General features: G+C 56.5%; 2 protein-coding genes across 4 annotated transcripts; both read left to right on the plus strand.

The window, feature by feature from the left end:
• Positions 1-18,187: 18,187 nt before the first annotated feature.
• Positions 18,188-44,419, plus strand: ETV3 (ETS variant transcription factor 3). Of its 3 annotated transcripts, none has more exons than XM_026485087.4 (5): positions 18,188-18,276; positions 20,104-20,162; positions 20,768-21,005; positions 22,250-22,365; positions 27,181-31,877. In XM_026485087.4, exons 2-5 carry the CDS (start codon positions 20,117-20,119, stop codon positions 28,308-28,310), a joined length of 1,530 nt encoding a protein of 509 aa, XP_026340872.1. In that variant the 5' UTR covers positions 18,188-18,276; positions 20,104-20,116; the 3' UTR covers positions 28,311-31,877. The 3 variants fall into 3 exon arrangements, with proteins under 3 accessions (XP_026340872.1, XP_057171257.1, XP_026340873.1); XM_057315274.1 differs by lacking the exon at positions 27,181-31,877 and adding an exon at positions 43,045-44,419 and having other exon boundaries at positions 18,193-18,276; XM_026485088.3 differs by having other exon boundaries at positions 18,197-18,276; positions 20,107-20,162; positions 27,181-28,384.
• Positions 44,101-54,755, plus strand: ETV3L (ETS variant transcription factor 3 like). Its single transcript, XM_026485089.4, has 6 exons — positions 44,101-44,419; positions 49,963-50,075; positions 50,176-50,413; positions 50,662-50,851; positions 51,185-51,305; positions 53,741-54,755. Exons 2-6 carry the CDS (start codon positions 50,015-50,017, stop codon positions 54,205-54,207), a joined length of 1,077 nt encoding a protein of 358 aa, XP_026340874.1. The 5' UTR covers positions 44,101-44,419; positions 49,963-50,014; the 3' UTR covers positions 54,208-54,755.
• The last annotated feature ends 418 nt before the right edge of the window (positions 54,756-55,173 follow it).

Here is a 55,173-nt window from a genome sequence, read left to right on the forward strand (position 1 = left end):
CCTTTATCGAGCAGCATCTCTCACAGCTGATGCTCCGTGGATCCCACTGAGAATGTCTGATGCAGGTAAGTCGGGTGCCAGTGTGAGGACACGGTGGGTGACAGCGGCCGAGCTGTGCTGTGTCCTCCCCATGAGCCCTCCACCGCGTCTCGCTCTCCCCGCAGGGCAGCTCATGGGCCCCGGGCTCCCTTCCCTGAACCCCTATATGGTCACAGTATCACCACCTCATCCACGCCCTGAGTGTGAGCTGCTTAGGGGGGACCCATCAGCCCCCAACCCAGACCCTCCCCGATGGTGGACTCGCTCCTTCCACAGACAGTGCATGAGCTCCCACTGCACGCCGGCCCTGCTCCGGGGGCTCACGCACGTGCACGAGCGCACCCAGCACACCCCCTGCCTTCCTCCCATATTAGGAGGGGAAAGGCAGTGCGTGGGAACCAGAGCAAACAAGGTGAGCAGGGCTCGGGGTGAAAGAGCAGGCTGGGGTCTCAGCACCTGGGAGTGTGGTTTCAGGGTTACCCCAGAAGCTCAGAACAGGCTTCCTCAAGAAGGGGACTCCTGAGAAAAGACTGGAAGGAGGTGAGGAGTGACAGTGGACATCTGGGGGAATCGCTTTCCTGGCCCAGGTAACAGCCTGTGGAATGACCCTCAGGTGGGACCCTGCCTGGCCTGTTCCAGGAGCAAGGGGTCAGTGTGGCCAGAGCCCACGTGAGCCCAGGCAAGACAGGTAGGACATGGAGGTCAGCGAGGTAACAGGGACCCCGATCAGGTCCATCCTGACCTAGAATCCCGGGATGCCAGAGCCAGCAGGCCTCAGAGTCTGTCCCATAACCCACCGCCTGCTGGACAGGCGAGAACACCAGGGGACAGGTGGGAGGCCCACCCCGGGTCACTGGGATCGACCTTGGCTCCTGGACACCTTTCTCAGACCTGACTCCGGCAGGAGCAGAGATGCCCTGGGCCCTGGGAGGGCTATGCTGTCCTCCCTGCAAGTGTCCAGGACAGACCTGCTCCCCATGGCCCAGAAGGCAGGGCTGAGAGACCTGGGTGCAGGCGGCTGTCGCTGCAGCTCCTTCCACCAGGCGGCGCTGCTCACACAGCTTTGCCCTCAGTCCCTACACCTGCCTGGGCTGTGGCTCCTGGGCTTCCCTGGCCCAGGGCAGTGACTGAAGCCTAGCCCCTGGGAGCAGCCCTTCCCAGCCCTGCTGCCCGGGTCTTGGGGTATATTCCTGGCCAGGGCCCCGGGAAGAGCCCTGAGGGCAGCCAGCCTGGTTTGTCGGGGTGGCGAGGCAAGGAGGAAGGGCAGAGGAGGGTGGCCAGGGCACGTGCAATGTGCACAGTCACTGTGTTGTCTGCTGCGCTCCCTGGGGGTAGCTCCTGCTTGTCCCTCTTGTGTTTGCTGCTGTGGGTCCCCAGGGGCTCATTTGGAGCCAGAGAACTGTGCAGGGGGGTGGGGGTGAGGACAGAGCAGAGAACAGGGAGGAATGGTGGTGACTGGCAGTCCTCACCCCACCAGCGCCACTGGCCATGTCCCCCCCACTCCCAGGGTTTATCCCTCTCCAACAGCAAGAGACCCAAAAAGGGGAAACTGAGGCACCAGAGGGAAGCACCCCCTGCCAGCTACCCTACTTATCTGTCTGAATTCCTGGGTGTCTCTGCATGAGACCCGAGTGGAGGGTGCCCACCTGCCCGCTCTGCTCTTGGGACACACTGGGGTTCCCATGAGGGTGGGGGAGGGTGGTTCTGCCACGCACCCTTTATGAACACTCTGGGCTCAGGCCACAACCGCCTGTCTCACGGAGCCCCCACCCCACTGCTGGACAACGAGGGCAGGGACAGACAGGACAGGGTGATGGGCCGGGGGTCAGCAGGGCTCCCATGCCCTCCAGTGCCTCCTTCTCTCTCCTGGCCCACACCTGACCTTGTTCTCTGGGCCTCTGAGGCCTCCCCACCCAGATCTGAAGAGTAGAGGTCAGTGGGAGTCCCCAGCTGACCAGGGCAACAGGCTCCCGGCCTGAACTTTGGTCTGGTTTAGTAGCTGGCCTAATGCCCAGAATTCGGTTTCCCTCTCCATGCAGGCTTCCTGCTAGTGCAGGCTGGGGAACTCCCAGAAGCAGAACTGCCCCTGCCCCCCAGGGACTCGCAGCTGGCCCCGGCCGGGCAGGAGCTGCTGTGCCCCCTTAATGGCCGGGCAGAGGGGTTGGGGCAGAGGGTGCTGCTGAGGTGTACTGGGGAGCAGGAGGGGTGGGAGGCTGGAGAGTGTCCTGGGAGATACCTGGGGACAGGCCAGGGCCAGCAGCCCAAGAGGGAGACAGAGACAGCCTCATCCAGGCCTTCACTTCATGGACATCAGGGTGATATGGCCAGCTGAGGGGAGGGGGTCAGAGCTGGGAGGGTGGGAGGGGGTGGGCCAGCACAGACAGGGATGCCCCACTTGTCTGTCAGGACCAGAGTGGTGCTCCCAGCCCCGGAGGAAGAGGGAGGAGGAAGGGATGGTGGTGGGCTAAGGAGAGGGCACAGACAGCTGGCAGGGCCGGCTGTCCCCCCTCGCTGGGAGGTGGTGGTCCCTCCTCCCCACAGTCTGCCCGGTGGAAAGTTGGGGAATGGAGGATGGAGGCCAGGATGTCCTCCAGGCAGAAAGCAAAGCCCCCGCAGGGACAGAAGGCAGCTGAGCTGGAAGGGTGCATTACAATGGTTATTCTTGTCCTGTTTCCCTGGAGATCTTGTTCTGGGCCCCCTTGAGACAGCTGTGATGGTCTCTTCCTCCAGCAACTCCCATGGATGGGCGAGGGGACCATGCCCAGCATCCCAGCCACAGACAGGAAGCTCATCTTCCCTCAAAGACGATCACCCCCTGATTCTCTGCTTCACAGCTAGCTGCCCCGTCCTGGCCAACGCTGAGTCTCTTCCTCTCCCTCCTCCTGCCCCTCTTGCCCCTCCTTGTCCAGGAAGCTCTCCTAGAGGGACCCCTCCCCAACCCCCATCCAGAGCTCCTCATCCTCACAGTGACAGACTCCCTTTCCTTTTCTGGGTATTGACAGGTGGCTGTGCAAGTGTTCTAAGTACTGGGGTTTCCTGCGTGTGTTTCAGGTCTCTCCTGTAGGAACAAGTCCAGGGCAGGGACCTTGAGGCCAGGTCACAAGCCAGTCCTCGGGTTCAGGGTAGGGAGCCATCACTGGATTTTCATAGCCCAGAATTCTAAGTAAATGGCTCTTGACTGCATCACCACCTGTCTCAACCTGACCTTTGTGTGTGCCCTTCCCCCACTTTCTTCTCTGACCCAAGCCAGCAGCTTCTCCCTTCTGTGCCCTCAGCCCCACCCTCCTCCTCCTGGTCCAGACTCAGTCCCGGGAGTGGAATCGTCTTTGCCTCTCTCCTCTGACAGCCGGCATGCAGGCTCACAGGAAGCCCGGCCTGCTCTGGGGCTCCAACCCCGGGCACCTTGTTTCATTTCAGGTCAACGGCACCTTCCAGAGGCTGGCGGATGTCAGGCGCTGGTTCATGAAGGATGAGTAAGACAGGGGCAGTCGCCCTGGAGGGAGTCACCGCAGGGCAGGTCTGACTGTATTATCCTGGAAGCACAGAGAGCTGTGAGAACGACAGCTACGTGTCCACCTGAGGCCCGAGGAAGGCAGTCTGGGCCGGCGTGTTTGCTCTTCACGGAAGTCCTGGCTCACCAGTGACTGCCTGGGTGGCTTGGACAGTCACTTAACCTCTGAGACTGTTTCGTCCACGAATGTGGGAATGACAAATGCCCTTGCCGCGGGTGGGGAGGGCTCGCCATCACGAAACCTAACGGCTACTGGTCACCAGGAACCAGGCCCCGTCCTCAGTGTTTGTGTGTCATGTGTCCTTCCACCCTTGCTCCCCCTACAAGGTGGGGATGCTATCAACTCTACCTTCAGAAGCAGAAACTGAGTCTCAGAGCTTAAGTGGACTGGAGCTAGGGTTTGATGCCGGCCGCGTTCTGACCCTACTAGGCCAGCGACTGTGTCTGCAAAATAATTGTCACAACAGCTAACCTTTTGTGTTTAGCTCTAGTCCGTGCCAGGCTCCATGCCAGGCTCTATGTGGATCACATAGTCCTTAGTGATGTGGTTTGAAGTTTGGCTCCATGCGCCAACGGCCAAGAAAGAATCCTGGAGACATGTTCTGTGCAAAAGGGTAGTTTTATTAAAGCATGAGGACAGGCCCCGTGGGCAGAAAGAACTGCTCTGGGATTGTGAGGAGCAATTGATTATATCCTTGGGAGTTGGGGGAGGTCATGACCAAGGACTTCCCAAAGGGACTTTCATATGTTAAAGAAGACTCAGGATCCCAGAGGCCTGGCTATGGTCAAGCTAAGGCTGCTTTTCCCTCGGGAAAGGCATTAACAGGAAGACAGCTGGGAGCTTCCTGGAGGACGGTTATACTCTGCCTGCCTCGGGTATTTGCCAATGGGCTGCAAGTTATAAGTTGAATTTTACCTACATTTCTTTTGCCCCTGTTCCCGCACATCACTCAGAACAACCTTGAACGGCAGATGCTATGGTCTTAGAAAATCCAGGCTCGCGAAGGTGACATGATGCCGAAGCTCACACACCTGGTTCCCTGCAGCATGTCCGTCACGGGAGCTCTGTCCCCACCTGCCACCCACCTGCCCCCCACCTGGGGCTCAGCCTGTCTGGTCACCTGCTGCGCTCATGCCGTCCCCAGTCTTGCTCTCCCTTCCCACACATTCGTGAACATTCTCGCACACCTCCCACACCACCCGTGAGGCCCCCTCGCGTCTCTGATTCCTTCAAGGTCCAGCTACAAAGGCCACCATGGCAGGAAGCCCTCCACGCTGTGTCACCAGAGCCACCCTGGCTTCTGTGCAGACCGCGCACGGCAAGTAACGTGTGGGGAGTATATGCTGGGACTTCATCATACGTAATGGACAGTATAATTATACGTTATTTGGCATTGTCTTCTAATTATTTAATGCTTATGAATCTTATATCCTCGATCAGAGTGCAAAACTTCCTGAGGCCGGGAGCGTTGGCTTTCCTTCCCCTTGCTCTGCATCCTGCCCTCGCTACTGGGCCGAGTGCACACAGCAAGGGCACCTTAAATAAACGGACTTACAGGGCACTAGAGGGGCAGAAATTCCTGGATTATTTACCACTTTCACACCTTACGAGTGGATGTGTACCCACACAACACGTCACCCCGGGCTGCACGCAGCCTGACCCTCATCTGGGAGCAGCTCCAGCCACCAGGAGCTAGGGGTCCTTGAGGGTGGATCAGCCAGGGGACAGCTTCACCCTCGGCTCCCAGCTGTCCTCCCTCCCTCCCTGAAGGAGGCTGCTGAGCGATTGCCCGAGCAGAGGAGAGGAGTAATGGCTGAATGCAGGTCTGTCCCTCCTGTGTCTCCGCAATGACCCTCAGCCAGTTTCGTGGGCGGCAACCCGGACAGTGACACTCGGTCCTGCATTCAGAAGGATGGGGACAGTGACACTGGGTCCCCCACTCAGAAGGACAGGGACGGTGATGGTGACACCGGCTCCTTCCCAGCCTGGCCACCCTGAAGGACCAGGGCTCCACGGGGCCGGGTGTCAAGCCTCCAGCACCCTGCTCCCAGCATTCTCACACTTGCTCTCTCCTAGTCGGTGACGTGTAGATCGCCCTCGGTCACAGGAGAATGCACCGGAGCTTCTGGCCGTGCCTGGCACGAGTCAAGCAGGAAGCAGACAACAGGTGTCAGACGTGCTCTGTGACTCGCTCAGAGGCCTAAGAGACGCAGAGGGAAGGTAGGAATGTGCACGGAACAGAAGGAGCTGGAGGTTTGGCCTTGGGACCAGACCCGTGGTACCGGGCCCCTGGATCAGAGAAAGCGCTCCTGAGCGTCCGGGAGCCCCCCCATTTCTCTGATGACACCTCTCCTGCTCCCTCAGCCAGGCCTGCTCTCTATCTCTGGCCACGTTCTTATCAGGCCGCAAACATGAGCGTGCTTGTCTCTGTTTCTGCAACTTTGCACAAAACGTTGGCTCCTAGATATTTTCTCTCACTCCTTCCCAATCCAGGCCTATCACCTCCTCCAAGAGGCCTTCTGTGACTAGCACCTCTCCTCCCCTTCTCCCCTCCATTCCAGGAGCAGCATGACGGGCTCAGACCTGCTTAGTCATGGCTTCCTGCCTTCCCCCACCCACTTGGAGGAAGCAGATGCCACGTCCCCACCTAGAATGTAAACGGTTGAGGGCCAAACCTGACCCTCTGAAATTCTCCCCACTGCCTCGGACTTTCTCTTGCTGAGCTCCGAGCTCCGTGCAAGCCCCTGCTCTGGGCTGCTGTCCCCTCTGCCGAAGACAGCAAACCAACGCCTGCCCCTTCTGACCTCCCAGAGTGATGGCAGGTAACCACTCAGAGCAGAAGGCTGAACCTCTGGGAGTCAGGGTCCCAGAGAATTTCGAGATAATTATTACTTAATGTGCTCCTGTGCTTAGCCGCAAGGGTAGAGGAAACATCATGGACACAGTAGAAAAATCCCCCCGGAAAACAGCCCAGGAGAGCCAGGATCCCGAGTCCAGCTCCACCACTGACATGACAAATAACCGAGCAAGGGACTTCAGGACTCGGCCCTCCCGGGCTTGGGGTTCTGAAAGCCGGGGGAGGGGACCCGGCCCTCCCGGGCTCGGGGTTCTGAGTGCCGGGGGCGGGGACCCGGCCCTCCTGGGCTTGGGGTTCTGAGTGCCGGGGGCGGGGACCCGGCCCTCCCGGGCTTGGGGTTCTGAGTGCCGGGGGCTAGGGCCGGCCGATCCCAGGCTGTGTATGAGGCCATCCCTCCGAGGGCAGAGCTTGTATTTGTGCACTTACGACTGCAGGAAAGGAGAGCTGGCCGAGCTCTGGAAACTGTATCTGGTGGTCCTGCTTCCAGTTCTTTCCGCTCAGAGGTCTTCCACCCTCTTCCAATCCTCAATGGGAGGACAGGAGAGGGCCTTCTCTCCCAGATATGTCCTGAATTCTTCCATCTTCCATCTTGCATCATTTGAGTAGCGGAGCCCACCCTTGTGGGCCTGAGACAGCTGGTCCGTCGGCTTTCTCAGGTCCGTGAGCTTTCAGTCCTTAATCAGCTACTATAATGGGGTCGACTGTATTCTCTAGTTGAATCATTATCTGGAGGAATAGTTCGATGGCGACATCATGGAGAGCTCTTCTGATCCCAGAAATTCCTTGTTCCCGTTCAAAATATTGCAAATAAACCTTATTTTGTCCTTATTTGGTTCTGTTTTCTATTTCTATAGAGTAAACCACCCCGAAATTTAAGACAAAAATGTCTTGCCTAAGACAAGAGCTATCTGATTACCTCTCATGATTCTGTGGGTCAGGAGCTTGGACAGCACGCCGCAGGGCGAGTCTTCTGCGACCCGCTGTTCAGACGGAGTCAGCTGGTCCCAGGTGGTGGCTCAGCTCGGCTGGGCAGTCCAAGATAACTTTTCTCATATGTGGCATCTTGCCTGAGATGGTGGAAAGGCTGGGTGCCTTTCCCTCTGCATGCAGTCTGGGGTCTTTGTATGTGCTTTCTCTGCTAGGGGCGGCTCCAGGCTACAAGAGAATAAGGTGGGGGCTGGAGGTCCTCTTGAAGGCTAAGCCAGGACTCACTCTGAGTCACCCGTGCTGTCCTTCATTGGCCACAGCAATCGAAGGTCAGCCAAGATTCCAGAGAAGGGGAAATAGATGCCACGTCTGAGGGAGGAGTATCAGAGGGTCTCCGGCCATCGCGAATCCGGCACACACGGTAAGCTGATGGGCACCAGGCAGGAAGGATGTGGGGGAGGGGACCTGGGACAGCCACGGCCACGGAGAGCTCCGTGATACAAAAGTTAAAGCTCCAGACTTGGCTGCAGTCCCCAAACACCTCAGTGTCCAGGGTGTCTCCCCACTTCTCTGCACCCCCACCTAGCCTGCCCGGATGCCAGGAGTTACCCACACTGGGTCATCCAAAATCCAGCCCGTGGTCTAGAACCTGCTTGACACAGACACCTAGCCATCCTCTACGAACACCCCGTCCCTGGGTCCGAACAGCTTCTGTGTCCCCTCTGTCCTAAGGAGCTCAGACTCTGTGCCCACCCCCCACCCCCGGCCTCCCTGTCTCCTGGGATGGGTTTTTCCAACCAGCATCACCACCTTCTGTTTAATGGGCACTGACTTTGTACCAGAGTCTGTGCTCAGTACCTTAGAGGCCTTGTGGCTTTAGAGACGGTGGCTCCTTGCGCCAAGACATTGACCTCACACTCCAGGTAACGAGAAGTCACGCGGCACGCCAGAGCCAAGCGCTCCCACGCAGAAGCCCAGGCATCGAGCAGCAGTCCGTACATCTACTCACTGAATTCTCTACCATTTTAGCAAACCGCCCGTTTCCTACGTCTGGGCCGCATAACCCAAGTCCCCACAGTCCGTGTGAGAGGCTGGGCTCCGCTCAACGTGCTCCTCGAGGACCCCTTAGACGGCAAGGGAAGGAAGGTGGAAACTCAGGGACCCTACATCCTTCAAGGAGGAATCCAAGATACAGCTCTGGGGAGCAGCTGCAGCCACGGGTCTGGACCAGTTCCACGTGCTGGTGTGCGCATCAGTGTGAGGATGACTCTGTGCCTGGCCTCGGGACCGACAGAGACCCGAGCAGGGGGGGCGCACGCTGGACACCTCGTTCAGCCGTCCGAGCACACTGGAGGTCTGGCTCCAACATCCTCGGTTCCGTGGGGCGCAGCCCCAAATTCAGAAGTGAAAAAGGCCTGTAAGCACCCAAAGAGCTGACACGAATCTCTTGAGCCAAAGCCGGGTCCTCAGACCTCCACACAGAGCCTTACTGGGCTACCCTGGACAACAGGTTCAGAGGCTGACCTCTGACTTCCCGGCCCACGGCCCTTGGAGGTCGAGGTGGGCCGTGGGTAAAAGGCCTTCTAGTGAGGGGAGCGTCTGGACAGGAAGAGACAGCCAACAGCAAAAGACAGAAGGGCTTGAAGGCAGGCACAGCACTGTGTCCTATGCCACTTGGCTCTAGAGAAAGGATCCTAACGCCTCCCTCTGTGCTGGTTCACCGAGCCCTTGCCCGCGATTCTCCGAGCTATCCCACGGCGAGCCTGTGACGTAGACGGTCAAGGAGAAGAGACATACTCGAGAGGCTCAGTGACCTTTTCCCTGACCACAGAGATTAGCGTGTGTGGGGCTGGGAAGAAAGGCAGATCTGACGGCGTGCAGCACACCCTCCCCTCTGCGCCGTGACGCCTCTGTTTCATAGTGACAACCACGAGTCATCGAGGAAAGGCTAGCTGACATCTGGTCGACTCTGCTGAAAAAGACAGGGAAGTAGGAAGTACATCTTAAATTTTTGCATGAAAAGGGATGCAAATAGACAAAGTTTGGCATTTGGGATAAGGTTCAACATTCTGCTCTCAGCTACGTTATAAATACAGCCACTTGCTGTTTATGCCTAATTGTTGTACGGTACAATAAGGCTATGCAACATCGCACAAGTGTGTGAACTTTCTCCAGAACTTTCTGCTGCCGGTCTTTCCTCCCCATCTCCGCTCCACCTGAATTCTGCTCCCTCCTCTCCCTCCTGACCTCTCGAGAAACTCCTGATTGAGATCCCTGCCTCTGCCAGCGACATTCTGACCAACAGAAGGAACGGGTGTCTCCCCCTTCCCCCAGGGAACACACGCTCCCCAGAGGGACCAGTGAGGCTCGGCTCTCCCGCAGAACTCAAGGCCTCACTCCCCAACCCTCCCGACTCCCCCCTGGGACTCCTACAACACCAAAGGCTTGTCGCTACTAAGTTTCTCCCACAAAGCTGGTGGCTTCTGCTGTCTGTGCGATCCTGCCTTTCTGAATGCCCTCTGTCCAGGCACTGACTTGATTACTTTCCGCATATCTTGAAAGACCCAGGCTGAGTTGCCACCTAGACACTTCTTCTCGGTGTCCCTGAGATCCCTATCTCTGTACAAGGCCTCTGTCCTTGCATGTATCAGTTAGGATGCTTGTGGCTTGGGGTAACAGAACTCCCACATCTGAAGCAGCTTGAACAACAGGGACTTACTGTCTCTTTACCAGAAGCCTGGAAGTGGATGGTTCCAGACCTGGTTCGCTATGTCGGGGTTCTAAGTGAGCACGTAGGCCATTCTCTGGGCCCTAATGGCCTCCTTGTAATTTAACTACCTCTCTAAAGACCCCATCTCCAAATACGGTCACATTCGGAGGTACTGGGAATTAGGGCTTCAACAAAAGAGGTGGGGGGCACAATTCCTTCAGGACAGAGGGAGATGCAGCTTTGCGAATTCCTCTCTGGGAATCTCTCTTTTCTTTTTTTATTTTATTTTATTTTTTTATTTATTTGACAGAGACAGCCAGCGAGAGAGGGAACACAAGCAGGGGGAGTGGGAGAGGAAGAAGCAGGCTCCCAGCAGCGGAGCCTAATGCGGGGCTCGATCCCAGAACGCCGGGATCACGCCCTGAGCCAAAGGCAGAGGCTTAACAACTGCGCCACCGGGGCGCCCCTGGTAATCTGTCTTTTCAAGTGAAACAGAATTCAAGTTTGCCAGAATCTTTCCAGTAAATTTACGGAGCAGGATTTGGTAACATGCGCTTTTCCCAGTTGCAAGGGAAGCTGGGAAAGCATTTTCACTTTTATAATGGGAAGAGAGCGCTGCCAGCCAGAAGGCAAACGTCGGGAATGACCGGCGGGGAGGCTGCCGACCTCCGGCACGGCGTCTGCGTCGCGTCGGGCTGTCGGCTTCTGTGTCTACCACTCCCTAATGAACCAGAGGCCAGTGTGTTGACCAACTGTGTACCCTCAGTGACGAGCACGCTTCATACAGGTGCTCAGCCCATATCTATGGAAGGAATGAGCGCATAGAACTTAATGACCTAGAGGAACCTGTTGTTACACTGGATTACGACATTAAACTCCGTCCGTATGTTTGCCTTGCACAGTCTGTGGTTCACACCTTTGAATAATTGTAGGGAGGATCGCTAATGGAACTGCTTCTACAGTCGGAGGAAGGCAAGCTCGTGAGCTTCGTCCCTCCAAAGTCTGGCATCATGCGTAGTACATAGTATCGGCTGCTTGAATTGTTTATGGAATGAATATGGATAAATGAGTCGTGAAAATACAAAAAACATGGAGCACCTGGCTGGGTCTATTGGCAAAGTATGCAACACTTGATCTTGGGGTCGTGAGTTCAGGACCCACATTGGGCTTTAGAGATTACTTTTTTAAAATGCTTTGAAAAAACATTGTTATTTAAACTTCAGGAGTTATCATGTTTTCTAGAAAAATGTCTTCCAGAACTGGGCATGCATTCTTCTCTGTTGGTACTTGCAAAGATCCTGTATCACCAGGTATTTCTGTCACCTGTTTTTATTCTATTCTATTCTGCTAACAAAGAATGGTTCTCATGAGCTTGGCCAGTAGGCCCACAATGCTCAGAGCCACTTCTTCTGAGTGGTGGGGCTGCGCTAGTCCCTACGAGCTGTTTTCAGCAGCGTCTCACGCTGGTTCCGCAGAGTCGCGGGCAGCACGGCGCAAATCCACACACAGCATGCAGGACACTGGAATGTCACTTTTGCTCCACAAAACCCCACGTGTCTGACCTTTCGTGTTCTGCAGAATAGGGAAGAACCGAGCGCCTAACTAACGAATGGCATTAGCTGTGGGAGTCAGCGGCCGATTTGGTGGCGGTTCCCCAAATTCTGGCCTCCCCAACGTTGGAGAGCCTCTCGTGACTCCGTCTCATTGCTACTTCCCTCTCTGCCTCAAGGTGAAGGGCTCAGGCAGGCGGGAAGTACTTGCAGTAAATGAGGACCCAGGACACAGAGTTGCCACAAGTAACTGGGCTCCCAGAGGCCGTGCATTTTGGCACACGAGACACCTGGGCCACCTGGAGGGGAGCCTCCTCCCACCCCAGGGCCGACCCGGGGGACCCACACCTCCTTCACACAGTGCAAGTAATGAGGTTCAATTAAAACGTTCGGGTTCAATTAGCGCTTCAGGCCTTCAGAGGCAGTCGCAGGGCAAAATATTTTCCACGAGGAACTTGAGAGAAAGCAGCACCGTCTGGACCAGCCCGGCACGTAGGGACAGGAGAGGGCTTGGCCGCGCCGCGTCGAAGGCGGACAAGACGGCGCTTGCACGCGTGTTTGTGTGCCTGCCGTGCCTGTCCTCTGAGCCCTGGGTGCTTTCCCAACAGCCAGAAGGAGGAGGCGCCTGCTAGGGTGTTTTCCTTCCAAGGGCTGAGTTTTTCCTCTTTCCTGAAAGTATTGGCAGCCTGGATTTTTGCTGCAAAATCAAGACTTGTTATTATAATGATGGTGATTTTTTTTTCATTGTGCCAGCAAACCTGGTCTGAAGGCATTAATGCAAGCCCATGAGCACAGCCCATGACAATAATCTATTGTTCGGAGAAAAATGTCCTGGCAGTACACGTATCTAGAAGTTCCGCCTTCTGAATTGATGCCAAAATATGATCGATTCCCAGTTCCTTATGATGTCCAAGTCCTGTAGACGAGCTCCCGCTCCCCTCTCCCCGCAGCCGGCGTAATGAGCAGCGCAACTTTGATGTTCCTACCCTCCCCGTGGCTCCAGCTCTGTGCCAGTCTCCTCACTGAGCCCTCTGCTGTCCGGAATCCCATTACCCGCAGCTCTACTCACTGACATCCCACAGATGAAAGGTCCCATATTGAGGACACACTACAAGCTCCTGCAATGACATCTGAGCCCGTCAGAAAATGTCTGATTGTGTGTAGAATAGTTTCACATTTGGTGTTTTAATGTATTCTGCAGAAGTTCTTTTAATGTTTGCTCCAAGTAGAGTCTCTCTACCAGTAAATCATACAATAATATATTCTGATAAATCAAGGTGATATAGACAGACTGGAATGAATAACAGATCAAAACCTACCAAACAGGGGCGCCTGGGTGGCACAGCGGTTAAGCGTCTGCCTTCGGCTCAGGGCGTGATCCCGGCATTATGGGATCGAGCCCCACATCAGGCTCCTCTGCTATGAGCCTGCTTCTTCCTCTCCCACTCCCCCTGCTTGTGTTCCCTCTCTCGCTGGCTGTCTCTATCTCTGTCGAATAAATAAATAAAATCTTTAAAAAAAAAAAAACCCTACCAAACAAAGTTGACACGAGTGGATATAATTAATGTGATTTTGAAGCTACTTAACAGAAGACCTGGATGGTTCTCATAACAAAACCACAGGGATTTTGACTATCTATTCAGTAGCATACTCTGGCCTCTGAAGCAGTCAATCCTTCCAAGGCCGTCATGAGAGAGAGAGAGAGAGGGAATGAAAGAGGGGGGAGGGAGGGAGGAATGAGAAAGAGAGAAGGAAAAAGAAAGACGGAGGGGGGAGTGAGAGTGTCCAAACAAAGAAGGAATTAACTTTGCTATTCACACTGGCTCTGTGGATGACCAGTGTTTAGTTACTGAAGCCACATTTGAGGAGGAAAGGAAGTAAGGATGATTCTTCCAGTAATTCCTGACAGAAGGCATGGTACTTGTCTTCAAATAGCTGACAGGTCGTCACATGGAAAAAACATTCCATTTAATCTGCAGAGCCCCAGTGTCCAGAACTGGGAGTCATGGGTAGTCGTGTCAGGAGGACACATTTCAGCTCCGTATAAGGAAGAGCTTTCCACAGTTAGGGTGATCTAAACATTGAACTTGGATAAAATTGGGAGAAGCAAAGAAAATGCTGGGGTGCGGTAACTTCTATTCTTTGCCTGGGTGGTAGGCACTTAAGTACCTTTGTTTTCTTACTGTTTTTCAACTGACATATAGATTTCCACATACTCTTCTGTGGGTATGACGTATGTTACAATGAGAAACCTAGGTTGACTAGGTATTAGGTGTCAGTGAGTTCCTCGTCATGGTGAGGGTCCAGGGAGAGGCTGGCAGCACTTAGCAAGAGGATGGGAGGATGACCTCTGACCTTCAGTCCATCTCTAAGATTCTACATATCCAAAAACCCATGGACAATTATTAAAGAGAAGCTTTTCTAAAATATTTTCAAGTTGATTGCCTTTTAATTAACTTGAGTTGAGGTCCCATTCTGTTGTCCGCTGCAATTATTACGGGCGTTTGCTAGACTATGATCCCAAGTGTATATTACAGTGATTATCAAGTTTATTGGCCATCGTATAACGAGAATCAGATACGCAGTCCCTGCCCTCTTCAGATGACAAGTGATGTGGACAGTCATAAAGAGTGTACAGCCAGAGCCGGACATGAACACTGAACAAATACAAAAGACAGGAAAAAGGTCCATGTAGCAGACAGGTTATGGCCTTGGGTCTTACCAGAGTCGGAATAAATACACAAGGGCCTTGAGAAACATGCCCTAGGTGGGTCAAGATCAGGAGCTAGCCCTCTGCTCCAATTAACCTCAGCAGACTTCCTGGGAGAAACAAGCTTTCAGAAATATATAGATTCTGGCAATCATTCATTTGGTTAGGGGAACATTTTTCTCCTAGTCTGCCAGGAAAAAGAGAAAAAAAAAAGCCTAAATAACTTAAGTGGCCATTTCCTCGTGGTTATCCTGTTCTCCTGTTCTGTTCCTTTGTGATCTCTCACTACCCTCTCCCCTGAGATGGGGGAACCAAGACCTGAAAACGGGAAATGAGAGGAAGGGGTATTTGTGGACCGTGATAGATGTGGAATCAGGGAGAGTCCTTGAGTCCCCAAGTCACTGCTAAACAAACAGACAGGCTCTGCCCCTCCTGGCTGAGCTGTGACTCGGGGCCAAGTTACTTCTGCTTTGGACTCACTTAACCTTTAATCTGGGGATCCCCACTCATGTTACTGACATTAAGTCCTCCAACTTCACAACAACCTGAGGTTGATGGGAAAAATAAACCAAAACACAAAAATCTTATGATCTACTAGAGTCCAATGTGGTAAGATACAAATAATCCATAGTCAAAGTTTATTTTCTCATCATTTATCTTCACATTACTGAAGGGGAAACTGAGTCACAAAGAGAGGAAAGTGAGTTGATTTTACCCTTCGGTCTTTGACTTCAATATAAATAATGTTCTAATGTTATCTCATTTTTCTTTCTGAAAGGTCTGAAATTCTTTTCCGTTAGTGTCCTACCCAAGTTGGAAACGTTCAATTCACTCAAGGTTTGTGAAATTAGGTGATAAAGGCTGTAAAGTTTGAGTTCTTGATACCAAGAATAGTGTGGGTTCGGGGGTAGTAGTGAGAGTAATCACGATCCTTGACCTTCGTAAAGAGTTTCACAGTTCACAAGTGCTCCACAGCTGCTAAGACACTCCGTCCTCATCAAGGACATCAACAGTGTCACCCTTTTACAGATGAGGAGGCTAGGACTCATTTAGCAGCTTGTCAAAGGACACGGTTAGCAAAGGGCAGAACTGGGACTGAAACTCAGGTCTTCTGAATCCAAGTTCAGTGAGAACACCCTTTGGGGGGAAGGGGCCACCTGAATTTTACTGGGAGACCGAGAGGAGATGAAGGGAGACGGGAAGGAGCTAGTCTTGGCAGCACACCAGCTCGTGTGTTGGCAAAGAAGGAAATTATCATCACCAAGCATTTCGAACGATGACATAGAGGTGCTCTGGGCACTGCGGGATCTGCTGCAGCTCTAACCTCTGAGGGCCTGCAATCTAAGACAAACACAGCAAGAAGAGCAAATACGTGCACGCTCTATCGATGGCATCTACCGCAGTAGATCCGCCCCAGTGATCTCCACGGGTAGAGGGGAAAGCATTTCTGCCATACACATGGCCAGGGAAGTTCGGGATGTGGAGAATACAAGTGCATAAATAAAAATGGGAGCAGTAAAGAAGAGTAAGCAGGGCAAGGAAGACACGCATACACCAATCCAGGAAAGGTTTTCTGGAAGAAAAATAAACTTATTTTTCTTCTCTTTCATAGTTAAGAAGCAACGGAGTCTCTGTGTTGTGGCAAGAGCAGAGTTGAGAGAGTGAGATTTAGAACAGAACTCATCCCCAGCATATGGGACAATTGTAAAGACAGATAGGAAGCGGGGCCGTGGGCAGTAGCAGTGGACAGAGAGGGCCTGGAGCAAGTGGAAATTCGAGAGAGATTATGACCTGTCTTGACTCCTAGACTATGCGTACATGTTTCCACCCACACGCTTTCAGAAAGCTCACGCTCTCTGTTATTTCAGGAGCAAGAAGAACCTCCATGGTTGTGGAAGTCTGTCTGGAGCAGATGAAGGCAGCAGGTGCCACAGTGAGGAAGAGAGAGGACAGGGACCTTGAGTGCGCTGGGCAAGGAGTCCCTAACCATCCCAATCTTTCCAGATTCTGCCACCACAGAGAGGTTTCCAATGCAAAACTTACTTATCTGGACCCAGTAATTGTCAGGGAATTCCCAGTTTGCGTGGTCACACCCAAATCTGCCTGTTGAGTCTCAGGCCAGTGATTAGATAAATGTAAAAACTGTGTTGAGCTCTGCTGGGACATAGACATTACTCAATACATCAGTTCAGACTCCAGCCCGGTAGAGAGACCTGTTTATCTCTGTTAACTGTGTTTACTCACTCAACTCATCCTTTGTGACCCTAATTAGCCAGAGAAGCAGCAGCAGAGAACCACTAGGAGACCAGGGTGAATAAGAATATGCCAAAAGTGCCTGGCTCTGGCTGCTGGCCCTTTGTACAATACAGGGTCCTCGGAGGCGGAATGCTGGCTCTCACCATGACCATTTGAGCCCTGAGCCAAAGGTTAGCAATTTCAGACTTTCAGGGGAAGCTGCTCCTGACCACCCTGGTGTCTGAGTTGACTCAACCGGTAAGATTAAGGACTTCTGTGATAATGATTCTTAGGATTATTTTTGCTAACATACGTTCATCTGTCTTATTTACAATGTGGTCTTCTCTTTTAACCACTCTACATGTATTAACTCATTTAGTACAACCACAGGAGAAGGTACTAAGGGACTGACACAGAGAGATCAAGTAACTTAATGGGGGTCACACAGCTAATAACTGAAGGCACTAAGATCAAACTACAATTTACATCGTTCAGCTAAATCCCAGTATTTTAATAAGAATGTTCAACCAAACAGCTGATATTTACATATAAGACATTGTTCTAGGCACTATGCAGAAGATACAAAGGACATATAGACAGTTTCTATGAAGAGCTCATGGTATAGTTATGGATATTGGTAATCCTCTCTGGCACTAAAATTTTGCTCATTTTATTCACCTGCATTGTATCCTTTTCTAACTAGAGAAGACCCTACATCCCTGATGCTATTATCCTTCCTTTTTTAAACAAAAAAAAGGGGGGGGGGACAACTTGAGGTCCAGAGGGGACAACTTACTAGTTAACCTATCAACAGCTAGAGAACGGCTAGTGGCAGAGCCAAGCACGGATGGATGGTGATGTTCACGTGTTTTCTGCGGCCCTCGGGAGAAAAAGGTGTTAAGAGTTTGCTCTTGTATCCCGACTAGCTCTTCAACCATGCTGGGTTCCGTCCCTGTTCTCCAAGTCTGCTGCTCTCAGTACTCATGCCCCTTTGTTTGCCCCTGCCGACCCCCACTCCTCCCTTTCCCGCCCCTGGTGGGCCTGGAGGTGGGGACGAAGGCCAGGGCGAGCTGCTAGCGGCCCTCACCACGAACGAGTCTTCGGGCAAGGCCGAAAATGCTCTGGACAAGACACTCGCGATCGCGCGCGCATACAACAGAAGGCAGAAAAAAAGAAAGGGAGATGTTTTCTAGCGACTCAGGGAGGAGAGCCAGCGGCTCGCATCTGGACACCGGGACTAGACAGCAGATGGACGGGAACTCGGGGGCGCGGCCGGGCTCCGAGGCACCCGCGGCGTCCCTCTCCCCGGCACGCAGGACCCTCGGCCGGCACAAGGCTCCGACTCCTGCGCGGGTGGGGGACAGGCGGGCCCAGGGGTCGTGGCCCCTCCGCCTACGCCCCGCCGCGCGTCCCTACGCCCGCCCGTCCGTCGGGGCCGCACGGGCCCCCGCGAGCGTGCGTGACGTGCCCCCGCGGCGTGACGCAGCGCGACGCCCGGCTGGAGGAGCGCGGGGGCGGGGCGGCGGAAGTCGGCGTCTGCAGCGAGGAGAAGGACGGGGGCGCGGCCCGCGGTAGGGGGAGAACCCGGCTGGACGGCCCCGCCTCTGGCCCCGCCCCCTACCGTGGGCGGAAGTGACGACAGCGGCTGAGGAGGTCACTTCCTGCTAGGGTGGATGAGGAGGAGCCCGAGACGCCGCGGAGGAGACCGGAGCGAAGACGGGCCGCGCCGGGGAGAGGTGAGTCCCGACCCCGTCGCCGGGCCCTCCCGGGCCGACCCCGGGCCTCGAGGGCGGCGTCCCCAGGGGCGGGCCGCCTACCGGCCCAGCCGGGCCGCCGGCAGCGCGGGGGCGACCGGGCCCCCGGTGTGTGAGGGACGGCCGGGACCCGGGGCGCGTTCGTGCGGTGGCTCCGCGGGGCCCCGGGGCGAGGCCGGCCTGGCCGGAGGCAGGAGGGAAGGAGACTCCGGGGGCCGGGAAGCCGGGCCGCACGCCGCCTCGGGACAACCGCAGCGCCGGCTTCGGCTCGCCTCGCCCTCCCGGGAGCGGCCGCAAGCTGGGGAAGGGTGAGGGCCCGGGGGGGTTGCAGACTCGAGACGAGCGGCCTCGCGGTGAATTTGTGGGCGGCGTAGACAGGCGCCTGCGGACTCCTGCGAGGGGGCGATCAGGGAGCCGGGGTGTCGGGAGGAAGCTTCCTGGTCAAGTCCTTGCCGCGGCGGGGTCCGGACCCCCGAGTCGTGCGCTTGGAGGGCACTCCTGCGGCAGAATGGAGGCCCTGCATTCCTACGGAGCCTTCCGGGACCGGGAGTCCGGGCGGCTTCCTGGAGCGGAGGGGAGCGGTGTTTTCCTCCCTGGTTGTCGCGGAGATGGGAGCAGCCGGGAGAGGAAGCTTGCCTCGGCTCCGAGGCCTTGTGATTGTGTGTCTTGTGTATGTGACTGCGTGTTTGTGTTTGCGTCTGTTTTCTCCTTCCTTTGGGGTGTTTATGTCGTCCTCATAGTTTTATAGACAAACTCGCTGATTATCTTAATGTATGTGGTGAGAAAAAAGCTCGAAGGATCTAGAGGAATCCGAGGTTAGATGAAATTTCCAAGATTAGGAATTCGCCCCCACCCCACCCCGAGGCCACTGAGGCACCTACATTCCATCCAGGAGCGCTCTTGCTAATGTGGGTGCTGTGGCCCTGTCATCCACCCTGGGGAACGGAGAGCGAAGATCTGCCCTCTCCTGCCCGCCTCTCCCTCAGGCAGCTTCACCCCTCCCTCCGTTTTGCTAAAGGATTGACTGATACAAAGCTGCTTGCTGCTAGGAACAGGAAATTTATTGAGGAACTGTAAATCTGGATGGAATGAATTCAGATCACAGCAAGACTCCCTGCGCTTTTTGAACAGAGGGTTCTCAGAAATGCTTGCCTTTTTTCCTTCCTGTTAAAGGGAAAAAATGTAAAAATATTTCTCAAAGTAATGTGAGTAACTGTACATGCGGTGTGTTTACTTCCTGTATCCCACGGTGTTTTTCAAGGAGGAGGGGGTTAGTTTCTGACTGGGAGGAGTTTTCCTTCTCCCGTCTCCCGTAATTCAGCAAAATAAATCAAAATCAGATGTTTTCTGGAGTTGTAGTCAGATGGACTTGGATTTTTTTTACTCTTTAAAACTGGTACATCTGGGTGAACTCAGGCATGTGTGTCTTGGCATCTGGGCTTGTCTAGTAATAGAAGAAAAACTGTTTGGCTTGTTTTGGCTGCCTTTCTGGACCCATTTCACTGCGCTCTTCCTTACATCTGAAGGGCTGGTCAGGAGGAAGAAAGCAAATATTAAAGACAGTGTTTACACTTTGTGGTTTAAAGTCAGGTGAGAGATAATTACGGCCTTTGAAGCTGATGACCTGAGGACCATCATTTGATGACTTGGGGATTAGCAGTTTGGAGGTGACATATTTGAAAGAAAGAGGGTTACATAAGGAGGGAAAGACGGGGAAAGGAAGTTTGGGGAAAGGCTGTGCCAGAAAACCTTGGGAGGAGAATAAATAAATAGCACCTTAAAGTAATTGATGTGGCTTGTGTCTCTCAGCAGGAGGGCGAAAATGAAAGCAGGCTGTAGCATCGTGGAAAAGCCAGAAGGAGGTGGAGGTGAGCAGAAGTTAATCATCTCTGATGTACCTGGAATGTCCCTCAGGGGTTCCTTTTCTCTCCACTTGGGCTCTGTTCACGAATGTCAGACCATGACTAGACAGCCTCTTGACTGGGTGGATACTGCTAGCACAGTTGTAGGCTTGTTTCTTATGGATGTATATTAACATGTCTGGTCACCACACCTTTATCCCAAGCTTTAGAGTCTCCTCCCTGTTAGAGACACAGTTCCACCCTCGGGGACAAGGGGTTTTCAGCTGTATTTCCCTAAAATGTTAGTTTGTCTTTCCTGTTTGTTTCTTTTGGAATGTTCCTGCCCTCACGGAAAGTAGGTGTGAGATTTAGTAATGCAGGAAAGAGCGAGAGGTTGGCACACCTGGGTGCTGCTGTCCAGCTCTAGCAGATAAAACGATTGCCACAGGAAAGGTGACGTCTCTGTGCTTTCCTCTCCCCTGTTGTGGTTAGCCCTGGCTGACCGAAGGGATGTTTATGGCATGTTTGCACAGCACTCTAGAGATTCTGAGCATCGGCATGTGAAGTCGGGAATACCGATATATATGAACCTGACTCCTGACTCCCTTGATCTTGCCCTTTTCACATTAAAGGGTATCAGTTTCCTGACTGGGCCTATAAAACAGAGTCCTCGCCGGGCTCCCGGCAGATCCAGCTGTGGCACTTCATCCTGGAACTGCTGCAGAAGGAAGAGTTCCGCCATGTCATCGCCTGGCAGCAGGGAGAGTACGGGGAGTTTGTCATCAAGGATCCCGATGAGGTGGCCCGCCTCTGGGGCCGCAGGAAGTGCAAACCCCAGATGAACTACGACAAGCTGAGCCGAGCCCTCAGGTGAGGGAAAGGATTCCCGAATGGATGCTGTTAACAGATCGGAGGGAGACTAAGCAGTTGGGTATGAATGTTGGATAAAAAGCGTATCAGGTGGTAAGAGACTGCACTATCTAAGTGAATAATGTGTAGCTTTGAAGTGGGAGTAGAGGAGCTGCTGAGTCTGAGTAGCACAGGCACAGGAGGAGAAAAGGCATATCTTTGGTTCTATGTAGGAGGGAATTCCAACGTGGTTGGCACTGGGTCCTGACAGACAACCGATTCTGCTCTGTAGTGGGCGAGCGTGTATGGTGAAACACGGATTGGAGCTCATTTATAATCCAGATTAGTTTAGACTTCTCTGCGGGAAATGTGTTAGAATGTCTCTTCTGGAGGCTCTCCTGGAAAAAACTGGGAAAAGTGAAGCAAGCAGAGCACACAGGAGGAGGGCTCCCTGAATGGTCCTGACCTCACTGTTGAGGACCCATATCTGTGAGCTCAGTTGTCAGGCCCAAGGTTGCTCTGAAGTGTCTAAAGACTGACCACTTCAGGTTCTCTTGGGTTCTTTTCTTCCCCTTGTCAGTTTTTCCATCTCCTAGCCTCCTCACCCTCAAGGGGCCAGAAGGCTGTGTGTAACGGGTGCTGCCAAATAGATGCCAGGCCGGGGGCTGCAGGCCCCCCCCCAAGGCCCCTGTCTCTCTTCATTCCTCGTGGCCTTGAATGTCAGAGCTGGGCAGCAGCAGTGCTGGGGGCTCTCTCACATCTTTGTGAAAGTGAAGCAGACCAGGCTGCCTGCTGCTTTCCACATCAGGGCGTGTGACTGCTGGATCTGCTGCTGCAGAACAGTTGTACGTGTCTTTGTCTGCACTTTGTGCTCAGGCCTCCAGACTGGCCAGATCAGGTCTCCCAAGAGACTTGTCTGCCCCCACCTGGGCAGAGCAGTGACACACATGGGAATAGGAAGGAAATGGACTATGGAATTGAAACTGTAGAGTGACAGAGGAGAAAGGTGGTTAGGGCTAGGACAGGTGTTCAAGATCTTAAAGTGAGATTGTCTTTGTAAAGCTCCAGCCAAGGACTTAGAACTTCGTTTGTAAATTGTATAAGTTTCCCAGCCCTAACCTGAAGGCCAGGCTGCAAAAGAATGATAGTGATGTTTCCATGTAATACTTAGGGGCAGAGCTGCTGTTGATCTCAGTGGTTACCTGTGTATATCAAAAATTGTCGGTAACTAGAAGGTAAATTGATCCATGCTCCTATTTTTACAGATACTATTACAACAAGAGGATCCTTCATAAAACAAAAGGGAAAAGGTTTACTTACAAATTTAACTTCAACAAGCTGGTGATGCCCAACTACCCATTCATCAACATTCGGTCAAGTGGTAAGAAGCAAACTCTTTCTCGGTGGGGAATGAATTTTGAGTTGATAAAGAAGTTCAAAAACCCAAGTCTAAGACCTGGCACGTTAAAGGGTTTTTAGAAATACTAGGCTCAGTGGATTACCCCCAGGGTCCTGCTCAGGTTTCTCTGTTTGTCCCATATGGGGAGTGACAGGCTCTGCTGCATCAGGAGAGATTTGTTTCGTAGTTTGTTTGGTTCTCTTTTGTGCATGTTGTTTTCGTCTCCCAGATTCTCTTCTGCTGTCCTCTTCAGGAATTATGTTCCATAGGTTCGTGTTCATCCTTCAGGTCAGAACGCACAGTGTTAACACCCTGCCCAGCAGCTCTTTCATAGACAAGAACCGGTTTCTACAAACACTTCCGATTTTCTATGAAACTACCAAGCTCTCGCTTATCAAGTGAATATCATCAAAACCACAGCATCCTTAATCACAGAAGGGGAGGTTCATATGTTTGCAGTGAAAAGCGGTGTCTTTGATCTGCACCAGCACCTCCTCAGAGAGTAAGGTCTGGGGTTACTTGACCTTCTTTGCTCTGAAGTGCAGCAAGGCCTCCCCTCCGGGCTGTCCACGGATAGCTCGCCATCAGAGCTCCTCACAAAGGTTTCAGGTCAGCCTCTGTCCAGCCGCTTTGAAGGGATTTGGTTTTGTTTCGTTTCAGAGGCAAGATCTCTCCTTCCCTAGGAAAATAGATTGTATTTAACTAGTTTCTGAACAGTCCATCGGTGCTCTGTGTCTGTGGCGTTGTGTGTTAAGGCCAAGAAACCTGTTGTGACGCTGCAGTATCCTGATTTCTCAGAGAAAAGTCGGAAGAAACTTGAAAATCAGAGCGGGGGTGTGGCTGAGAGTATAATGCTGAGATCCATTGCAGATAGGTCATTAACTACACACAACAAGTTAGGGCAGTTTGGGCTTGATGCTGCTATCGGTACAGTTCCATCTCATCTCTCCTGTAGCCACTCCCTCCTGTCCCTGGGGCATGCGTTAAAAAAAAAATGGTATTGGAATGCATCTCTCTAATTACAACCTGTTTTCTTTCCTGGTGCCTGAGGGAGAGGTGTTAGGAAATCAGACCTATTCTAGCCACTGGAATCCCGCTTCCTCTAGTTTCACTCTTGCCCCCTTCCTGTGTACCTAGAGGAATTGGGTCTCTACGTGGATATACCAGCAACTTTGAAGCATGCATTGGTATTCCATACCACTCTCCCTCACCCCCCCCCACCCCCGCCAAAAAGGGCTTCATTGGTTTTGTTCTTAGGTCTTTGACCCATTTTTGTCTATTGAAAACCCAGAAGTCCAGCCACTTGGGCAGCCTGGAACAGGGCACACCCGTCAGCCCTAGGGAGTAATGTGCCCTTCCATGGGAAGAAAATCTGGATCCTCACTCTGGGAAGACTCTGGACTACTAGCCTGGCGGTCATGGCCTAGCACAGCCTAGTCTGCCTGAAAGCAGTGGGCCCAGCATTGCTCCTTAACAAAGCTGGGGCCCTAGCAGAATGAAGTCACAGGGAAAGCAGAACAGTGTGCATTTCATTTAGGTATATATTTGGTTGCTTACGTCCTGGGTACAGATAACCCCAAAGAACGGGAATCATTAGCTTATAAAGAACTTTTACCCAGAGGGCAGATGTTGTTTCGGGTTTAACTTATGGTGACGGGGGAAACAACATTGACTGAGCATCTGCTTCACGGAGGTACTTTTGCTTGGTGTTTTTGTGAGTTACCGCGTTCACCTCTCCCAGCCTGCTCTGAAGTGTATATCTCAATATTCACATTTTACAAATGAGAAAATTACGGAGGACAGCAAAGTCCAAGACTGAGACAGGCAGGTTGAGTACAGTTACCCGTTGAACGGTTTCTCAGCAAACCATTCCTAAGAGACTGAGCTACTGAAATCCAGCTTTTATGGAGTAATTCATACATTCCTCCCCCAGACTGGGATTCATTCATTTGCTCAACAGATAACGTGTTAAGTCCTGAAGACAAAACAAAAAGATCAGGGAGGAGTTCTTTCTCCGGAGGAACTGAAAATTTTGCAGGAGAGAGAAGCTAGATGAGGTGGAGCACGATGGGAAATAGCAGTGCAGTGCGTGAAGCCCTCCAGGAAGCAGAGCTGTGTGGCTTTTGGTTCTGAGGCCAGAGAGCTCATGTCTAGATGGTGGTGGCACCTGTCCACACAGTTCCGAGGGTTAGAGTAAAAAGCCAAACAAGCACTCTTGGTCCCTCCCCCCACCATCCTCCTCATCAGTGACAGCTTCAGGTAGAATGCTTGACATTTGGAAGGTGCGGGAAGTACTCTGCGTACGGTATCTTGTCGTTACTGTTAAAAGCGTGCTGTAAAATACGTTATTCTGTATTTTTGAATGTTTATTGTCTATCAAAGATTGGGAAGATACAGAAGATACTAGGAACAGTGCTCACCTTGCAGGACAGGCCAGCTCAGGGACGGGTTCGAGAATTCTCACTCTCTGCCTCCCCACTCCCACCCTGGTGGTTTATATTGCTCTTTATTTTGGAAAACTGTAAACCTATAGAAAAATGGGATAAAATAGAACTGGGAACACCCATGTGTCCTCTTTCTAGATTCACTGATGATCGACATTGTTGCCATATGTGTTTTTCTCTTCTACGTACTTTTTAAGTTTTGAGGTTAAGTTGCAGACGTCGTGACATTTGTCCCCTGTGTGCGTTAGCACTTAACACCCTCGGTACAAGGACATTCTCCTCCATGACCCCAGTAACATTAACACATCTGGGAAGTTTAACGTGACTCTACTGTTCTTGTCTAACACATGGTACATATTCAGATAGCATGTGCCTTTACAGTTTTTGTTTTTAAAGTGTGACTATTACGTAATAAAAAAATTACTTGTCTTAACAAAAACCTAACATGTAATTTGCTGTGTGCCGATAATAATAAGGACTTTATAAAAATATTAACCCTTTAAGTTTTTATAATATGAGGATTAGTCCTGTAGCTGTCCCTTTTACAGGTAAGGAAACTGAGGCACAGAAAGGTAAGTAAATTATCCAGAGTCACACAGCTAATAAATGGTAGAGCCAGGGTTTGAACCTAGGCAAGGGTCTCGTTATTTCCATTTTGCCAAAGGGGGTCAAAAACCCGTTGATTACATGCCACAACATAGACGGTGCGAGAACTGAGATTCACACCCGGATTTAAAACAAAACTAAATTGTTTAGGAGACAGGACCTTCTCTCCCCCCTCCCCGCCCCCACCACGTTATACTCCTGTAGTCTTTCAGAACACAGAGAAAGTGGTTTTTTGCTTTTCAGTAGATGTGCTCTTAATATAAAACAAGACCCAAATGAATCAAAAAGAGTAGATACAGTTAAGGCTGGCAGAAGGGAGATTTTTGTCCTGGGACCTTCTTGATTCTAGTCAAATTATATACAAGGTCATGCATGAGTTTTTCCTAATTGAAAGATGAGGTCATTGGCTTTAGGGGGACAAAGCAGTTTCTGTGGAACTTCAGTTTGGGAACTACTGCTCTGGCAGTCACTCAGTTGCACGTGCCTCGAAAGCCACAGTGCACACGGCACCCGACCCCAGAGTCCTGGCGGGGGATGTCCCACTACTCCAGGAACAGGAGGAGGCAGCTGATGGGGGCAGTTCCCAGTTCCGCCTCACGCCCTCTTTTGTGTCTTCTCCTAGGTCACCATACTTTCACTTGGGTTTCCTTCTTTTTCTTTCTCCCTTATCTCTGCCTCAGAGTGTAGAAAGCTCTCCTGACGCCATTACCCATCGAAGGCTCTGGTACCTCCCAGGAGCCCCTCCCAGGAAGGGCTCTGAGGCCTCTGATGGCCCACCTTTCTTCTGCCTTGTTTAGGGAAGGACCTCTTGGGGGAGTGGAGAACCTGTGGGCCTCTGAATTTGGTGTATTTAGTGTGAAGTTGGTTTCTGCTTGGATTTGAGTCTCAGTTTTAGCGGCGGACTTGGGGGAGGGACAGGGGAGGTCCTATATTGTCTCCCAGCCTGCTCGGTGCCTGAGGAGCGTTGAAAGCGGGTGGGAACGGTGAGCGTTCTATAGAACGCGTTAGAGGAAATCAGATTTGAAGAGATCGAAAAATATTTGAATCTCTGTGGTGATTTTAGATCAGAAATGGTAAAAGATCTACCGTAAGAACTCACTTGAACATATGGCCTTTTCTTTTTTAATCTGCTTTTGTTCTTAAATCTTACGTGGTCTTGCGCATGTCCACGTACGTGAGGTGCAGTCTTTGGGCTTCTAATGCATCACTTGACGTGCGCATCATTTCCAGGGCTGTTTGCGTTTGGTTCGCTTGCTTGTTTGACAGATAAAGCCGAACCTATGAAAATAAAACAAGACTTTACCCAGCTGGAAAGTGCAGCACGTGGTGTATGCGCAGTATTTAGAGTTGGAGACGAGAAGGTTCATGGGCCCATCCATCCGTTCATTCACCTAACCTGTATTGAGCCCCACCTGTTGTTAACCGCGAACGGCCGTCTGTCTAGTCGTGAACGAGAGGAAGTCCCCACCTTCGTGGAATTGATGTTTGAGAGTGCAGACGACCAAGTACATGGTTGCGAAGGCAGGCAGTGACGAGTCCTGTGAAGACAGAGCGGGCGAGGGCTTGGGTGGAGGAAGCTGAGCTGTGCTCCCGGGAAGACGGGGAGCGGAGGGATTCAGCACGGCTGGAGTGTTGGCTTCCTGTCGTAACAAGAAGTAAACATCTTGGGCTCACGTAGCGTAAGTAACCGTGCTGCCGATGAGTGACCAGTCCTCTAAAGCGGCCTTTGTCTTCTCCACCGTCCCAGGTGTGGTTCCCCAGAGTGCGCCACCAGTGCCAACCGCCTCGTCCCGGTTCCATTTCCCGCCTCTGGACGCCCATTCTCCAACTAGTGACGTGCAGCCAGGGCGGTTCTCGGCTGGCTCCCTCACCGCTTCTGGCCAGGAGTCGAGTAATGGCGCTGATAGAAAGGCAGAGCTTCCGGAGCTGGAGGACGGCTCAGCCGCCGACTGGCGCCGGGGCGTGGATCTCCTGTCCTCCCGGAGTGCCGTCGGTGGAGGGCTTGGCCATCAGAAACGCAAGCCTGACATAATGCTTCCTCTGTTCACCAGGCCAGGGATGTACCCTGACCCCCACAGTCCTTTCGCTGTCTCTCCGCTCCCTGGCCGCGGAGGTGTTCTGAACGTCCCCATCTCACCGGCCCTCTCCCTGACTCCCACCATCTTCTCCTACAGCCCATCCCCAGGCCTGAGCCCCTTCACCAGCAGCAGCTGCTTCTCCTTCAACCCCGAGGAAATGAAACACTACCTTCATTCTCAAGCCTGCTCTGTGTTCAACTACCATCTGAGTCCCCGGACCTTTCCCCGTTACCCAGGACTTATGGTCCCGCCACTGCAGTGCCAAATGCATCCTGAGGAGTCCGCCCAGTTCTCCATCAAGCTGCAGCCGCCGCCGGCTGGGCGGAAGAACCGGGAGAGGGTAGAGAGCAGTGAAGAGTCAGCCCCTGTCACCGCCGCCACCGTGACTCCTGTTCCCCCAAGAATTAAGGTGGAGCCAGCCTCTGACAAGGATCCCGAGAGTCTCCGGCAGTTGGTGCGAGAGGAGGAGCGCTCGCACGAGGAGGGCACTGTGCCAAGCAGGACCATAGAGGAGGAAAAAGGCACCGTCTTTGCCCGCCCGGCCGCACCAGTCTGGCCCTCTGTCCCCGCTAGCACCCCAAGTGAAGAACCCCTAGAGGTGACTGAAGACAGTGAGGACAGGCCTGGCAAAGAGCCCAACGCACCTGAGAAGAAAGAAGATGCCCTGATGCCGCCCAAGCTCCGGTTGAAGCGGCGCTGGAATGACGATCCCGAAGCCCGAGAGCTGAGTAAGAACGGCAAGTTCCTCTGGAGCGGGTCCGGACCCCGGGGTTTGGCCACGGCCGCGGCCGACGCCTAGAACTGGAAGTGCATTGGGAGGTGTTTATACTATAATCAAATGCATACATGTATTTATGTAGCGAGATTTCAGGGTCGGGGGGGAGGGAGGGAGGGAATTAGACTGGTTTGATCATTTTAGGGGCATAGACTTGTATTTTTATGTTTGGGGGATGGGATGGGTATCTTCTGTTGTAAATTAGGTGGGACGTGAACACACTTTTTTCCTGGTGAGTAGCACACGGGAAGGGTAATGAACTGAAAGGAGGGGAAGAGCCTCTGCTTCCTGGGGAGGCTCACACTTGCTGACAAACTCCCAGGGGGCCAAGGTGTCCTTGGTCCCGGTATAGTTCAGGTTCCAGACTTCTTTCTTTTCTATTGTATTTATATATGAAAAGCCATTAATGAATTTCTTTTGGTCAGAGAGAGAGAGAGAAGGGAGTAGGGCGTGGTGGGGAGGTTGAGCAGTGAGAGACCATTATACCAAGCGTGTGGCCTGAAATGTTTCTGTGTAGTTCCTTCGGGGGAGGAGTAAGGTAATCTCAGTCTTACTGGGGACAGGGGGATGTTCAGATGTTGCTTTTTTTCTTTCTTCCTTTGTTGTTGTTTGGCATTTTTACCTTTCCTTTTTGAAAAACCGGCTGCAGGAAGCGGGAGCCGCGGCGCCAGAACGGGGCTGGGAGGGCCAAGGCGCGGGACGGCGGCGCGGGAGGTGGGGAGCCGTGCCGGCTCCTTGGGCTCGCCCCTCCTTCACCTGCTAAGAAGCCATGAGGACTCGTAAGCTCTCATTCAGGGAAGAAAGAAGAGGGCATGAGGAAGTAACCCAATGCCTTTAAAAACAAAACAAACACAAAAACGATCTTCATTTTTCCTTTTCCATCGTGGTTTGGGGAGCCAGACCGCAGAGTGACTATGAGTGAGTTCACCGAGCGGCCCGACCCTGGAGCTGTCTGCGTCGTGTCTGGGTCTCTGACTGTTTCCTAAGTGAAGCCTTAACAATGAACATACTTTCATCACGTGATACGGGTCTGTCAGCATAAACCTGTAAAAGGGACGGACAACTCTTCAGACAACCCAGGAATGTCAAAACATGGTTACAGGTCGAGCTGGTGGTTAGTGGTCCCCTCTTGACTTCCTGGGGCCAGGGAGCAAAAAGGCAGGATTGCGGGAGGTCGGGGCGGGTAAAACCCGGGAGCGCGGAAGGTAGCCGGGGTGCAAGTGGGTGTTTGTCGAGGCTGAAGGCAGAGGTGGACAGAGACACAGAAGGTAGCCAGATGCCGGAGCCTGGTAGGAATGAAGGAGTCGGTGTCTGTACGGTTGTGGTGTGGCCATTCCTGCCATACCCATTTCCCCAGATTGTTCTCCTTCTCACGATCAACTGACCATCCCACAGGAGCCTCCAGTTTACAGGGAGGAGTGGTTTCTCCGTGGGAAAGCCCCTTCCGTCAGCACAAAGGAACAGGAAAGTATCACTCTTGCATGAAGCAAAAGGGGCCTGATGGGGGGGCGGGGGGGCAGAGAGAAGCCATTGCCACCCATGTGTTTGCGCGTGTCCCTGCGTGGTGTGGCTTACAGAGGAGACACTGAGGTGGCTCGCGTCTGCCTGGCGTGGAGGAGGCAGGGTGAGAGGAGAGGGCTCTGTAGCCGATGGAGGTGAGAAGTGGGCACAGGGGCGCCGTCTAGGAATCGGAGAAATCCCTGACTGCACCTTAGCCTAAGTGAGCGCTACACTGGGGAGCATTCGAGGGGTGTCTTTTGATGGGGGTTGGGGGGATCTTTTTGAAAGGAGTGCACGCATGAGGGGCGGAAAAGGGTCGGAGCAGGTTGGTGGGTTAATAGGTAGTCGACTTGGGATGACTTGAGTGCATCATGCTGTTGTCTGGCAAGCATCCTCCTTGTTCGGTTCAGATTCCAAATAGTGACTTGTCTTTCCCTAGGGAAGGGATCGGGAGAGCGGTCTCTATCAACTCAGGCTTTGGTTGGGCTGCAAAGGGCTCCCTGTTAGGCTCCTCTGGTTGGTTATGTTTTTGTCATTTCTCTCTCTGCACCTCTTACCTCGGATCAGAAAGCAAGCCCGGGCAGGTGCAAGACGACTCTCTGCTTGGCGTTGCCCAGTCTAACCAGGGAGGCTGGCTGGCCCCCCTCTGTCCACGAGAGCAGAGGGCCGGCACGTGTCGGTATGAACTCAGGAATAGAAACTCGAGGCCTTTAAAATAAGAGGGAGAAAAATCTGTGATGCATACCTGTAACCCCCTGGAACCCAAGTGCCAGAATTAATTCCTAGATGCTGCTTCTGTTTGAACAAAAAGTCACTGCTTTTACACTTGAAAAAACACACTCGAAAAATGTTCAACTCCATGAAAAATGTTTTTTGGCTTTAAGAAATTGTTTGGTGTTTTACTGTTTCCTTTGACTGCCATTCCACCAGTAAATCATTGCTTGATTTGCACTGCACGCTGGGGCTGGGGCAGGGGGTGGGAGGTCCTTCCACAGAGCCGAACTTGGGCTTGCTCAGGAAGGGGACCGGGAATGTGGAAGTCATTGATGTTTCCTGGGGGTAAAGGGGGGTGGGGTACTTTCTCACCCCCAGGACCCGCTCCTGGCAGCACCTGTCGCCAGCCCGGCACAAAGCCACGCCTTTCTCTCGTGCACATTTCATCACTGTCCGGCAGCAGGTGGGAAAAGGGGGACAAAACCAGGCCTGTTTTCTCCCCCATTTTTTAGAGATTTCGCTGTGCCAAACGTTTGAAACTTTGCAGATACAAATCTTGAAATTTCATTAAGAACTTGTTCGTGCAAACAGTTCGCTTTTTTGACTATAGAAGAAACAGGTCTCTTTAAGAGCACGCAGCACTGCTGAGCTCTTTTTTTTTTTTTAAGGATGGCTAGGAGTGTCATATAAGTGACTCCCCAGGTCCCTTCACCCCAGTCTTCAGGCTGCACTGCATTAAACCAGCTCGCTAGCTACCGCAGTAGTCCTCCGTGGGCCAAGAAACTTTCAGAAGCATTAAAACGTAGTTGAAGTACATCACTTCTCACCAAGCGGGTAGTCAGTTGGCTGTTTGTCCCTTGTTTTTTATTTATTCCATAATTATGTTTGTACTTTTGTTTTGTAAAGGGTAATGGAACATTTTAATTTTGCTTAAAAATTTTTTTGAATCAATCTTTCAAGAACTGTTCTATTTTTCACTTTGGGGGGTGGGGGGAGTTATCAGTTAAATTGATTTGAAATATCTGGGTGTTGTTTAAGTTACAAAATTGCGAGGCAGGGATTTGTGAGTGAGACATTCACACGTGAAAGATGACTTCACTAGTTCTCCGCTTCAGCAGAATAAAGTGTGTATATGTACATAGATGTAGGTAGCCGACTCCATTGTGCAGTGCCTTTTAGATGTTCCACTTTCTATAAAGTCTTCAGATTTTTGCATATATATTATATATATATATGATGTAATGTTATAGAAATATATGTATAATATACATATTTTTTCCAGGGGTATCTGATAGCTCTGTATTTTGTTATGGAAGTTGAAAGAAAAAAGTATTTTACCTCAGAAATTAAAGTTAAATAAAAAAATACTTTAAGTAACGTCTGCGGGGTGTTGGTGGTGTCGACGCGCGGCGCCAGGGCGGTCGTGGCCGAGAACTTGCCGAGCCCGTGCCCACAGACCGCCGCCCTTCGTCCCGTCGCACGGTGAGCACGTAGGTCTGACAGCTTCGGGGACTGTCCGTATCCTGGCGTCAGTGGCCGCTGCTAGAGAAGGGACAGCTGGAGCCGGGGGAGGCGGGGGAATGTCTAGATTGTCAAGATTGTCCTGAGAATGAAGAGTACGCGGCCCAGGGGCGGCCGCCTGGCTCAGCCGGTAGGACACACGGCTCTTGCTCTCAGGGTGGTGAGTGTCAGCCCCGCGTTGGACATAGAGCTCACTTGAGAATTCGAATTAAAATTAAAAAAAAAAAAAAAAAAAAAAAAAAGCACCTGACCAAACCAGACCCAGTAGGCCGCACTTTGGAAGGTTCTGTTCACAGGAAACGCCCAGGGTAGAGAAATGCATAGGGCCTGAGCCTAGGCCGGCGGTTGCCGAGGAGAGCAGGGCTCCAATGGGCCACGTGTTTTTGGAGGGATGGCAGCCTTCTGCAGTGCGTGCTGATAGTTGCACAACTTGAATATAGTAAAAACCACTGAGTCATGGTTACTCTGGAAGGGTGAATGCCGCGGTACGTGAATTATCTCAGTAGAGGTGGTTTTGTGAAGCATGGGCAAGCCGGGGCTAGGGAAGCCAGGGGAGAACGGGAATCCAAAGGGGCAGGTGGGGGTCTCGCTGGGATGTTGACTGTCCCACAACACAGCCTACGAGAGATGGTGCTAGGCTAAGTCATCTCATTTCACCCCTAAGTTCCCCACGTTTGTAGAATCATAGCCAGGCATTTTGACTCCTCTTGAAAGGCCCTGTGAGTTCGGGAAAGCTGAGATCGATAGGGGCGAGGCTGAAGAGGCAAGCAAGGGCAGATCACAAAAGGTCTTAGGAGATGCCTGGGGAGGCCACATTTTACTCCACTAGCAGTGGCTATCCCCAGTATTTTACAAGAGTTTACCATTTTACTAGCCAGTGAGGAACATGGCGGTCACGGCCCTGGGGAACCACCCAGCCTGTCAAGGTCGCTGCTCGGGAACAAGTGAAGTGACAGAGACTGGTTGAATCCCTAAACCATCCAAGTCAAGCTGGGACTGAGCTCGGAGGCAGACCCTCGTGCTGGGAGTGCCTCCTGTGGCTGGAAGCAAAAGGAGACAGCTGGGTCAGAACCCCAGAGGGGTGTAGTTCGGAGGTGAGGCCCGCGCGTCAGGCTGTGCCACCCTGTGCGGACCGTTCCGCGCACAGAATTGTGTGGAGGTGGGGTGGCAGGAGGGGAGAAGGTAGGGCCATGGTGGCTCCGGGTTACCCCCCTGTTGCACGCTCCTGCCCCACACACAGCCTGCGCTGCGGACAAGCAGTGACCGTGTCGGGCTGCCTGGTGTTTGCGGTTTCCACCTGGTGCCGCCTGGGGCAGGTGCTGTGTGTCCCCGTGTTACTGAGGGGACACTGAGTCCCAGCTGGTAACTGGTATGACCGGGGTGCGAGCCCCATGTCCGTGCTCTCCACAGCTCTGCCATAGAGCCTCTCGGGCCTGCCGACCCGCTGGTCTATCCCACTGCCCACAACACCCTCCCTTCCTCCCCTCTTCCTGGCCAGTTACACCTTCTTCCTTCCCTGGCTGCTCTGAGGGGTCCTGCTGCTCCGTGAGGACCTCTGCCCCACCACCCTGCACGCTGCCACCAGCGCTTGGGGCGGGCTGCTCACGGCGTGGTCTGGAAGCCGAGGGCCAGCGCGCCGGTGCCCTGCGCGGTGCCAAAGCCTCAGGATGCCGGCCCGACGCCTGTGGGATAAATGGGTGACGGGAAATGCGCAGGGGGGCCTGATTGCTGGGGTGGGGGCTGCAGGCTCGGAATGGGCCAGGCAAGGGGACTAGGGGACCGTAGCACTGCAGCACACACTATCTTTGTTGCAAGCTTCCAGGCCGCAGAGAGCGGCACCTGCGCCGGCGGTTACCCTCCCACCCTGCACCTTGGCGCTGTCTCCCTCCCTGAAGACCTGCCCCCTGCCCCGTGTGCTCCCAGCTACGAGCTCACAGAATGCGGCCAAGGGGAAGATGAACCGACGCCCCTCCCACTCACGGTGCTCCCCGATAGCCCCGCACGTGCCGGCTTCACTCCCCTGCCCCAGACCTGCAAAAAAAAAAAAAAAAAAGGTTTTTAAGGGTGCGCGAGGGCGCCTGCGTGGCTCAGTCGGTGAAGCGTCTGCCTCGGGCTCAGGTCACGGCCTCTGGGGTCCTGGGAGCAAGTCCCGCGTTCGGGCTCCCTGCCCAGCGGGGAGCCTGCTTCTCCCTCTGCTCACCCTCCTCCCCCACCCCCCCTTGTACGCTCTCTCTCTCTCCCTCCCTCTCTCTCTCTCAAATAAAATCTTTAAAAATAATAAAAAAATAAAGGGTGTGAGAGAAGGCAGCTGAAAACCCCCCAGGAAGGCCTGCTGTCTGGACAGCGCCCTACTCCGACACGCCTCCCCCCAGCACGCTCCCACGGCCCTTCTCCCAGCAGCAGGGTGTGCTGACACCCTGAGGGAGGGAGATAAGCCGGCGCTGGCCTCGCTCCCGCTGTCCCACCCCTGCCATTGTACTGGCCCAGAGAACAGGGGCAGATTAGGCAACCTCTCTGTGCCTCAACTTCCCTATTTTGCAGGATTTTTGTGGGGATTAAGTGATGCGCAGAGAGCACTTAGTACTCAAAATCATTTTTTAAAGAGTTGTTTATTTGGGAGAGAGCGTGTGCTTGCACGAGCGGGGGGGAGGGGAGAGAGAGGGAGAATCCCAAGCAGACTCCCCACGCAGCAAAGCCCAGCACGGCCCGAGTCATGACCTGAGCCGAAATCGAGTCAGACACCCAACCGACTGAGCCACCCAGGGGCCCTTCAAAATCATTTTTTTTAAGATTTTATTTTTAAGTAATCTCCACACCCACCTTGGGGCTCAAACTCACAACCCCAAGATCAAGAGTCGAGCACTCTCCCATCTCTCTTTGGCCGCCCTCCAGAGCACGGAGATGCCAGGATCCCTGTTTCACAGAGGAGAGAAATGAGGCGCCGAGTGGGCCCAGGCCAGGTGATTCGAACAGCCTCCCAACTCCGAGTCCCCTGCTTTCCCGGGCGTTGCCCTCGGGTCTCCGAGGCAAGAGCGAAGACGCCTCTAAGGATCAGACACGCAGAACTGGGAGCAGGGCCCCCCCCAGCCTTGGTGTTTGTCTGTCCAGTCCGGAGCACAGGAGGGAAGCTGGCCTCTGCAGCAGACCCAGGGAGGGGCCCTGAGCTCTGGTCAAGCAGCCTCCAGGGGCTGGGCTGCCCTCTGACCAGGGAGGAGAAAGATCAAAGATCAAAGCCGTCAGCAATGCGGATGAGCAGTCCCCAGAGTCTCTGATCCCGGTGGTCTAGGCAGACAGCAGGGTGGGCTGCGGCCCGAGCAGTAGATTGAGCCTGAAAGTGAAGGTCTAGAGCCAAGAAGCAGCAGGCCTCTGCCCCGTGGCACGGCCCCTTGCCTCAGCTGGCAGCTTCGGTCCGAACACTGGTCTACAACCTTGGTCCCAGACAGCTGAGGGCCAGCCAGGGAGGCCGCCCTGGCCTCTCGCCTGCCCTCTTGCAGGGACCTCACTGGAGAGGGGTGGGGTGGCCCAGGAGGATGGAGGGACCCCTCCCTCCAGGAGGCGAAATCAGCCTTGAAGCAAGGTTTGGGGGGGTGGATGCAGGACCCTTTGTTCCCGTGTGCTGTTAAGAACTCCTTGCCCCCCCCATTCCTCAGAGCCACGGGAACAGGTGCCAGGTGGGGAGCCAGGTTCATCTGGTGCTTCGAGATGTCTTCTTTTTGTGACTTGTGTCCTCTGGGCAACTGACAGGAAGGAGAGGGAGGGGAGCCCGGGACACCCCCCCAGCCGCTTGCAGACAACCAGAGGCGCTTACTTGAACTCACTTACTTAATCCCCACTTGCCCTCTGCAGCACGCACCTGTTACTGTCCCCACTTTGCAGATGAAGGAAAGGAAGTTCAAGGAAGTGAAGTGAATTGCTCGAGGTCAGCACTGCTAGTGAGTCACCAGCCCAAGTTTCTGACTCCGAGGTCCATGTCCCCCACCAGCACCTCCCTGCCTCTTAGCCAGCAGTGACACACAGATCCTGGGACAGCCCCGGGGTGGAAGGCATCCGGGGGTCTGAGTGGCTGGAAAGAGGCCCCTGATTTCCCTAAGGGGACTCTGCGGGGTCAGGACTCGAGAAGCCAGAGGGCTCTCCTGGAACAGCCTCCAGGCCACACGTGGGTGCCCGCAGACAGCAGGTCCCTGCTCTCCAGGGACTCACGCTTTAGGTGACAAACACGCCAACAATGCACTGAAATGCAAGGCAGATGGTGGCCCAGTGACAACAGTCGTTCATGTATTGAACTAGCATTTCCGGAGTGGCTGCCCCATGCCACGCTCTGTCCTGGGATTTTAAAGTCAAATAAAGACACTCCTTACACACCAGGAGCTTCAGTCCCGCAGGCCACAGGCCATGGTGTAATCAGGAGGCCAGTTCCACCCACACACCCCACCCCGATCCCCCGCCCCCGTCCCCCCAGTGCCAGGGCCTCCCCTCATCCCCAGCACACTGCAGTGTCCCCGGTCCCAGGATTTTTCAATACTGACAGGCTGGCAGGCAGGAGCTCAAGTGTTCCCACTCTCCCCACACCCCTTCTGGAAAAAACCAGAGCCCCAAGTCCCCCTTCTAACCTTGGGCAGTCCCCAGATGGACGAGTGCCCTTCCCTGCCAACACCTGCAGGCCACCTTCCGGGGCCTCCCTCCAGCTGCTTGCCCCCCAGTGGGGCTCAGAGAGTACTCAGCACTGGAGAGGTTAGGGTGTATTTCCAGTGCCCGAGGCACAGATCCCTCCAGTCAGTTCTGGCCCCTGCAGATCTGGTTCTTGTCCTCAGAGAGTCCTATCTGATGCTCCCAGGACACAGGTGGGCAGCTGGTTACTCAGCTGGCTTGGGCTGTGGCCCCCAGCGGGGGAGTTGGAGAAGGAGGGGATGGCACCCAGGGCAGCAGCCCGGAAGGACTGGTGAGGGGAGAGGAGGTCAGGGGGCTGGCAGCCTGAGCACAGGGCAGGGGGTGAGCGGGGAGGGACAGGGGGGTCCTCTGGGGGGCCAGACGGAGAGGCCGACTCAGAGATGAAGGCTCAAGGAGTAGATGGGGGCTGCAGCAGGGGTGGGCACGGGACCCCCCCAGCCGCCTGCCCACGGTATTGACCTGCTAGATTACTCAATTTCACCCGTATTGATCAGGTAATTGCTTTATCTCGGGTCTCATTTGAGCTCTGCATTCTCCTGGCTTCCCTTCTCTCTCCCTCTTGTTTCTTCTCTCAGCCCGATGCAGAGCTCCCTAACACATAGCACCTACAGATACAAGTTTGCTTAGCCTGCCCTGGGCTGGTGTTTGGGGCGGATGGCGGAGAGTGACCAGCTCTCCGCTCTCAAGAAGCCCTCCCTGGCTCCAGAGAGTGGAAGTGCCCGCCCTCCTGGGCTCCGAGGTCCAGACAGAGCTGGGGAAGTAGAATCCCTGGGCCTCAGCTTCCACCGCCTCATCTTGCCACCCCACCCATCGCCCCCCGACTGGGACCTCGAGCCCCCTACTCCCCAGCCGAGCTTTTGGGCGTCCCTTCAGTAGGTCTTGAGTCCTGCCTCTGCCCCCCCACTGCCTCCTCCCACCTCTTCAACTACGGTGGCGCCCATCAGACCTGCCCCCACGTAGCCCCATGTGCCCCCCTTCCTACCTCTCCTGCTCCCCGTCCTCGCCCCTGCCCAGTCCCCCACCCACGGGGCCCAGGCAGCCTGGGGAAGGGGAACTCAGGAAGGGAGCTCACCCTCCCCAGGGATCTGCAGCCTGAAAGAGAAGAGATAGCCCCCCCCACCAAGGAGCCCCCAATCTGAGAAGCAACAGCTCCTGGCTTCCTGAACCCCCATCCGCAGGAAGACACAGACCCATCTGAGGGTCAGACAGGAAGACCCACACAAAAGACAAAAGGACAAGGCCCAGAGGGGAGCAAGCAGTGAAGGGTCCTGGACCATCTTCCAGAACTCAGGTCACAGACCAGTCAAGCGGAGGGGCAGCTGATACTGAGATTATCATTTGCAAACGGTACCACTGTACCCAGGGTCTGCAGTCTGTGGCCAAGGGGACACGTCTACCTGCAGCCATGTCCTCCTTCCAGCCCACACTCTGGGCGCCCGGCACCCTGGAATCTCTGCCCAGATGACTGGAGCAGTGAACAGCCTGCACCCCAGACACTCCTTCGGGAGCAGAGGGGAGGGGAGCAGGGGTGCGGGGAGCAGGGGCCTGCTTGTTCTCGTCCACAAGCACCTGCCCGTGTCAGGAGGGGACCAGGCTGCCAAAGATTCTTAACGTTGGAGCTCTGTCTTCAAAACTTCTACTGAGAACTGGGTTTATAAAACAGATAAAAGCCTTGTGTGACCTCTGAAGACAATGAAATCCTCGTGGTCATTGGCACAACCCCTCAAACGCCCCCACGGTGCCAAAGGGCCAATGTCAGGGCGATTGGAAAAGCACTGCATAGAGACAAAACAGCAAGGGGCATCTTTGGGCAGAGACGGGGCCCCTCGGCTGGCCGGAACCCGGTCCTGTCTGAGCAGAAACTTCCGCAGGCATGAGATTTGGGGCCGCTTTGCTCCCCTGTGCGCCCCGACGGCAGCGGGAGAGAGAGGAGGGACAGGCGCTGAGGCCAGGAGCGGCCGGGGGTCAGAAGGCGCCCTTTTGCCTCCGCCCCTGACAAGAGGGCAGCTAGCACGTGCAGGAGCAAGGGCAAAGCTACAAACGCGGTCAACGTTTCTGAGAGACCACGGGCCAGGCGCGGAGGGGGAGGCTAGGAATTCCACGGGGAAGCATGGCTTGGACCCTCCCGGTGGAGTGTAGAGACCCTGAAACACTATAATGAGCCTGGCCTCCCAACCCCCACTCCACCCATGCCCACCACCCAAGGCCACCCAGGCCCCTTCTGGCCGCTGCGAGGGAAGCAGGGCCTCCGCATACACACTGCACAGCCGTCCCTACCCGTGACGGCCGGAGCAAGCAGGGGGTAGGTGTGCAGGGGTGGCAGCCCCCACAGGGCCCGTCCGGGGGCTCGCTCCCTGCCACGAACAAGTCCCCTTCATCGCCCTGTGCCGGCGGTCCCGCGGAGCCCCCCACAGCCCTTCTCCGTGGTGTGTCCAGAGCAGATGACAGAGCATCCTCCCCACTCTCCCAGCTCCAGGAAGTTCCCCGTTCTGTCTCTCCTGCATTCCTCCTGCTGCTCCCAGGGCCTTCGTTCTTTCCCAGTTCTTCCATTCACATGCCTCGACATTTCCAGCTCCCCCGTCCAGCCTCCACAGCCCACTCCTCTCCCTCCCTCCCTGCCTTGCATCTGCCCTGCCATTTGCTCTGTCCTCCTGGGGTCTAGGCCTAGAGAAGCAGGAATGACCATCCTGCTGAGGGGGGGAGGGGGGGTGTCTCAGTTTTGCTGCTGAAACTCTGGGGAAAGCTCTCTGTCCCAGGCAAGGCCGGATGCGCGGGCCTCATGTCCAGCTCCAGGGCCTGGAGCGGCGCAGGGTTTGGGTCCAAATACTAAGGGTTTGGACAGAGCAGCATGTGCCGCATGTAGAAGGAGACCAAGACGGGTGCACACACACATGCACACATGTGCCCGCACATGCACATACGCACATGCATACATGTGCGCACACATGTGCACACACGTGCACGTACACATACATGTGCGTGTGTGCACACGCATGAACATGCATGCCCACACATGTGCACACATCTGCACACGTGCATGCTCTCACAGATGCACGTGTACATACATGTGCATGCATACGCGCACACATGCATATGTGCGCGCGCACCCACATGCACATACATGTATGCGCACATGCACACCCACATACATGCACATATACACACGTGCACAGACATGCTCGCGGACAGGCTCCGAAACAACACAGAACCCACACATTCAGAGCAGACAGCCACAGAAACGCGGACAAAGCCAGGCTCACACGCCCGCGCCCGGAGAAGGTGTGAGCACAGAGCACACCTACAACACACGCTGCGAACACAAAACCTGACGACCACCCACGCGTGAAACCGCACAGCCGACACACAGAGACGCCCAGACACAGACCTGCCGACAGACACAGACAGGCCCCCACGCAGACACCCACACGGAGCCACAGGGGGGCCAGGAGCACAAAGACACCTTGACCGGGGGCCCACAGTGAGCCACTCACCACATTCCAGAGCTTTCCCTGTTCTGCCTTGGAAATACGCTCGGGGGTTGAGAGGTGAGCCCAGCTCCTCCTGGCGCCCCCCGCCCTGGGGAGGATGAGGTGGGCCTGGGCCAAAGCTCTCAGTGCCCCCCTACCCCAACCCGGCCGCGGACCCTGGGCCTGAGCCCCACAGAAGCGGCTACACACCCACCCCCACCCTGCCGGTGACTCCTCCCAGGTTGGGGCCCCCGCCCTGCCCCGGTGCCAGGGCTGGGGACGGGTCTGGGAGCAGCCTCGCTGGAGAGGGGGTCAGGCGTGGGAAGCCCTGGCTCCCTCTCTCGGGGGCGGCCGGCGGGGGTGGGGAGCGTGAGTGAAATGGGTTTATTACTGGGAGTCTGTTGCCTCGATTGGTATCGATCCCGCATGTCACCTTCCATTGCCACTAATGGGACATGAAGAGTCTCCACCGACACCACAGCCACGGGCTCCACGCCTGCACGCGCAGCCTCCCCTCCCCCACCCTGGTCTGGCGGCTGCTTTCCAGGTGACCCAGCCTGGCCTGCGCCCTCCTCCTCCTCCTGTCCTCCCTCGGCCTCGGCCTCCACTCCTGAGGTCCCAAGTCCTCCTTCATCGCAGCCACCGGGGATCTGATCCCCCCTATTCAGGGGTGTCCCTGTCCCCTGACCCCCCTATTCAGGGGCGTCCCTACTCCTCCTGGCCGAGTCCAGTCCCAACTGTCACAATTGGCCTGGCCAATAGACCCTCCTGGGCTCAGTCTGCCGTAACCCGGGGCCGGATCCCGGCGGAGAGGGAGGAGAGGGGCCTCTTCCTCTCCTTCCCGGTCCTCATGCCCGAGCCCCAGCCCGCACGCTGTCAGCCCCGTGAGCCGTCCTGCCCACTGTAAGTCAGCCGGTTACACAGGCCCAAGGGAGGCCTAAGAGGATCCATGTGGGGTGATGAGGTCTTGATCCGACGTGTCACGCCGTGTCCGGAGGCTCATGCTGGTTACTCAAGTATGAAAAAGAGTCGCTAACTGGAACAGGAAGCTTCTCCTTCAGGCTCAAATGGGGCATCCTTCGGTTTACCCGCGTCTGGGCCCCTAAGCCCTAGGGGCCGGCAGGGGAGCCGAGGCCCTCCCTCCGCCCTGGGAGAGTCCCCTCCACGCGGACCCGGGGAGACCCCCGGAGTGGGAAGGGCTGCCTTCTGCACACTGCGGCCTCCAGATGGGGCTGGGGTCTCTCCCGCCCCTCACTAGGCGCCCATCATGGTGTTCCTGGGTCAGGAAAGCTTAGGGAGCCGGAGCGGTCCGCACAACGTTAATGGTGATGAATTTGGGGGTTGAAGGCAGCTCTGAACTGGGTCCCTGTTGCCAGCCAGGGGAGTGGGATTTGCTCGAGGGTGAGAGGCTGGCTGGGCGCCTTTCGGGTCATCCCTCAGCCATCGCTGGCGGAGCAGGGCGGTGCAGGCTCTGCGCCAGGCCCCGGCATCCGCCCCTGGGGGCTCACAGGGCGAAGGAAAGGGCTGGACTTGGGAAGGGGACCCCATCCCCAGAGGGCACTAGGCCATTGGCCTCTGTCTTGGGGAAGAAACAAGAGGCCCCGTGTGCCACCCCAGAAACCAGCGTCTGCGCCAAGCCCCTGGCTTCCTGCCCCCCAGCCCAGCCTCCTGTCCCCGTGGGACGTGGACGGGGCCCGGGGCTGCACTCTGATGGGCTTTACGGGCATATGGGAGGAAGTGGGCGGGGAAGTGTGCGGAGCGGTGCAAGAGGAAAACCCTCACTGGCTCAGAGGCAGCTGGTCTAGTTCCCGCAAGGACTCACAGTTCGCGACACCGGGGGACTTTCCTGGGAGCTGGGGTGACAGCAGGAAGTGGGAAAGCAGAGAAGCCAGGAGCCTCCGTTGCTGGAGGCCGCCCAGACACTGCCTCCCAGGGAAACCCGAGTGACTCCCCGTGGAGTCCAGGCCCCACTCCGATGTCCCAGTCCGCCCCCTTCAGAGTCTGCGCCCGGTGGATCCTTTGCACGGGCAGGGCCTCGGTGGAGAGAAGAGGAGAGCCCTTCCTCCCAGGGTCCTCCAGGCCTTGGCCTCTACTGGCTCCCAACTCCAGTGGTCCTGAGCCTGTCAGTGAGGGAGCTGGAATGGGGCGAAGGTGCAGAAGGGTGGGACCACTTGTGGGGTGAGGACAGGCCGCCGGCACCTAAGGGAAATACGGGTCCCGGGCTTGGAGTCAACCTCGGTCCCCACGCGGCCGCTCCGCGTCTTCCGTGGAGGTTGAGCCTGCCCTGTCCTTGCTCATCCTGCCCCCCCTCGGCCTGCATCCAGCAGCCTGCATGCTCATTCAGTACCCCCCGGGACCCTCTCCCCGTGGCCCCCAGCGGCCTGTCTCTCCCATCAATCATCCTCTCCCTCTCTCACCTTTCCGTCATGTTAGCTTCGGTTGATTTAACCAGAAAACAACCCCCAGAATTGAATTCCATGGTCCTCCATCAGCTCAGGGCTGGGAGGGGCTGCGTAATGAGGGGGGAGGGCAGCCTGGCCTCCCAGAGCCAGGGAGGAAAACAAGAAAATCATATTGATTCCCCGATGACAGCCGTCAACCCCCTCCTCCCTGCCGGACACTGGGGAGACGGGCTCCAGGCCTGACAGGCGGACCCAGGACTTTAAAGACAGAGGCTCCAGCTTCCCCCTAAGAAGCCTCTCCTGAGGTCAGGTGCCTAAAGCATCTGCCTCCCACCCATTTCCCCAGTCCTACTATTCCCGCAGAAGGCTGTCCGAAGCCCCTGTAGGTACTTCCTCTTGTCTGGTTTATTGTGCCTGAGTTGGAAGTTCTTCTTGCTGTCTGGCTTTGAGTCATATTAGTAGAGAAAAGGAAAAATCATTTTCCAGAACTCCAGGAGGACAGACACAGTGTTTACGTATCTTCAGAGAAAACACACGGGGTAAACCGTTCGTATCATCTCATACCCGCGACTCAGAGAAGACATTCCGCGTGAGGACTTGGTGCGCCCGGTGAGCAGGCCCGGGGCCTGGGACCCCTCTGGGACCCAGAGGCCCAGGTTTCGAAGGGGATTCTCTTCCCAGCGTGGGCTCTATCTCCACAGAAGGTTCCCTGAGAGAAGCCTGATTATCTAGGGAAGGGTAGACAGCTGGAAGGACTTCCCTGCACTTCCGTGTCCTTTTCCTCGAACCAAGGACAGGCCACCTTCTCGCCAGTGTTTGTGTTGGCCCCGTGTTTTAGGACCCACCCGCCCCAGGGGTGGGCTCTGGGTGCTAAGGGCCTACCGAGAGACACGCCTCCCACCCCAGCCCTCACCGAGGTGGAGGGGGCGCGGCCGTGGTGCCACTGGCCCCCAAAGGGTTAATGCTATTGTCTGAAAACCACATCAGCTCCCCTGGGAGCTTGGAGATCCCGCTCTCATTTTAAGTAACCCTAACTCGCATGTGATGAGCGAGGCCGCTGGGCTGCGCGAGGGCTGCACAGAAGGAGCAGGGGACGGAGCAGGGGACAGCTGCCACACCAAGGTAAGGGACTCTGGTGGCAGGTGTGCGGCTGGGCTGGCCGAGGGACGGCCCTGCTCACCCCGCCCCACCCCAGCTGTGGGTCCAGCTGTGGAACAATCGGGAAGCGGCTTCATAAGGAGACGCAGGCGCTGGTGGAGGCGAGAGCCCCAGGGCCACCCTGAAGCCCTGCAAGGTGGCTGACTCCTGCGCCAGGCATGGGACAGCCGCAGAGCCAGGTGCTGGGCAGTCAGGGCAGAGAGAAGTGGGGGCCTCACAAAGACAGCTGGTCTCCTCTCCCCATGCGGGCACTGGCGAGGTCAGGTGTCAGCTCGCTGGGGCAGATGGGACGCCCGGCATTAACGGGGTCCGAGTGGGGCTGGAGCTGAGGGGAGGACGGGCCCAGGGACATCCCCGCCGTCCGCACCTGCAACAGCTCACCCAGAGCTCACCGCATGGTCCACGGGGCTGAGGACTGACATGGCGTGTGGGCGTCCCACCCCGGGGATGGGGAGGGGCAGGGGGTGGACAGAGGTTCCCGAGGATGGGAGAGCTAAGGCTGTGCTCCCATCTGAGCCAGGCTGGGGTGAGCCGGACTGAAGCCTCTGACAGGGTAGGGGGTTCTGCCCCCTGTGCCTGCTTGTCTCCCTTCCTCAGCCTCCTGGCGTCCTTCCCAAGAACTGGGTCCAAGAAGCCCGAAGTCTGAGAGCCCCTGTGCCCCAGGACAGGTGTCGGCTCTGTGAGGCTGGAGAGGCACAGTGAGGTGAGGTTCCCCTCCCCAGCCCCTCCCAAAGGACAAGAGAAGGGCCGGGGAGGAGTGTGGCAACCCTGTTGCCCCAGCTCCAAGCCCCTCTCTGGCCCTGCTCGGGGGCAGTGGGGCCAGAGGGGAGAGGGGCCTCGCTCAGGCTCCAGGCTTAGTGGAAGTGGAAGTCAGGGTTCACTAGGATTGGGGTGAGGACAAGGGTCGAGGTGGAGGCTGGAAGTGGGCTGGGGTTGGGGGTGGGTGCGTCAGAAGGTGGCAGAAGCCCCCCCGCAGGCGAGGTCCTGAGCCGCTGACCCTGGCTGCCAGCCACTCCGGCTTAGCATTTGGCTGAGAGCTTTCACTTCCTCTGGCTGCCTGGCTCCCAGCCACCTCAGCGCCTGCTGGAGGGGATTTCTTGTCCCTGGGTGGGGGGGGACAAAGGGAAGGACTGGGGATGTCCAGGCAGGGGGATCCCCGGGGCACAGCTGCCTGCCGGGAAGGAGATGGAAGGAACTGAGGCTGGGGTTGCCCCGGGAGGGGTGCGGTGCTGGAGGGTGTTGGGAGGGAGGCAGGCAGAGCGAGGGGGCTGCAGAGCCCAGGCCAGGGAGCTGGGGGCCCGCCCACATTTGGTTTCCAGCTCGGAAGCATGGTTGAGACAGAGAGCAGGAGCAGGACAGGAGGAGAGGCCGGAGGAGGGGATGGGGCAAGGGGATGGGGCAAGGCACATGGCGCGTCTCGAGAAATAATGACAGAAAAGGAACAGCCTCAAAACCGAGACAGAAAAGGATGGACCACAGAGACGCCAGGGAAGGAAGACTCGAGAAGCCTGTGGACGGGGACTGGAAAGGAGAGAGAAGAAACATTCAGGAAGCAGGAAATGAGCTGAAGATGAAAAGGTCAAACCAAGTGAAACAGAGACCAGAGAGGGGAGAGGGGAGGTTGTGGGGCTGGGAGCCTGCCTCCTGACCTCCAGTGCCCTTCCTCCCGACCCCTGGGCCCCAGGGCTGAGCCACCTTCCCCACGACCTTCAGCTGCCCTTCTGACAAGTCTGGGGTAGGGCCTAGGGGCGTCTGGCTTTGCATTTCTGCTCTTCGCAGTTGCACAAACCTTTTAAAGCCCACGGCCCCCAGGGACTCAGAGACCAGAGTCAGAGGGTCTACAAGGGGCCGGGCTGGGGGGGGGGGCAGCGACCTGAGACCCGAGGGTCCCTGGAGAGGGAAGCAGAGGAGTGGGAGAAGCAGGGCTGGGCTGCCTGGGGACCCTCTTGGGGGAGCAGCAAGGAGGGGCGTCTCTCCCTGTTGGGGCACCAGCAGGAAGAGCTGATGTTCCAGGGGAGAGGTAGGGGTCAGCTGGTGGAGAGTCAAGAAGGGCTCCCTGGGCTTGGGGACCTGGCAGGAGGGACAAGATGCCCTGGGGGCCCCGGGAAGAAAGCACTTCTAGCCCTGCCCCTCCCCCCAACTCCCCAGGGGAAGACGTGGTTAGCTTGGCCCTCCCCAGGCCCCCCCGGTCCCCTCACACTCCTACCTAAGTAGCTTTAGCTAATAGCATTAAGGGAGGTCTCAAGACTACCTCCTCTCCACTTGGGACTGAGATCAAGGGGACAGACCAGAGGCTTCTAATCAGATTGGGGATTTGGTGGAGGGGTGGGGGTGCGCAGTTTGCTCAGTGCTGACCGGCATAACCCCCGCCCCCCACCCGGAGACTGTCGTCTCTGTGTTTCCACTGTCCCCCTCTGAACTGGTCTCTGCGCTGCGACCCTTCCGTCCTGGCTTGTGTCCACTGCTGGCTCTCGGTCACGGTCACCGCCCCCAGCATGGCAGGCCCGCTGCTCTCCCGCTGAATCGGTCAGGGACTCATGAGAGGACCCAGTGGAGGCCCATTGACCAGACGGTGCCGTCCGTCCAGGCCGGACCCTTAGGGGCCAACAACAAAGTCACCTTTGAGGCGAGTTTTGCTTTTCAGATGGGTAGGCAGCATCGGTCTTGAACTCGCAACTCTCTTTTTCTCTGAGTGTGTCCCCGTCTTTCTCATCCCCCGCCCCCCATCTGACTGTGGGTCGCCAGGCTTCACAGCTTAGCTGAGACCGGAGAGGCTCCTCCAGGGCCCAGGGCCCCACTGCCCGCTCTGCTTCACGGCTTCGGCCTCAGCTCCTCTGCCCCATTGATCACAGCTCAGAGCGCGGAGTCAGACCAGTTCCCGGACGGCCGGCTCGGCCACCTGCCCTGGGATCTCGGGCAAGTCTCCCACTCTTTGGAGTCTCGATTTCCAACGCTTGTCAAATGGGGATGTGAATGGCCTCGTCGGGGGGTTATGGTGAAGATTCATGCAGTAGCATCAGGGAAAACGTCAAGCCCCGTCCCGGGGCGGGATAGGGGCCCAATTCATACTGACTCAACTCTCAGAAAGATAAGATCTGCCTGGGACATTTCCTTTAGCTCCAAGCCCTGGCGTAGGGCTTCCTCTCTCTTGTTGCCAGCATTCTCTATGCTGCTTTATTAACTCGCGACCTAAAACCTACATGTGTTGTAATGAGCCCTTGCGCCGGCCAAGGAGACTGCTGGAAGTCCCGGTGAGCAGAACGCTGTGGCACTGCTACAGCCCTTCTGACAACACAAAGCGCTTCTGAGCAGCCACGCTGACCATCCCGGACTGGGTTAGGACCCTTTTTGATGGACAGCTCTCCAGGCCGGCCCTCTCAGACCCCGCAGTAGCCCGGAGCTGTAGGGGCTTCCAGAGCCTGGCCCGTCCCCCAAGCCCTGCTGGGCTCACAACACCAGAGGGAGGAAGCTGGGGGCCTGGGGTGGAGGGTTGAGGGACACAGCGGGGTGCCTCCCCCCAGGCTCGGGGGCCTCACCACCAGAGCCTGGGGTAAAATGGAACCCAAGAGCAAAGGGAGAGCCTGTCTGAGGGTGGGTTGGCTCCTTGGGGCTCCAGCACAAAAGCAGGGGCTTGAGGGGAAACGTTGGGCAGGACTCGCCAGCAGTGAGGACGTCCACATCCAGGCGACAAGCTCCTCAAAGACTTGGGGGTCCAAGAGGGACTCCCACAAACACGGGGGAGGCCGGGAAATGGGGAGGGGCAGGGAGGGGGGCTTGACCTCCACTACTGATGCCACTCTGGTTTTTGTATTTGGGCTTTTTCCCTTTGGGGGCCAGACAGGGGGTGTTGGTAGCCTACCTGGGTGGAAGAATATTATAAATCTTGAATTAAGGTCTTTCTTTGTGCTCTTTCACTTAAGAGCTGTGTGGCCTTAGAGAAGTTCCTTAACTCCTCTGAGCTCCATCTCCTCGGATACTCCCAGTGAGGTTTCTGGGCATGTCAGTTCCTGGGCGGGGTGCTGGGCATACTGAGGGTCTGCTCCACAGGGGGTTCATCATTCTCTCTCTCTCTTTTTTTTTTTTTTTAAGATTTTATTCATTTATTTGAGAGAGAGAGAGCATGAGCAGGAGGAGGGGCAGAGGGAGAGGGAGAAGCAGGCTCCCCGCTGAGCAGGGATCCCCATGTGGGACTTGATCCCGGGACCCTGGGACCTGAGCCAAAAGCAGACGCTTCACCAGCTGAGCCCCCCAGGCCCCCTATCATTCTCCTCCTGCCAGATCCTCCAGACCAGAAGACCCCATCAGACCCAGCAGCACAGGGGCAGCTGTAGGAATTCCACCAGCTCCTCCACGGAACAGTCTTCCCTTGGGAACTCTCACCTCCGCACCCCTCCCTGAGCCCCCCCCAAATCTCCCAACCCATTTCCTAAGGTGAGGTGGGAAGGACCCCAACCCACTTGAGGTTAGACAGGAGGAACTTCCCAATGGACGAGGCAGGAAAGGAAGGTGGGAGAGGGGTGGGGGCGGCTGCTTCAGGGGAGGAAAGGAAAGGGGAGGTTCCAGAATGTCAGCTGGCAGAGGGATGGGTGAGGAAACCTACTCCCACAGACTCCAAGTGGGCGTGGACCCGCTCGCCGCTCAGCCACCTTAGTTCCCGGGGCTGCCTTCTCCTCAGGCTGGACTGGGGATCCCCAGAAGCATCTGCCCCCAGGAGCTGTGGGTTTGTCAGTCAACCCCCGGGAGACAAGCCCCCCTGCGAAAGGAAGAGCGGGAGACCCGCTGACCTCTGGGGTGGGGGCCCAGGAGGGGAGGGCAGGGAGGGTCTCACGGCCGAGGTGTCTGAGATCCGGAGCCGTCCTGACTCCCCTTCTGCTCTGTCGCCCCGGTTCTTGCTACTCACAGCAGGATCCACAGACCCAGGAGCTTGTTAGAAAGGCAGAGTCACAGGCACCCCCAATCCCACGGCATCAGAATCTGCCTTGTGGAGAGATTCTCAGGGGATCCTTAGGCCCAGTAGGGTTTGAGAACCACTGCCCTAGACAGCGGCCTGTAAGCCTTCAGGACCACACGCGTGAGCAGGGGCCGCGCTAGGAGTGGAGGTCGGTGGCTAAGCGCCGTGCGTCAGGTGGCTCTGCCGTCTGGAAAGCGAGGCGGCTAGTCCAGACAAGCCCTCACATGCCCTCCGCGCCTGCCAGCCTGTAAATTCTGGCTGAGAGCAGCGCTCACCTCAGCCTGACTTCGCCCGAACTGGAAACCCAGAGTCAGGTCACGTAAGCCGGTGCCGGGGGCACACGTGTCCTGCCCGTGCAGGGACCGTCCATGCCAGGAGGGGCCCCACACCCTGCACCCCCCCACGCTCCCTGGGTGCTCTGCTCTCAGTGACAGTGGGAGCCGGTCTGGAGGCTCTAGGACGGAGACATCCCCCCTTTGCCTGCCTCAGGCAAGCTCATGCCGTGGGGCTCACTCCCCAGCCTCCTCCCCATCTCATCGCTGGCCGCCACCACGCCTCCCGCCACACTGGGGACAGGCAAGATCCCACCTTCCGAGCGCCCAGGGTTCAGTAAGTCAGCGAATACTTACAGAGCACCTGCGAGTCGGAGGCCGGTGCTGGGCTGGCCTCGGGGTGGGGGCCCGCCGTGAACCAGGCAGCGGGGTTCCCGACGGCGCCGAGCCGCCGCTCTGAGGGGAAGACCGGTATTAAACACGGGAAGGCGCCGTTGATAACTTCCTTACCCCTCGCGGATGCGCTTGCCAGTCGCTTCTCGAACACACACACACACACACACACACACACACACACACCCCGTGTGCGGGGCACGGCAGGCACGGCAGGCCCCCGGCTGACCTGCTGAGAAAGACGATCCCGGCTCTCCCCAGACCCGCACCGGAGCCACAGAGCTACGGGTTCGCGCACCTGCTCGAGGTTTACCAAGAGCCAACGATTAATTACATTTTCTCTTGTCTTCTCTTGGGAAAAACTCCAATCCTGTTAAGCCCTGAGCGGAGAGCTCATTCTGTCGAATCCCCCCACGGGGGCAGGATCTAGGACGCCCCGCATTCCTCTCCGGCCCTGTAGGTGCTCGGCCCCAAGCCCCAGGCCTGAGGAGACCCCAGGAGGGCCAGGCTGCTGGGTGCGGTGCGGTGGGGGAGCTCCCTGCCGCAGCCGACGGCCCTGCCTCGGGCCCCCTTTCGCCCCTCGAGTCTCTCGCTTCTCTTTCCTTCTTTCTTTGCCTCCCACCTCAGCAGTGCCCACCGCCCACAAGGCCCAGGCGCGGCCCTCGCTGCCCCCGAGCAGAGCATGCAGTGCGGCTGCGTGGCCGAGGGCGCCCCCGCCGTCCCGGGCAGCCCCTGGATCTCAGGTGAGCCTCTGCCAGGCCCCCCCCGCCCCGCTGCAGGGGGGCGGCCGGGAGGTGGGGGAGCCTCCAGCAGCAGAGGCGCACTCACGGCCCCTCCCCCCAGGCGTGGCCTTCCCGGACTGGGCCTACAAAGCCGAGTCGTCGCCGGGCTCCCGGCAGATCCAGCTGTGGCACTTCATCCTGGAACTGCTGCAGAAGGAAGAGTTCCGCCATGTCATCGCCTGGCAGCAGGGAGAGTACGGGGAGTTTGTCATCAAGGATCCCGATGAGGTGGCCCGCCTCTGGGGCCGCAGGAAGTGCAAACCCCAGATGAACTACGACAAGCTGAGCCGGGCCCTCAGGTGAGAAGGGACAGCGGGGGGGGGGGGGGGGGGGGGCAGAGGGGCTGGAGGGGTCAGGGTTCAGAGTCGGGGCTGTGGTTGCTGGTGCCCCTGCCCCCCAAGGCTTGGGAGAGACTCGCCAGTGTGCTGGGGTACCCGGTGCTTCTGCAGACACAGCTGGGGTTCGCCTCACTGGCCTGGGGGGCAGGGCCACTGGCCCCTTCGCTGCCCCCGGGCCAACTCCGCGCTCCCACCTGCCGACTCTGCAGGTATTACTACAGTAAGAGGATCCTGCACAAGACCAAAGGCAAAAGGTTCACCTACCAGTTCAACTTCGGCAGGCCGATCATCGTCAGCTATCCTCTGTGGGGGGTGCGGGCCCCGCCTCCCCCCCACTTGCTGCTGGGGGCCCCCGCCCTCTTTCGGCCAGCCGTGCTGCCCATGGGCATGCCCAGTGAGGTAGGCGTGACGGCAGCCCCGCCCCCCCCCCCCCCCCCGTGCCTCGGCTGTCAGCTGCCACCTTCTCTCCCCTTGCCTTCTAGTCCCTGAGTGCCCAGGGGCAGGGGTGGTGCCCTGAATCACGCACCTGGGGGCGAGGGCGGCTCCTTCCTTGCTGGCTCACTCCTTTAGCGGTGGGGTTCTCAGAGGAGGCCCCTGGGCGCGCGGGCGGTGGCCATTTAACAACTATTCTGAGACTATTCCATTGTGTTAACGAGTCGTTGGCACAGTGTGAATTGGGGAACGGAGGCCGGCAGAGCCCGTCCCACCCCAGCCCTGCTTCTCACCCCCCAGCTCCTGCACAGCGTGCTGCTTGCCCAGCGGGCCACAGTGGAGCAACTGGCTGGACACCAGACCACCCAAGGGCTGCCAGAAGCCACTGAGGACAAGAAGGGGAGCGGCAGCGGCGCCCCCCGTGAGTGCCTGGGACTGGGCAGGGCCGGGCGAATCTGAAGCAGAGGAGAGGAGGCCCGCCCTGCGGAGCGCACGGAGGGAGGCTGGAGACAAGGGATAGAACACACCATTCATCCTTCCACAAACCGAGCACCAGCCACTCCCCAGGTGTGAGGGTTTGGACAGTAGGTGGCCGGTGCAGAGACTCAGGGAAGCGCCAGGTGCTCCGGGAATGCAGAGGAGCGGGCGTCCCGCAGGAGGCCAACCCCCAGGGCAGACGGAGCAGGTGCAGAAGGTGCCCAGGCAGAGGGAGGAGCGTTGGTACAGCAGAGAGCTGTGCCCATTGCAGCAAAGCTGAAGGACCCCCCGGGGGCTTGCCATGCTCCAAGACAAAGGGATGCCATGGGCATGGGGTTGGGGGGGGGGTCGCAGACGAAGCTGTCAAAGCAGCTGGTGTCCTGTCTCGGACGCTCGGAGCCACGCCAACGGGTCAGACTCTACCCCGTGGGCAGGAGGCACCCAGGAGGGACAGGCACGTTGAGATTTTCATCTCAGAAAGATGACTTGGGTTGTATGTAGAATTGGGGTTGGAGGAGGCCTGGGAGGATCATCTAGGCAGAAGCTGATGGGACCGGAACCAAGGCACGGGTACCAGGTGGAGAAGGAGGCCCAACAGAAGAGAACAGTGTGTGCAAAGGCGCTGGGGCAGGAAAGAGGTTCTGGGAAAGGCCAGCGTGGCAGCACTGGCAATCCCCGGGGGAGACTGTGGAAATGTAGGCAGAGGCCAGCTCTCCCAGGGCTGTAAACAGGGAGGTGACAAAATCAGATTCTCTGTGAGGAGGATCACAGAGACCCTTGAGCAGCCCGAGGCTTTATACTGAGGTCCCAGACCTACCCCACGTCTCCTGGCAATTTCATGCAATAAAGACCCTTGGCCTTAGCCCTACCCCAGTGCAGGCAGCTGGGGGCCCAGACGGGCCTGGCTCTGCGCCCCGGAACGTGCTGAGGCTGTGGGTGTGGGCAGCCCAGGGCGCGCCGGAACTCGCATGGCCACCGGCCTGCCCCTGGAGCAAGACAGAGCCTGCACAGCACCTCAGCTCTTCCAGCCCCACCCCCCATCCTGGCCCTGGGGATGCCTCAGGCACACAGCTTTCTCCTGGGGAAAACAGTGTCCCTGGCGAGCCCCAGCTTGGCGTGAGCCCTGCGCACCTCCCTGCCCTCTGCGGGCACAAGCACAATGCCCTGCCTGGCTCAGGTCACCAGAGGCTGGTGGCAGCCACAGGCCCCACTTCTGGACTGCGCTTCCAGAAGGCTCGAGCAGCCCCTCCCCGCCACCTCCACTTAGGGCCTCGGTGCCAGGAGAGGACGCTGCTTCCGGGAGGGAGAGTGGCCGGGGCTGTCGAAGCAGAGGCGGCAGGCGCGGGGCTGGTGCAGGGAAGCGAGGGAGAGGGGGACGCAGGCTTAGAACCGGCTCCGGCTCCTCCGCACGCTGCCGTGGCGGACGCAGCTGCAGACACAGCGGGGGCCCAGCCCCCTAGGAGGACCTGAGGAGGACAGTGACCCCGGTGACCGGGCAGGGTGCAGCTTTCCCCGTGCAGGACCGTGTCTTCTGTTTTCCCCTTCAGAGCTCCGACTTCAGAAACAGTGGTCCTCTCCAATGTGCCGGGCGTGTGTGAAGTCGTAACTAATGTGCTTTTCCAGTTTCTATCAACTCCAGCCCCCCCCCCGCCCATGTGCTCACCCTGCTCTTCCACTTGCATGAAGTGGCCTTGCTCAGGAAGGACCTGCAGGGATTGGAGTTGGGCCCTTTGAAATATAGACAGTGGTGTGAGCTTCTACGGCTCACCCCGAGATGCGGGCCTGGGCTGAGCACCCCGTAGCGGGATGCCCGCAGAGCAGGTCTGGAGGAGGGGAGGAGAGGAGGAGGCTCCTGGGGGAGCAGAGGCAGCCGGAGAAGGGCGAGGCTGGGCCCCCACGAGTTCCAGGCAGAGGGGCCCGTGCAGGTGAGGAGAACAGCAAGGAGGCCAGGGCCCCACGCTAGAGCCTCAGCCCTCGGCTCCAGGCCAGACGAAGAGAGGACAGGACTCACGGAGTTTCGGCAAAGAATGTCTCCCTCTAAGTCGGTCCACACACTGTACTGAGCTCCGAGGAAGTGCCAGGCGGGGCCGGGGCAGGGGAGAGCCAAGCAGGCAGGGCTCCGGTCCCCTCAGAGCTGGAGACACAACCACACAAATGCCCCGGCTCGAACGGGGCCAAGGGCCCCCAGGAGAGGCGCAGGGGCCACGAGGGGCACACCCAGGCTCCCCCAGGAAATAGACTCAAAGCAAAGGAAACAGGAAGGTGCACAGTGGGAAGAGGAAGTTTCCAGCAAGAGGACAAGGAAATGGGAAGTGGGTGGAGATGCGGGGCATCCCTCCTGATCCCTTCTCTCTCTCTCTCTCTCTCTCTCTCTTCCAGGCCTTAGCTCTCTCCCAGCCGCCTGCCAGCTTGGCCCTTGCTGCCTTCTGGGGAGCCCCCAAGACGAGCTGCCCAGTCTTGCCTCCTTCACCCCTCCCCTCCTGCCCTCCAACTGGACCTGCCTCTCAGGGCCCTTCCTGCCCTCTGTCCCCCCAGAGCAGCAGTTCCCAGGGTCCTCCAAGCCAGACACGGTGCTCCCAGGGCCCAGGTGCCCCCCAGTGACCCGCCCCTTTCCGGGGCTCCGCCTGTTGGCTGGGCTGGGACAGGGGGCTGGCGAGAGGCTCCAGCTCTGGCCCCTGAGGCCCCAGGGGCTGGAGGTAAAGCCCTATCCCATGATGGGGGCAAAGGGACACCTGGATCCCAGGGAGGGCTTCTCGGAGATTCATGGACCCAAAACTAGGGACAAAAGCCCCGTGTCCCCCCAGCTGGAGAACTTCAAGGCAGTGTGGCCCTTGGATCCTCCTTAGGTGGGGAGAAGATGGGAGGTGGGGGTCCCCCAAACTCTATCCCTCCTCTTGTCCACTTCCTTTCTGGCTTTGCGCCTTGCCCAGCCTGGAAACGGGTTTAAATTACAGGAAGCTTTGAAGGGGTGGAGTTGGACAAAAGGGGTAGGGGGCATTGCAGGGGTGGAGAAGACTGAGGCAGGGGGCCCCCACCCCTCCCACCGAATTGTTAATCAGATTAATTAAGGAGACATTCTTAATCTCCACTTTCTTTGAGGGAGCCAAGCACCCCACAGCTGCCCACATGAGGGAAAAAGTGGGCATCTGGGTTGGGGGGTCAGGATTTGGTGTGCCCCTGAGTGTCAGGCCCAGACCCCTCCTCCAGGCCACGGCCCCAGTCTCTGTCCGGCCCTCCATGCGCTTCTCCATCAGCCCTGGGAGCTCCTGCCCGCGCAGACATGTCCTTCCGTCGTCATCCCCCCGAGACCCAAGGGCCTGGGGCAGGGAGGCACTGGCCTCAGTTCTGTGATCGTGCCCTGCAGACCGTGAATAAACGCCCTTGGCAATCTGCCCTCCTGGCTGACCACCCCTGCTGCATCCTGGTTCCCGCCACCCTGATCTGGTGCGGGGCTAAACGCCACCCAAAGTTCTCATGCATGGGAGGGGGCGTGGGGCGGAGAAAGGGGCCGCCATCATCCCCCCCAGAGCAAGAGGCTGAAGGAAACCGTGGCGAGGAGCCACCCCAGGCACGTGGAAGGAACCTGAGGGCAGAGCAGGGCCTTCTCAGAACCACCCTCAAATCCCGGCGTGGACCCCTGAGCAGAGTCAAAGGGGCCTGGGTGAAGGAGGGCCACGGCAGGGTCCCCTTGCTGTCTCCCAGGTCCTCAGAATGACAAGCTGATGGAAGCCTCAGGTGGCTAGGGGAGGGGGACACGGGAGAGAGGGGCTTTTGCTCAACAAGGGACAAGCCAACAGGACAGAATGTTCTAG

The sequence above is a fragment of the Ursus arctos genome, unplaced genomic scaffold, assembly GCF_023065955.2.
Source record: "Ursus arctos isolate Adak ecotype North America unplaced genomic scaffold, UrsArc2.0 scaffold_2, whole genome shotgun sequence".
Lineage (NCBI taxonomy): Eukaryota > Metazoa > Chordata > Mammalia > Carnivora > Ursidae > Ursus > Ursus arctos.

Coding starts and splice junctions, on each gene's coding strand:
- ETV3 (XM_026485087.4), top strand. CDS start 20,117: ATGAAAGCAGGCTGTAGCATCGTGGAAAAGCCAGAAGGAGGTGGAG. Junction 20,163..20,767: donor AAAGCCAGAAGGAGGTGGAG/GTGAGCAGAAGT, acceptor TTCACATTAAAG/GGTATCAGTTTCCTGACTGG. Junction 22,366..27,180: donor CATCAACATTCGGTCAAGTG/GTAAGAAGCAAA, acceptor CCACCGTCCCAG/GTGTGGTTCCCCAGAGTGCG.
- ETV3L (XM_026485089.4), top strand. CDS start 50,015: ATGCAGTGCGGCTGCGTGGCCGAGGGCGCCCCCGCCGTCCCGGGCAGC. Junction 50,852..51,184: donor CCATGGGCATGCCCAGTGAG/GTAGGCGTGACG, acceptor CTCACCCCCCAG/CTCCTGCACAGCGTGCTGCT. Junction 51,306..53,740: donor GAGCGGCAGCGGCGCCCCCC/GTGAGTGCCTGG, acceptor TCTCTCTTCCAG/GCCTTAGCTCTCTCCCAGCC.